Source organism: Manacus candei, unplaced genomic scaffold (genome assembly GCF_025592945.1).
Source record: "Manacus candei isolate 608988 ecotype Guabito, Panama unplaced genomic scaffold, ASM2559294v1 h1tg000049l, whole genome shotgun sequence".
NCBI classification, from domain to species: domain Eukaryota; kingdom Metazoa; phylum Chordata; class Aves; order Passeriformes; family Pipridae; genus Manacus; species Manacus candei.
The window spans coordinates 29,812,338-29,869,734 of record NW_026138097.1 but is presented as its reverse complement, the minus strand read 5'-3'; the positions used below and the strand labels follow the sequence as shown (position 1 = coordinate 29,869,734).

The 57,397-nt window shown below is 41.1% G+C and overlaps 3 protein-coding genes and 1 long non-coding RNA gene across 4 annotated transcripts in view; 1 reads left to right on the top strand and 3 right to left on the bottom strand.

Moving 5' to 3' along the window:
* LOC127476278 (serine/threonine-protein kinase SBK2-like) overlaps positions 1-6,791 on the bottom strand; it is a 9,189-nt gene extending 2,398 nt beyond the window's left edge. The window contains exon 1 of the mRNA XM_051799032.1: positions 6,693-6,791. The gene's annotated coding sequence lies outside the window, so the exon portion shown is untranslated. The remainder of the gene's footprint in view (positions 1-6,692) is intronic.
* Positions 6,792-20,751: 13,960 nt separating this feature from the next.
* Positions 20,752-27,448, bottom strand: CMBL (carboxymethylenebutenolidase homolog). The gene is made up of 6 exons (XM_051799539.1): positions 27,273-27,448; positions 25,583-25,805; positions 24,709-24,816; positions 23,487-23,629; positions 22,238-22,329; positions 20,752-21,257 (listed from the first exon to the last, which is right to left on the bottom strand). Exons 2-6 carry the CDS (start codon positions 25,795-25,797, stop codon positions 21,078-21,080), a joined length of 738 nt encoding a protein of 245 aa, XP_051655499.1. The 5' UTR covers positions 25,798-25,805; positions 27,273-27,448; the 3' UTR covers positions 20,752-21,077.
* On the top strand, positions 27,285-31,694 carry LOC127476533 (uncharacterized). The gene is made up of 3 exons (XR_007906661.1): positions 27,285-27,373; positions 27,465-27,787; positions 28,643-31,694. It is a non-coding gene; the product is annotated as an uncharacterized LOC127476533 (long non-coding RNA).
* Positions 31,695-42,946: 11,252 nt separating this feature from the next.
* LOC127476532 (carboxymethylenebutenolidase homolog) lies at positions 42,947-47,910 on the bottom strand. The gene is made up of 5 exons (XM_051799540.1): positions 47,641-47,910; positions 46,895-47,002; positions 44,910-45,052; positions 44,417-44,508; positions 42,947-43,213 (listed from the first exon to the last, which is right to left on the bottom strand). Exons 1-5 carry the CDS (start codon positions 47,844-47,846, stop codon positions 43,034-43,036), a joined length of 729 nt encoding a protein of 242 aa, XP_051655500.1. The 5' UTR covers positions 47,847-47,910; the 3' UTR covers positions 42,947-43,033.
* Between the last annotated feature and the right edge of the window lie 9,487 nt (positions 47,911-57,397).

The window sequence follows — 57,397 nt, the reverse complement described above, 5'->3', positions numbered from 1 at the left end:
AGCAAAGACCCTCACCATATAAAAGGTCCCTGTACTGAAGGGAAGCTCTTTCAGCCCTCCAATCTTTCTGCCTTTCAGGCAAAACATTAACAGAGTCTCAGATTGTCAAGTGTAAACCCTCTTGCTCCCCTTAGCCCACTGAAGCAAGACTTTGTCTCTCTACTCAGAAACCCATCCTTACTCTCAGTGAAGAAAATCCTTGAGGTAGTAGCAGAGACAGACCTGCCTCTTAGGCAAAGGTACAGCTGGCATATGAAAAAAAAGGGATTACTAGTCAGAGGCAGTGCTCCAAGGAAGCCAAAGGGAGCTCAGTACCTCACATGCCTGCTGACATTTCTGACTCAGTCACTTATCTGTGCAGCCAAGAAACTTAGGCAGGAAGTAAGCTTGGACATCAGTGCCATTTTGAGCTACTGCCAGCTGCTTCAGACCCATTTCAGAGAAATACTTTTTCAGTCCCCCCAGCCAGCTACAACGCAGCATTTTAAGGACCCTGTGGCAGTACTCCCTCCCTGTCTACCTCCCCGACCTCTGAACACAGGCACCTTGGGCCTGGGAATTCCTCCTGGTTTTGGAGCAAGGTGACAGAACCAAAGTCACAGGATGGTCAAGGCCAGAAGGTGGTTCTGGAGATCATCTAGTACAAACTCCTACTCAGAGGATGATTAACCAGAGCAGGTTGCCTGGGACTGTGTCAAGTCCAGTTTTAAATATCTAAAAGGATGGAGACTCCACAACTGCTGTGGGTAATCTGTTTCAGTGTTTGATCACCTTTATGGTAAAAAAGTTTTTTCTTATGCTTAAATAGAAATTCTGTTTCAGGTCCACAGCCTCTTGTCCTGTCACTCAGTATCACCTGATACTGTGATACACCTGGCTGTGTATTTTTGCAGGTATTCATATGCATTGATAAGATGACCTGCTCAAGTCTTCTTCTCTCTTAGCCTCTTCTCCTATGAGCAATATTGCAGTAACTTAACTGTCTTCACAGACTGAATTTGTTCCAGTATGTCCACATCTCTCTTCTGCTGAGGAGCCCCACTGCTGCTACATCCAGTCATTCTTAAGAATACAGAAATTTAGAAAAATAATTATGTAAATGTAGGAAATCTAGAAGAGGGCTGGATTTGTACAGGAGACTGAGACTATTTGTGGGAAAGTTCCCCTTCCCTTCTCTCCTAGACTGCATTACTAAGCCTTATCCAATTCAGAAGTACCAAGTAAATGGCCCTACTTTTCTGCAAAGGCTTTGGCTTGGTGTGAGAGCCAACAGCAGTCCAAGTTAGAACAGTCTGTAGGGAGTACAAAAATGGACAAGTGCCTGTATGGGAGGGGATGAAGGTTGGGCAGAATTCACAGAGACAGACAGTCTGGAAAATATTTTAGAGATTTTGCTTTGATGTCCTCCTGTTGGCTGCCCAGCCAACATGGCTTGTGAAAATCCACACAGCAAGGGCATCACAGAGCCTGCAAACAGACCCACTCTGCTAACAACACCTCCAAACTGGTAATTCTGCATTTCGGTGTTATATAGAGAAAAAAATAGGTGGTATATAAAGAAAATACTTAAAATGTAGTAGACCTGGGAAAGGCATAGACCTCCCATTGACATTAGATAGACTAAAGCCAATTAAATAGGTGGTGGAACAACAGGAGAGATGTCACATGCAGAACACATTAGATTTATATTTGTGAAAAAAACATCAAAAGATATTTTCTGTGAGACAGTGTTTCTCCTATATCAAATTCATGGTCATATACAAGTTCTTGTCAGCAAATGGTTCATGATCTTCTCAGATAACTTCTCAAACTTGAGTTAGATAAAATTTCTCCCATTGCATGCTGGCCACCTGTTGGTGTTATCTAGCCCAAAGGTTAGAATCTTCTCACTGCATCCACTGTAAGTATTATTCAATAGTTATATACTTTTCAAATACTTATAAATGAATATGTCTTTGTTTACACTGAATTATTTATAACATGATTCATCCATTTCATATGATTCATTACTTCTTTCCTATTTACTATGTGAAAACTTGCTTTCATGAATGGAAAGATGTACTTTTCTGGATATTCTTGGTTCTCTCTTCAGGTTTTAGAGTCAAAACATTTCAGTCCAAAAGCTTTGGCAATTAAAAAAAAAAAATCCATAAACTCCTTGTGTCCTTCTACTCCACAGTTCAAGTAAACTGCAACATAGGTGACACAGATCCATACCTCCATTCCTTGCCCCTCTGGCATGGGAGGGCAAATGGTCTGGGTACAGAGTAGAGCATTCGTGAAACAGCCAGCTTGGAAAAACAGATCAGCCATAGGATATGGGTAGAGTTTCCTGAAGGACAGTGACCTGCGTGTCTGATCAGGGCTCCATATGAACGAAGCCCCAGCTGCAGTCACCCCAGAACAGTTTGCAGACTTTGTTCCTTGCTGCCCTTGAAGACATTAATTACAAGACATAGTCCATACTTCAGGAAACCACCACAGTTCTTTCTCTAAGATGCCACTGCCATTAACTAGGAAGATAAGTGAGGGACAATTTGGGCCACCACTGAATACAGGGTGTCTGGGCGCTCTGCACCTATCTCTGATACATTCTGAAGTGCCCTTTGCAGAGTGACAAGCACTGAGGAGGAGGTCACCAGGGCCGTGGCCAGGATGCATTCACCATTTGTCTCTGCTATACTGAAGGCAGCAGGCAAAGCCCTATTCAAAACTGTTCTTTCCTCCCTTATCCTTTCTGTGCTTCATCCCTGCTAGAGGTCCTGTTTCCAGGCTGTTGACTGTGAGAAACCCTAATTCCTCAAAAGAATCTCTAATTACAGCAGCAAAAAACTCATATCCTTTACACCATCTTCAGATGGTTCTGAGCCACCTGAGAAGCTGAGGACAAGCCTATGGATATACAGTGCCTTAGTCTAAATAATTTTGTTCTGGTTCTTCAACCAAAATTGTTAATATACTTAGTGCAGAAAAACACTTCATACCTGTCAAGAGCCAAAACCAGTGTAATGTCTGTATAACAGATAAAGAGTTATGATGACAGAGTCACAGAGTTGTTTAGGCTGGAAGAGACCTCTTGAGATCATCTGATCTGATTTTCCTATTCAAGCATCATCAGCAGAAGCAAATTGCCTAGGAAGATGTTCAGCCAGGTTTTCAGTATCTCCACAGATGGAGACTCCTGGCAGTGACCACCACTAGGAAGAGTCTGGCTCACTTTTCTTCATTCCCTTTCATCAGGTATTTATATACACCAATAAGATCCCCTCTGAGCACTCTGTTTTTCAAGCTGAAGAGTTTCAGCTGTTTCAGCCTCTCATATCAAAGAAGCTCTGTTAAAACTGGCCTTCAGCATATGGTATGTAGGGTCTACTTTCTTGTGTGCCCTCCTACAGAGCTTTAACCCAACCCAAATGACAAACAGCATTTGGGGCATCTCTTAGTCATTCAGTCTTGATCCAAAGGCAATTGGTCAATTATAAATGCCAGCATGAACATTCTTGCTGTTACATTTTTATATGAGACCCTAATCTGAACTTGTCTAACCAGCTGCTGAAGTTTCTCAGACAGAAAAAAGAAGCTTTTAATACCTGTTAATTTTTTCTGGACTCTGACAGGATTTATATGCAATGTGATCAGAGGTATAACCACCTATGAGAACATATTTTCAACTAATTACATTGAGTAAAACTATCAGAGTACAGACTGAAACTCAGGCTATGTATTTAACCAACACTTTACTTAGGCTTCACAAACCATCGGGCGCACTGTGTTTCTGCAATGCCCGCATCAGTTAGTTTAAAAACAGGTAAGATGCTTCCAGAAAATGTGATCACATCTTTTATTGAGAATAAACATCTCTATGCTCTAGATTGAGACACCCCTCAGTCTTCTTATTGGTTCAGTGCCTTCAAATAACCTTCTGTCTAATTGTCAAACCAAGCTCTCAGGTTGTTCAGCTCAGTTATCCAGCTCTCAGATCTGTTTTATGGTTCTTCTGTAAAGCCTCACAATTTTTTCCACCCTCCACTCCCTTGTTAAAACCCTGACTGTCTCAGGGGGAATGCCTCCTGTCACGCATTCAGCTAGAATTACCCTCTGCCTCATGCTGTGGCCTCAAGATCTCCTTCTGCAGGAACACTACACAAGCTGCGCTACCTTGTACATCCATTATTACTCCAGAGTTTTTCCAGGTTACTGGGGGCTGTTGGGAGAAAAATCCACTTCCTCTTCATGTCCCTTTATGGTGGTTGCCTACCTTGTTTCTACCTGAATACTTCTGCACCACCTTTAATAAAGCACATTTCGCTCGAATGGACTTATTGTACCAAGTAATTCAGATCACTTAGTGTCTCAGTTGTTATGAAAACACCACATTTGTTTCTTCTTAGGGCTGATAAGGACCCTACTTGCAGGCATTTCCCATGAACCTCTAAATTGTTGGTGGGAGTTTGGAGCAGTTCTCATCCTGGTATTGATTCAACAACACCTGCCAGAAACATCCCATTCACTGGTTGTTTCCTGAAAGTTATCTGTACAAATTCACCCTGGCATTGCTCAAAATCAATAAGCGACACATTTTTAATTAATTAAAAATAAGCCCTTTGGAGTGGAAAATATAGTATTTTATTGATGTTCTTACCCTACACAATTAATTTTATTAAATCCTGAGTCTGTTATAAACTCTTCTGTTATAATACTTTTACCTTAATCAATGATCAAGAAGAAAGCACTGAAATCATCCAGGAAATGTTTGCAAGTGGAACAAAAAGGGTTTGGGTAGACAATGCATTGATTGATAAAACTAGTGTGTGCACATACACACATACCAAAGGGTTTCAAACAACCAAAGAAGTCAGGATTTTAATCTGATACTGGCTGGGTGACAGAAAAAAAAAAAGAAAAAAAAAGTCCTATTAATCAGACATATCTAGGTTCTTCATGCTGCTTAATGGGCACTAGGTAAATCCAGAAATGTAGATCTGGTATAGTCTCACTTCCTTTCCAGGCTTTAAGACATTCAATGATACAGAATCGCACTAGAAATAATCTATGGTGATAGAGATACACATCTTAACAATTGAGATACAAGTCTGAGAGGATAACAGTACAAGGGTTATTGGTGTTGCAGATTCCACTTTTGCATTAACTCTGCTGAAGAGAATGCCCAAAAAGCATCAGATGCAGGAAACCTCTGCAATGAGAGGTAAACCAGCATTTTCCAGATGCTAAATTAAGAAAGTAAGCTTCACTGTAAACAAAAAAAAAAAAAAAAAGAAAAAAAAAAAGAAAAAAGAAGATAGAGCTGTTCAGCTCTATGCAGACTAAGATAGATTGTAATGAAAGAAATTTGTTCTGAGATGATGTACCTCTTACAGTGAACTCCAGTTTCTGCAGAGGTTCCTACATACAGGTGCCATGGGACAGTCTGAAAATTAATCTCTGAAAATCAACTGAGTTAGAAATGCTGTATTTCTGAAGAGCTGGCCATCTGCTTTTGCACTACAATTAAGAATATCACACACCAGTGGAATTTGTATTTTTATTATGAATTTATTTTCTCCATATGCTTTGCTTTGTACTCTATCTACTTTTTAATGATGTTTCTTGAAATGTTAAAAATATACTGATGTGAAAAAAGCCTGGGTAACTTTTCTGAAGGCCAGCTGATAGGTCAACAGAACTATCTACTGGATGTTTTCTATCTTTTTAATGACATCAGTGAGTCCACAGTTCAGCAAGCTAGCATTGGTGTCCCCAGTTTGACAGAAAAAGGACCAGAGAAGAATCATGAGAATGATAACAGGGCTGAAAATTACTGGGAAACTTCCAGGGGAGCAGTCTTTATAGCTTATCAAATAGATAGTAAAGAAGTTACTCTACCAACCGTATGTACCTTTCTGGGTACTAAAATTTCTCTAAAAGGGTCTCGCAGTTAGGTAAAAGCATTATAATAAAACCAATAGATGAAGCTCAACTGCGGTGTAGATTTTGTGAAGAAGGATATTTACCCCTAAAAATCTCATCAAACAGTATGAAAGAATATCCTTCCACCTCTGGAACTTTTAGCTCAAGAATGGCACTTCCCCCCCCCCCCCCAAGAAGTCCACTTTAGTGCAAACTACGTTTAATACAGCAAGGGATCAGAACAGATTATGTTTGCTTCTGGCCTTGTTGCTGGTAGATTTATGAGCTTCTTTCTAAAACTGGTCAGCAAACCAGTGCTTAATCTCGCTGCGGAGAACCGACTGTCCCCGTAGCAGAAGTGCGTATTGATCTTCTGGGGGAGAAACACCCAGCAGCCTCCCCGGAGAGTCCCTTACGCCTCTCCCCAGCCAGCAGCACACCACAGTCTCCGCACAGCCTCCTCCTCGGACAGAAATCAGCAGCAACATCACTGGGACCAAGCCACATCACACTCTCCTCCCAGCCCTCCAGCCAGTACTGCGGCACCATCCCACCCGACGCAAGACCCAAAGCAACCTTTCAGGGCAAAGCCATCAACGAGCTAACCATCAACCCGAGGAGGGAAATGGTGCACTTCGCATTTTGCCGGCATGCTACGCCCAAGTCTCCAAAACCAGTTTGTGAGGGGTGGGTGCCCTTTTACACGCCCGTTCAGTCTCCTTCATCCTGCCACAGCTGTAACTTCTCTTCCCGTACTCCTTTCCTGTCCGTACTAAGCCTCTCACCTTCTCCAGCAGCGCAGGACAGCCAGCCGGCCGTGGACTGCCTCGCTTCCCTCGCTGCAGCCTCCGGGCTGGATTCAGTCTGCGCCGAGCAGCCGGAGGGGGCTGCCAGGCGTTACAGGGCTGAGCGTGACGCTCCGCCCCTTCCCCATACAGGTCCTGGGGGCACACTGCCTCCCTGCTGAAGGTGACCTCTGGCAGGGAAGAAAAGAGGGGGAGTGGGGAGGAGGAAGGGGGCTATTCATCTACCCTCTTTAGGGACGGGGCCATGTTTCAGGGGTCAAGGTGGGGTTATTTCTGCTCTAGCTATACCATCATAAGCCCCCAGGGACCCTTTGGCAGGCCCACTCTGTTCAGCCCTTCACTCCGGCTTGGGCTCTTGTTACAGCTGAGGGAGCAAAGCAGCTCCCTGGGCTGGTGCGTGGTCCTTACTCTGGGCCTGTGCCTGGTAGGAGCCCGTTCCAGATGGCAGGGCTCAGAATTACTGTGGGCTACCAGTGCTTGCCCTTTGCTACCAAAAGGCACTCCTGTCAGTGAACATCAGAGATCAGGCACAAGCCATGACTGGTTCAAGGACTCTTCATGGGCCCCAGTGGGTCGGGGTCTTCACACACACCAGTAGTAGCAGTACAGAGCATTGGTACAGAGCATTGAGGTGAAGTTGAAATTATTAATGGTGACTACCACGATTTGCAAGCTTTTCATCTTTTCTCAGTACCTCTGCTCAGACTGTACTCCTGTCCCAAGGTCCTCTTTCATCCATTTGAGCATGGAGTTGAAAGCAGCTCCTGGCTGCATAGACACCAGGAAGGTCCTAGATCTTGGCTCTTAATCACTGCTTTTTTTCTCTTGGGGAAATGGATCAGATTGGGTATCTGAAGCAGTGATGCATGCAGCCATGCCATAGGTGTGTCACAGCACTGGCCTCCTTCTTCTCTAGAGCCAGGGCCATGCAGGGGACCTGTAGTTTTTAGCCTCCCTACTCCGTCTGGGGGCACAGGATTGTGAGGAAAGCTGGGAGAGGTGAAAGACAGTCTAACAGAAGAGAGCACAACAGCCCCCATAAACATGAGTACTCTGGGTCTCTAGCATAGGACTGAACCTTCTCACCTGATCTCTGAGGGAAGGGTAATTATGCCAAGGGCTTGTCACTCAGAGGTGGTGAGTGAAATTGTGTTGCTGATGATGTAAAGGTCTTACACCATTCAAGGCTGTCCCTTCATACCCGTTCTCGAAGGATGCTCCACTGACTGGGAAAGGCCTTCAGTATGCAAAGCCCCTACAGGCAGGACCATTACAGCTGAGGGTGGTGTGGGTGTACAGAAGAAGCCTATCCAACATCCAAGAACTCAGCACTGGGACAAATGGTGTAGTGTAATCACTGCTCTCCATTAATATGGACCCTGTATTATCTAGTCTTCTGGTGGACAGAAAGTTTGACTGTTGCCTGAGAAGTGTCCCTGGGGACATGCTTTAAGTTACAGTTACAAGGCAACACTGGGAAGGGTGTCCAGGTTCCCCGACACCTCAAGTCCCTCTCTCCTTCTCTCCAGTCACTATCTTACACCTGCTTCCAGATCTAGGAACAAAATACAGTTGTCTTCCTGATTTTCCAGTTAAATTTTTAACAGACAGATTCCCTTTGTTTACCATTCCTATTGAGATTAGGACCTGCTGAGGAGTTTGGTTTATAGAAGAGGCCTCTTTCACAGCCTTACCTGCAGTGCACCAATGAGTGGCAATTTCGCTGAGGGCTTGTTTCCCATCTGCTATTCATCTGACACAAGCCCTGCGTTCCTCATGAACAGGGAATATGTCACGTACTGCGTATCACATGCGTGTGTGAGAATCCCTGCTCTCTGCTCCCTGAGCACTGCGCACAGGGCAGCTGTTGGAGGTCCTAGGGTCTGCTGCACTACTAATGAAGTCTGCATTGCTGCATTTCTGGGCCTCCGTAATTTGACACCTTCACTTATCTCACCCATGCTGCACACATGTTGTCCTGCTGGCAGCCAAAATCTTGGTCAAAGTCAACACTGACAGAATGTGGAAATATGATGTAACCAGATTGCCTCAGTTTCTTGGAAAGATGGTCTGAGGCTGTGGACCTGATGACACACTCTCTCCAGCCATGCAGATCAATTTGTCTTCAACACCATAAGCACACCCACAACAGATCTTGCAGTAAGACAAGTTCAGTTGAGGATCTGTACACATCCTTCGTGCAAACTCTGTAGGCAACCATTGGGGGTGAACAGAAGAGGAAAAGTGGAAGAGGGGAGGAATTACAAGTGGGTATTAATAGCACTTCTGTTCACTTTCATCCGCTGCAAAGACTCATTGCAAATGCATGTTTATGCTTCGTGACACACACAAGCATTGGGGATGGCCTGTGATATGGCACAACAAATACCCTGTGAAAATGCATCCTTTTCCTCCTTTGAATTATTGTTGGTTTAGCATGATGAATATCCTGTCTCTTTCAAGCTTGGCTCAGAACAGGCAGTGTACAGGAGAATAATAGAATGTGAACATTTCCAAGAGCCAAACACGGCATCCAGCATCAGGAAGTCATAGCAGTGAAAACTGCATGACGAAGAGCTGGACTAAAATAGCTACAATGAAGGGACCTTGTCAAGAAGGACTCTCCCTTTAGTGCTTCCTTCTTTTCCCTTGTTCCTCTTCCTTGGCATACACACAGCAGCCCATTTAACTCCCATCAGAACAGCAGCAGTTCTTCAAGTACACGCCATACACAACTCCGAAGTATCAGGGTCAATCTCCCATTAATGAGTGCTCAAAAGTCAAATGATGACAGATTTTTGGTTCCAAATGGAACATTGCCTCATCAGAGAGAAATCCACCAGGTTCCATTAAGTACCCTGAGAACCACTGACAGAACTGGCTGTTCCAATGTACTTTCAGCAGGACATGCAGTTTCTCCAGTGTTGGCCTTAGAGTAAAACCTTTTTCAAAATATCCCTGCCTAATGACTGATGATTTCCACAGGAGTTGCAAGAGGAAGTCTGTACTCCTGTTTCAGAGTTACCCAAACCTACGTGGCTCTTTAGTTCCCACTCTGTACTATCAGAGGCACCAACAACATCCAGGGTGATAGAAGATTTAATGCCATTTGAACCTAATAGAGCACTCTTTTGTGGTATGGAGACTTATCAGCAGGGGTATGTGTGAGAGAAAGCTGATGAAAAATGAACATCAGGCTTCTTTACCGGGACCTAAAATGGCACTGCTCTTTTAACATTGTGGTCTATGGCAATACTCAGTTTGTCTATACATTTTCAAACTTACCATAAGCATTTACCCAGAACATCACTGAGAGCAGCTTTTTAGAGCAGTCACAATCTCTTCATCTCCAGCACTAAATTTTGCTTCTTTCTCAGAAGCAGTTTTGTGCCTGATGCTGGGGTGGGAATTGCTCTTTGACTTTCCCCATTGCTTTTCTGCTTCTGTTAATAATTCTGTAAGCTGCCAACACTATCCTCCCCCCAGCCTCAGCAGGCAGGCTGGCAAGCCAATCTGCAGGATACTTCAAGGTGTGGGCTGACTCCTGGGAAGAGAGCTGAGGCCCTGAGCTCTGCTCAGCACAGGCAGGGTGCTCAGAGGAGTCCACCAGCTGCACAGACCATTTGTGCTCTGAGGTCATTCAGCGCTACCCCATCACTGAGGAATCTGCTGGCCGCCTTCCTGACAGTGCCATACAGTGTAGCACCTCGCTTTCCAGCTAACACAACAGCCCTGCTGAGCCCAGGCCCTGCTCCCCAGAAGTGCTTCCCAGCCATGTTCCCCATCTTTGGCAAAGCCCCTCACACCTGAAACCTCTGGTCACCCACTGACCACCATATCTGCTTCAAAACACTCTTCTCAGTCCCACTTCAACTACTCCCTTCACATTGCTGTTAGGTGCATTGGATGCAGAATGATTGCAAGAGGCAGTGTTAATCCAGTGGAATCCATGAGCACAGATCCGAGTGCCTCAGAGCAGAGCCAGTGACAGGACACCTGGGAAAGGTTCAAAGCTGCACCAGGGGAGTTCACACTGGGCATTAAGAAGCATTTCTTTACCAAAAGGGTGGTCAACAACTGGAACAGGCTCATAAAGAGATGGTCAATGCCCCAAGCCTGTCAGTGTTTAAGAAGTATTTGGACAGTTACCTTAATAACCTTTGGTCAGCCCTGAAGTGGTTGGGCAGCTGGATTGGATGATCCTTGTAGGTCTTTTCAAACTGTAATTCTCCTCTTCTCTTCTCTTCTCTTCTCTTCTCTTCTCTTCTCTTCTCTTCTCTTCTCTTCTCTTCTCTTCTCTTCTCTTCTCTTCTCTTCTCTTCTCTTCTCTTCTCTTCTCTTCTCTTCTCTTCTCTTCTCTTCTCTTCTCTTCTCTTCTCTTCTCTTCTCTTCTCTTCTCTTCTCTTCTCTTCTCTTCTCTTCTCTTCTCTTCTCTTCTCTTCTCTTCTCTTCTCTTCTCTTCTCTTCTCTTCTCTTCTCTTCTCTTCTCTTCTCTTCTCTTCTCTTCTCTTCCTCTTCTCTTCTCTTCTCTTCTCTGTTCTCTCACTGCTTATTCTTCTCTGCCCTGAGAAGTGTGCTGTGCTCCCTACCTTTTGCTTCTTGTTCTTTACTCAGCTTTCATTGCATAAAAGGACATTTCCTCCAACCCTTTAGTAACTTAGTTCCTTTAGAACTTATGGTGAGGAATTTGTCAATGGCTTTTTGGAAGTCCAAATGTATTATGTCTCCTGAATCCTTATGGAGTCTCCCTCACTGGAGATATTCAAGAACCATCTGGATGCAATTCTGTACAATGTGCTCTAGGATGACCCTGCTTGAGCATGGAGATTGGACCAGATGGCCCACCGTGGTCCCTTCCAACCTTACCCATTCTGTGATTTTGTGATTCCCTCTCCCGTGCTTATTAAGACCCTCACAGAAACCAACCTGGCAGTGATGCAGGATTTCCCTTTACAGAAGCCACACAGACTCTTTCTCACCAAACTGTTATTCCCATACTCATCAGCCTTACTCTTTATTACAGACACCTCTCTCTTACTTTGTATGGAAGTCAGACTCACCAGTTGTTTTTTCTAGTGTAGGGGTTACACTATCAATCCATCAGCAGAGACATTAATGACAGACTGGTTATACAGCTTGGCTGGCAGTTCACAGTTTCATATTTGAATTCCTTCAGGACTTTAAGACAAATGTCATGTAGTCTTAGTGACTTATTAACATTCAAAGTATCTGTCTGGTCTTACTTTCAGCTAAGCTGTTGCCTCTAACCAATCTGCAAATATGGCATCAGGAGTGAAAATCTCCACAGCAAACATAGCAGTCCTCTGCTGGAAGGTAGAATAAGCAACTGTATCCCTGCCTGCATCTAATTGTATGTATGAGTTCCAGGAAGACATAAAAGAAAGGAGCTTTAAAGCTGTCTTAACTCCCTGGGATAAACATTTAAAATCTGACGTCTTGGCAAATTCACATCCTGAGCTGAATTCTTTTGTCACTTTCCCGGGAGCATGGCTGCCGGTATGTCTGTTGCTACATCTGCAAGGTGATATTATCAAGGGGAAGAGGTAAGAAATCAAGACTGGTCTGGAAAAATATGATACATGGAACCTGGACACAGGTGACACTAGGGGGTGATAATAAACTAAAAAAAAGTGCATTAATTTTATAGATTTATTTAGCTGCTTTGGAATTCAGTTCCATAGAAGTGGTCTATTACAAGATTTCATTTTTCTGAACTCAGAACCTTCCAGACCCTGAGCTTCAGCTTTCCTTGCCACTGTGATCCAATGATCAATCTTCTCCACAGAAAAAAGGAGGCAGGACAGCAATGGCTAACTTGAGGAAGACCCTCATCCCTGCTAGCCTGGGCTCACATTCTTGCTATCCTGCCCTGTAAGAGCTGTAGGATCTGTTTACTGCTGTGAGCTCTGGAGATTTTTCAGTATGCCCAGCCCATCCAGGGAACTGCTCTCTGAGGGGTGATCTGCAGATCTGACATAAGCTATAGGATGCCCAGCTGTACTTCATCCCTAGGGGAGCTCAGATACATTTTAAGTCTTCCAAAGAGATTTTATGAGCCTTAGAGATCACACAAAAACAGACTTCATTCATGGGAGACTGAGAGTCCTCCCCCATCAGAGAGGTGGAGAGAGCCACTGTGGAGATATAACGTGTGGAGACGTTAGCAAGGATTGTTCTAGAGATGAAAGGATCCTGTCCAAAAAAAGAAGTTTTGACCTTGAGCCCTATCTTGTTAATTTGTATCAATCCATAGCAACCATCAATCCACCACCAACAACAGAATTGCTTCAACTTACAGCATCTTTTGGTGTATGTGTATTCCAAATGAAAGAAGTTCAGAATTGTTCCACAAAAATTATGTGTAGCATGAAAAGAAGCTTGATCTGGGGGGGGGGGGGAGGAAAAACCAAAACCAAAAAAAACAAAAAAACCAGAACAAAAACAAAAACCACAACAACAAAAAACCCAAACAAACAAACAACAAAAAAAACCAACCAAGCAATAAAACACAAAACCAAATAATAAGACTTTGAATACACTGTTCATTTTTAAAGGATTTTATTTTCTGGACGATTCCAAAGACATTTTTTCAAAATTTGAAGCAGTGGGGCAGGGACGGGAGCAGGGCAATATCCTCAGACTTTCTAAAACCACAGATGCCAGTAATTTCTGGAGGAACACAGAGCACTCAAAGTGACTGCGTATCATTACCCAACCACTTAGTTTCCTGAGATACTGCTGCTCTCTACCATTGTGCGCATTTAGGTCAGTACCAGCTCACTTTTGCTGAAAAACCTGACACCACGGATGAGCTAGCTGAGATCACAGGCTTGCACTACAGGAAGTCGATCTTCCTATGTGTACACATCTATATAGTTTCACTTAAGTCATCACTATCAGCATCAGTGTTCTGCCCAGATGAAATTCAAAGTGTTTTTCTGTACAGTCCCTAACCCAAACTCATGACCATGGGCAGTTGTCAGTGATAAACCAGGATGTTAAGTGGATCATTTTTTCCACTAGGAAAGATGCAGATCAAAGCCTCTTCCAAAATGGTCCTGTAAACTTTTTAAAAACTAACTATTTCTTGGGATCCCTGCACTATACTCAGCTTTTCTTTCAGAGGAGGTAGTGACCGGGGTATTTGTGATCATCTGGCTGGAGCATGAGTGAGGTGCCTGTGTAATGTTGTCCAGTGGCTCTCTGCCACAACTTGGAAAGCTGAATGCTCTCCAGCTAATGCATCATTTTATTTCAGTGATCTCATGTTTAAAGCATCATTTCCTCAGTCTTAGGTTATCCCATGGGGTCAGTAAATTCCACATTCAAAGAAGATTTTAATTCCTTGGTGAGTGACAAGCTGGAATGTCAATTTGAGCACTAATCCCTCTCTTGAGTGGTGAATGAAGCATCTTGTCATTAGTACATCAGACAGATGCTATCAGAGATATCATGGGAATAGCAAACACCAGCAATCTGAGCCAGCTGGAAAGCAATAAGGCTTGGGATGATACCCTTTTCAACCCATTGGCCTGCAAGGGTCTGCTGAGCCTTCCCCACTTCCCTCCTAGTAGTACAGCATGAATCAGTACAAACATCTTTCTTTTCCTTTCTCTTCCAGATCTTTTCCTGCCTTAAGACCCACCATTCCCCAATTTCAGTCGGGGAAAGAAATAATATTTAAGGTTTGTTCCATTTTATTCATTCCTGGTTTACATCCTTCTGCTTTGAATTGCTTTGCCACTCCTTGACTTTCTACCGAAATGTCCTGATATGTTTCTCTTCAGCACCCTTTGCATTTACCACCTGGTATCAACCCAGCAGAACAAGTACATTTGGGGAGGCAGTGAAACCAGGGCTCAGCAAGGGAAGGGGGTGGGTGAGAAAAATCCCAGATGGCCATTTCTCCTCAAGAACTTTTGTCTTACTGAGGATTAACTTCCATCATCTCACCAATTTTGCTGACTACTTTCCGCTGTTATCCTGGGTCGAGCAATTCCTAGGAATTTAATGTTGTACTTTGGCATGCAATCTACAAATCACCCAGCAACAGCCATGAAGCAACAGAAGGCCACCTGTCTCCTACAGTGCCATTGCTCGCAGTGTGATGGAGAAAAGCTTAGTGACAGCAAGAAATGTTTGTCTCCTCAAATCTCTTTGGCACCTGGAAATAGAAATGTCCCCTGCCTTGCCTCCAGTGCTGACTCACTGCCTCTCCGTTGAAGCAGGCCTCCTTTTATGTCTCTCCTCAGAGGGGTTCTACCTCCACTTAGTATTGCTGACATTTTGCTCCTCTCCAACTGAGGCACCCCTGCTAACCTTATCTAGTGTTCAGCCAGGGCTGATTCCTGGTCCATTAAGTCAGGGAGATGGAGCAGAGGCATGGGATATCTTTCAGCAAACACTATCACTGCTAGTGTCTATTCCCACCTGAACACCCCATGTCTGCATGCCCTGCCTTACTATCTCTCCCTTTCACTTTTCTGTATTCTTTTCTATATCACCTTTCACTTGCCTGTGTGTTGTTTCAGCTCACTGTCCTCACAGAGAAGCTAGACTTATTCAACAGATCCTTGGCAAGAAAAGAAAATCTGAATAGTAGGATGAACATGGGCTATTGAAGGTGGTCTTCAAAGGTCAGTCCCAGGTCTCCTTCTCTCTTGTTCACAGCATTACTTTTGCTTCTCATTGAGGTTCTTGAACGTTCTGCTTTTCCCACAGCTCACTGATTTTCAGCAACCAACATCACTCTCTGCTCTCTTCTGTGCCCATCTCCCACATCTTTCCCTTTCATAGCTGTGTTCTCCCTCTTCATTCCACCAGGTAACTCTTCACCTGTTCCAGTTTTGTCACACTCCTTGTGCTTCCTTCTTCCCTGTCCTGCCAGAAAGACCCTAAAATTGTGCCATCTCTTCCTATTCAGTAGTCTCTGCAGCTCTGCCTGTAGTCACTTGCCATAGGTAGCTGCTTGCAGACGTTTAATCTGCAAAAAGTGAGAAATGTGTGAGAGTAAGTTGTTATGTTAAGACAGATAATTAGGTCTGTGTCTCAGCAGTATTTTGCAGAGGCAAAAAATACAGGACTGTGTGCACTCTCTAGCCCTGTTGGCAGTCACTGAAGTACAAGCCCAGTCCTACTGGGAAACCCTTTGGCTATGAATAATGATTTCCAGATGACATAACTTGCTAAGATTGTTTGAGCAAAGCACCCTGCTGACAAGGCTGTGCAGCTTTAGCCTGGCTCAGGCTACAAGCAGAATAAGTTCATGGTTGCTTGCAACAACCTTGACACAGACACAACTGTGTTACTTGCTGTTACACAACAAAGAGACATCAGCAAAGGGTGGGCTGTAAATGAGCAGCAACAAATAATGTTGCTGCGGAGAGCTGTTACTTCCATTTTTCTGGCTTAGAGGGATTTTAATGATGTGATTTTACAGTTACATTAGCAAAGAAGGTTCTACCATTTCTCCTATTTAATTTTTTCTTACAGTATTTGTTATATTCCACTATAAAGTGAGAACATTCTTCTGGTTATAACATCCTGTATACATCAGGAACACACCTGAGCAGGAGGCAAGCTCTACTTTACTTTACCCTATAGAGCCAGAATTCGATTTCACCTGCAGCAGATAACAGATATGAGTGAGCCTGTCCCTTTAATTTTCACCCAGGGTATCTCTGTGTCTCAGAAGGAAAAATTCTGAGTAAAGTTGAAGGTAAACTAGCTGGCTGAGGAAAACAGGGAAAAGTGGGGACAATAACAAGCTCTCATTCTATTCAAGCCACCTAATGAGATCAGCTCACCTTGCTCCACTAACCTACTCTGAGTTGCTAGCTGCTGTCCTACTGACAGGGAGAGCTTTCACAGCTCACTGCTCTCCAAAGCAACATCACAGAGCACTACAAACTACAGTCTTTGCAAATATATACAACATGAAAACTATCCCTTCCCCCTGCATGTCTTTCTCCTTGCAAAAAGCATGCCTAAAAATTACCTTCAACTTTTTGCTCAGAGAAGTCAGAGGAAGCAATAATGCTTTCTCTTTACTGAAGGACATGGGTTTTTTTACATGTGGTTAGCCACCCATCTAAAGTATCTTAGCAACTTGCTCAATTTTCTAAAGAGTCTGGAAAAAAAAGAAAGAACTTTAAAGAAATCTTCAACAATCTGTAAGCTCAACACCTGGAAGTAGAACTGAAGAACAGTTTATTAGTGCAGTTGGAATAATTTGTAATCCCCTTAGCAAATAACATTATCATAGCTTTGCTGACATTCTTGGCAAACTATCAACCCAGATGCAAAATTTCCACACCAGCTCTTCAGATAACAGTGGCAGGAAGGGAAGGGAAGGAAAAAAGTGTATTGCCACAGGTGCCACCATCTGCTCCACGGTCTGAAAGGGAAACTTTGTTTTAGAGATTTATTAGCCCATTCTACTTGTCACTTTCTGAAATTCAGCATTCTGTTACTTGCTAAGCTTTGAAGTACTTCAGTGCCAAACATAAGAAACCAGAAAATGAGTAAAATGTGCTGGAGGGTTCTGAAGGCATAAAGAGGAGGTAGGCACCAAACTCCCATCACTCTTCCCATGAGAGCTCTGCACCAAAGCACTCTTCATGGATCTACCTTTTTATTTTTTCTTATATTAAATTAAATGAAACAGATTTTTTTGTGTCCCGGTGACAAAATGAGCTACTTGAAATATGGCCCTCTAGGTACCTCTTTCTAGGGTCTAAGCTACCACTCATGGCCTGAGGTGACACACCTTGAAATGTCATAAGTTAAAGGTATGGAGCACAGTCTGGTTAAAACCTAGATAGGTAGACAGCTACAGTCCTAAGTCACAAACTTAGTATGCCTGTGAATGTGGCCAAAATAAGTTATAACAAGGCATTTAGATGAGTTGAGGCTGAATATATGGGTGTAGTCACCTCTATCACATCTTCCATCAATTCCCCAAATTCCATCAAGTTCAACTTCTGGTCAGGCTTCTAGCCCTGAAGCCTCGCTAATTCAGCACAGCAACCATTCAGCTCCTTCCCTAGGGCCTACTCTGAAGAAAGAAAATTTAAAAAAAACCTCCAAGACCTAGCAGCAGAGTTTCTTGGAGTTAGAATTTGCAGCTGAGGAAGGAGAACTGCTCTCCACACTAGTACAGCTGGTGCTATGCAGAGGGACACATTTTTAAAGCAAGTGCACAGTCTTTTATAATCTACCGTAAAGCATAGATGCCCTCCTGCCTGCAGGCCAGAAGACAGTAGGCATTTTTTCATACTCACTGAGTGCATGTTATTTTACAGGAATATTGGCACTGCTATGTATGCATGTGCTGTGTGGGTGGGTGGATGGTGGGAGGGCTTTTCTTTGTCCTTGCTGACTATGGCCTGTACACTGAATGCCTGTTCCTGTTCGGAATTGAGGAGTCAAAAAAGTTGAGAAAAATTATTAAGCTAAACCAGTGACTATCTAGTGTAGACACCACAGTAAAAAAAAAAAAGCCAGTAATAAATGTTAACTTGACAGAGAGGAATACAGAAAAACTATCAGAGTTGAAGAGGCATTTTATGGATTGAAAATTGTTGCCATAAAAATTAAACTGTAACCTATAAAAGAGCTCCCACTCAGTATGTAAAAAAGAGTAAGCAAATTAAGAACTAGAAGTTAAGTTGGTGTAATATTAAACCAATTAAAGATATCAAATGTTACCAAAATGCTTATGCCATTGAGCAGAAACCAAAACGTGGTGCCAAGCAATAGAACAAGAGGCAATGGGCTGAAACAGATGCACCTGGGAAGGTGGGGCAGTCACAGAGGAAACCCACCTACTGTGCCAGGGAGGAACTTGTCACCATTGCTCACTCTCCCTTCAGTCATATATGCTCTTGTTCTTCAAGACTCTAACCTCCACCATGTTCCATTGTTCTATTTCCAGAGCCTGAGATTTTCTTCTGGGACACCTCTTTCCCTTTAGTCCATACAATCTTCTTCACTCAGGCATCAAGGATTCCTTGCATGCAGGCCACAAGCCTTCCTAAGTATAACACTTTCTCAGTGACCAAAATCCAACCCAGTCTACCAAAGGTGGCATTAGGGCTCTTCCAGATTCTCCCTTCCATTTCGTCCACATACTATATGATAGCCCCAAATAGAGTCTCAGCTTTCAATATCCCCAGAGTTACTCCTCTGCATCCTGGTTACCCCAAATTTCCTTAGCCTCCTGTATCTTCCAACAACCCATGCACGAGCAATGAAGGCTTTCTATGCGCTGACCAGCCAGTCAACAACCTAAATAATACAGGGAACTAATGAATCCATATTTTGCTCAGTGTAGTTAGTCTGTCTTCTCTGTGGTGTCTAGATTTTCTAAAAATGTAGAATTAAACAGCACTGAGCATTTCACTGTTTTTTCAAATTAAGTTGGAATTGGTCAAAGGGCTTTTAAAGTTAATAGGAAGAAACCGACAAGACAGCACAAGGGAACAAAAGCATCTGTGTGGAGTCCCCTAATCCAGCCTTATATATGCCTACTATGTCCACTCCGGTGCTTCTCTGCAGCTGATTTACTTCATATCAAGGCTGCCAGGTTTGGTAGAATCCAACATTATAGACCTGGATTTGGAGTGTCTAGCCTACACACCTCTGTGTCAGTGCTCTCTAAACACAAAGGATAATCTCAAATCCAAGTTTTGAGAATGCGTGTGTGTGGTTTTTTAGCAAAGTAAATGTTAACACTTGCAAAATTCTGAGTTTTCTGTCTTAGATACTATATTTCACAGAATCGCAAAATCACAGAATCACAGAATGGGTAAGGTTGGAATGGATGGTGGTGGGTAATCTGATCCAATCTACCTGCTCAAGGAGGGTCATCCTAGAGCACACAGCACAGGATTGCGTCAGTTCTTGAATATCTCCAATGGAGGAGACTCCACAGCCTCTCTGGGCAACCTGTTCTATGCATCAGTTTCTGCCCATTTCTTCTTGTCCTATTGCTTGGCACCACATAGAAGAGCCTGGTTCCATCCTCTTGGCACCTTCTCTTCAGATATTTATAGACATTGACAAGGTCCCCTCTCAGTCATGTCCTCTCAAGCCTGAAAAGGCCCAGCTCCTCAGCCGGACAGATGTTCCGATTTACGGTATTTTTCTTCCCAAGTAACAATTACACATGATGAAGCGCTGTTTTCCTGGAGGTGGCTAACACCTGTCTGCCCATGGAAAGCAGTAAATTCCTTGTTTTACTTTGCTTGTGGCTTTTGCTTTATCTGTTAAACTGTCTCAACCCACAAGTATTCTCACTTTTGCCCTTTCAGTTCTCTTCCCCATCCCGCTGGTGGGGGAGTGAGCGAGCAGCTGCATGCAGGTGCTTAGTTGCTGGCTGGGGTTAAACCACAACACAGTGGAAAGAAGGCACTGGTAGTGCTTTTAGGCTACTCATAATGCCTGAAAGATATGAAAACAGATTATTCAGAAGTCAGTTGACAGCCATGGAGTAGATAATAACAAGGTGGCAGCCAACAAGAAACTCCTGCCCAAGGAGAAGGAGGGTTCTGAAGAGTTGTGAACTCCCCCCCTACTAGATCAGTCTGGAAGTGGAAGGAGGTTGGAAGTCTTCACTCATATCTTCCTCCTATGCTCTGGGTATGTGTGATAATAGTCTCCTATTCCTTCTCTGTTCTTCTTTTTCTTCTGAGTTTTCCTGCTCTTCACAGTCTCTTTGTGTCCTATTCTCCTTCTTCTGTGGTCCTTCGTGTTCTTCTAGTCTCTTCACTTCAGTCATGGTTCCTAACTTTTTGCAGCTCCCTTTCAGTTCACACACATTTCTTCCCATTGTCCTTCCCCTTCCTTTTTCTAGCTTACTTTATATGAATTCTGAAAAGGATATCTTGTTTCCAAGAAAACGTCCCAGCCTTCCAACACAGACTATATTTACCTAAAAGCTGAAAATCCTGGAGCTGAAAATGTCACAGCTGAACACCATTAAACACAGCTTTAAGGAGAGAATTTCTCAAGGATGGACAGACGTTCAATGACTTTTAATCATGTTGACATTGATATAAAAAAAATGAAACTTTCAGATGCCATAGAATATGCCACATTAGATTCTAATAATTTTAACATATGCAAGATTAATTTTCAAAATATTTCTTACATTTATAGCTTTCAGCATTTGAAAAGCCATTTCTAGGCCTCTACTTAGAAGGTAAGTGCAAATAAGGGGTATTACTGAAAAAGAGTTTTATAAAAAGCTTTTATGTTTGTAAGAACATTTTAAGCAATACAGTCTTTATTATGTCCTGATTTTCTAGAAGAATTGATTTTGTTTATGGGCATTAATTTAAGCTAAAGATATTTATTCAGCCAGTTGATCATATCCTTTCTTCCTTCCTCAATAAAAGGTTTATCTTGAGGATTGATATCTTCTCTTTTGCGATGCACAAACCCATGTGTCTGTCCAGGATAAATTTTAACTTCATAATCAACTTTACAGTTTTGTTTAAGCTTCTGCTCCAGTGAGGTGACCTGTAACACAGAATGTTCCATGTTGACTGAGTACAAAGTTAACACGTTCTATACTTACAGTCCTCAAATTGTCCTGTTTTTTTTTACTTTTCTGGAAGACAGACACGGTATGTCCTTGCCACTGTTTCCTATTCTACTAATTTTGTACCTAAATGCATTTCTGTTCTACACTTGCTTTGTTGAACTAGGCTCTTTTCTCTAGCAAAATAACAGCATATGACTGTATAAAATGTAAAAAAAGTATATGGGTTGCTGTAATAATACCTGTAAAGGCAAAAACACCTATTGCTGAGCTCATAAGAAGGTTAGCATGTAGTGATCACTGTACAAGAAAACTGGGGCAAGAGTTTGAATTAATTTAAAATTGAGGGAGGAGAGGCATAGATACAAAATCAGTAGTTCAAAGCAGCTGGCACTGTTGGTAGGAAAATTAAAGCCAACACCACTCAATAAAAGCGTACGTTCCTCTTTGATCCCCTTGGTAGATAATCATCTTTCTCCAGTCATTCTCCACCCACACTCCAGAGAAAGGCTGTTGACAGAATATCAGAAAGGAGAAGCTCTGCAGGACAGTGGGGAAAGGAAAAGTCTAGTCACAGGATTTTTTAATTCTCCTGCAACAAGTGATTCCACTTATACAGGTGGGAACTTTCTGCTAATTTTAGGGACCATCAGTATCACTAAAGAGGGTCTGCTATCTTAAACTTGACAGAAGGCTTCCTTTGGATTCTTGCTCTTTTCCTAAGAACTGATGACAATCATCCATATTTTTGAACAGAAACAGAAAACATGTTTAGTGACACTTTAAAACTTTTTGATTTGGGGATAAATAATATAAATTTGTGTAGAGGTACTGTAAGAGTTAGTGAAAGAGGAAGAAAAGTGCAAATTAGGTTTCTACTTTCTCTTCATTAAATACCAAGTTACAAAACAAGCATGAAAGGCATAAAAAAGACAAATATCTGTGATGGGAAACTCACCTGCTCCAATGGAATGATGTCATCCTTTTCACCAAAAATGAATAAAGTAGGATGCAGCAAATTAGATTTGTCATCGAAACGCCTGATCACTCCTAGGGAAGAAAGACAAGCACATACAATGAGTCATCCTACTTAAAGTGGCTAAACCACTACCAAATCTGTACAATAAAACTACAAGACATTTTGATCAGTTACAGCTGCTTTGTAATGGAATTAAACATACTTTGTTTAAAAATTCCTTTTTTTGTGGAATGTTTGGGATGTTATTAAAGATAAAAAGACCAGTTCTGTATGAAAAATCAGGGACAAATTGTTACACTTGCCCCATTTTTGTGGTTTTCTTTGGGCAACTGCTTCTGACCACTATCAGAGACAGGGTTCTGTGAAAGATGGACACTTAGAAGCTGCTCACCTCTAGCTGCTCACCTCTAATGGGAAGGCCATTTTTAAGATAATTGTAAATATTCAGCATTCCAGATACATGGTTAGGACTTCAGTGTACATATCCTGATATGAATTCATAACAAATTGACACTGTATTTTTGACTGTTCAAATATATTTGAATTTAAGTTAAGTAAAACTAGACAGCTATCACCTTGGCTACTCTTTTCATTCCTGAGATTATTACAACAGACAGGTAAAAAATTAACAAGTAGCATTGTTGAATTGACTCAACTGATCAGCAAATCGGTGTAGCAAAATAATCCCCACAAGCTTTCTGGAAAAATACCTTCAACTTTCTTTCACCTCTAATTAATATAAATTGCTCGGGGTTATGTGGAAGTACAGAGGTCTATAACAGAAATATCAAAGGTAACATAAATGTATTGAGAACTAAAGTGTGATAGTGCAAGGGTTAAAACAAGGAGTTCCTATTAGTAATGAGGGACCACTACGTAAAAGATTTAAAAGATGTGCCCAGAAACCCTTTTGTCATTGCCAGTCAAGAGGAACCTCAGCCACAGTGAGGCCTTAGCATTTGGTGTCTCTTGTGTGCTACATTGCACAGAAGGGATCCTGGTCATACCACTCAAATACACAGATCTTGCTGGTTATAATTAAGTGCAAAAATGTTAGTGTGCTAAATCAATTTGCTTGATATAACAAAACAATTTGCTTTTGTATAACATAATCACTTTATTCCATCCACTAGATGTCACACTGAATTTTGTTACAGTAATAGCCCTACAGAATTAGTTCTTGCACTGGTCATATCTGGTCAGAGTGTAACAAGTATTTCAGGCTTACCATAGAGGGACACCCCTGCCTTTAAATGAGGATTTTTCAGCATCAGATGTTGCACAGCTGCTCCACCCCAGCAAAACCCAATGACACCAATCTTCTTTGCACCACATTGGTCCCTTAGATACTTGAGGACGACATCAACTTCTCTGAGACATGCAAATGAAAGTGAATTAAGGCTCTAGCTCTGTTCCCCTGGCCTTCATGGTGGCTGCTTCTCAGAGACTGGATGGGCATCACTCTGCTTCTGGGAGGGAGCAACTGCCTTTGCATCACTCCTGGTTTTTCTCTTTCCCTTACTTATCAAATTGTCTTTATCTCAACCCATGAGTTTTCTTACTTTGTTTCTCCTATTGTCTCCCCTGTTCCTCTTGGGGGACTGAGTGAATGGCATTACAGGTGCTTGGCTGCTGGCTGGGGCCAACCCGCAACGCTACTTTACTATTATTCATTTCTAAAATGCAGGAGAAACTCCAGGGGAGAAGACAAAGGAGAAAGTCAGTCTTTCTACATCACTGTTAATATGACATAGCTTGATTTTATAAACAGCAGTCCAATTAATTTCACAAATAGCAATAGTTGTCGTATAGGCTAACACAAATAAAAGTTTGAGACACACAGTCAGTCAAGAGCATCCCGTTATGGCAAATGTGACCTATAGTTAAACTATCTCCAACCAGGAAGACAAATAGTTTATAAAATTGTGGAAGCAAATTTAAAGTTGTTGCTTCTAAATCACCAGAAACATTATGCAATCAAGCTATGTGTCAGATAAAAATGGGGAAAATATAGAAGAGCGGGAAATTAGTATGCTTTGAACTAGCTGTTCCCTAGTTACATAGTGTTCGGTGACTGCACTTGAACCCAATCTAAAATCCGTAGAAGTTATGCCTACCTGCAGGAACTGAATCAAACTGAAGAGGAAGGAGTGAGCTGCATTTTCTAGCCTTTGCTGGTTCTTTTCATTTTAGTCACTCATTTCACTTCTACTCTCTGCACAGGTAAACAGTGGGTGCTTTTATTCTTGTTCAAACTTCTACTTTTCTCCAAAAAGCACCCATCACATAACAATGAGCTTATCCCGTGAGCTACATGAAATTTCTATTTTTGGACATCCAACTATATTTGACCCACTAATAATCTAGGATCTAATGCTGCATCTTTACTGAGGCAAAAATCCCTATGAAATAAGGATGTCCACTCGCTGGACAAGGAACAACGGTTGTACTTGTCTATTTTGCCGGCATTTCGGGTTTTCGCCCATTCATCGAAAGTCCCCCAGTCATTAGAAGGTTTCCAAGCTCCTTGTCCCACAAAAAAATCTGGGCAGATGGCTCTGTAAGAAAAATGAAAATATTTTATGCCCATGAAATAATAATGAGAAAGGATTAAAGCAAAGTCCATGTGTACTACACAACAAATTAATTTTGCTGAATACATATAGTACTTAATCTACATGAAAGTATTATACTAGCAACCCTCAATATTTTCCTACATCTAAAAAGGAGACTTAGTATAATTTGCAGATACATTTTGCCCTGTTAAAATTCATTCATTAATTTGATAAATAACTAGCTGTAACTGAAAATCCTTAGTGGTTTCCTACCAAATTTTTAAAAAACCAACCACATGCATGGCATGTACATTTGGGCTAGAAGGAACGCCAACCCAGTAATATAGGAAAGTAGATACCAAATATGTTTTTCAAATATTTGAGAACTTGTTTCTTTCTTTGGCACGAGCTGGTACACTTTAACCACACTGAAAGACCTTCAGCTTCTTTGCAATTTTTACCATAACAACAAAGTTACACAGAGGCTACATCAAGAGGGAGGAAATAGGCCATTTCAGGTTCATGCAAGATGGAAGATGCAGAATAACATTTATCTCTGTCTTATGTGCTTACCTACTAACTTATTATGGTAGGACTACTGAACTCTTTTAGACGTTTTTCCACTGTTTTAATGGGAAAGTTGCTAGAGAAAGGTGTAGGGAAAGTCTATGAAATTATTAGTGTTTGTGGGTTTATATGAGAACAGAAAATAGTAGCTCAACAAACTTTCTTATTAAAAAGACACTTTGAAAACAGTAATATTTCTTACATGTATCCATTAGTTGTTAGCATATCAGCTATGTATCTGGTGTTTGGGAGTTCCCATCCAAATATATCATGGATCACAATCACGGCTTTGTCTGTGCTGGCAGATGGTTTGCAAACGTATGCCTTGATGTGCTCAACTTGTACCTCCTGCCCACGGCCTCCATAGTCAAACCTGTCTCCAATATCACATGGACAGGGCCTTGATTCATTAGCCATGTGTGATACTAAAGAACAAAAAATATTCAGTTGTGAATACCAAAGCATACTACATCAAAAAAGTATTATTTACTTAGTGATAAAAGTCCTTTTTACAGTTCTTTCACTCTTCACCATGTGTATTTCCTGTCAGGAATGTATAACTTTCTTTAGTATACTCTGCGAAGGCTTAATACAAGACAGCATTTTGAAGGAAAAAACCCCCAGCTACTGTGTAGGAAGATATAATTACACTCAGACTAAATATTTTCCTCCAGAGAGTTAAAATATTCCATAGCTGACTTTTTCAATGTCAATAAATCCTTTTTCTAAATAGCTTTAGCCTCAGATGTTGCAGACTTTTGAAAAAGGATACGTCGGAGAGGTGCCAAGAAAAATATACCAGCAAAAGTCAGAGTATAATATCATATTTATTTAATATTAAATAAAGAACACATTCAAACTCCAAGATAGGGGAAAATATCCTTAGGTGGAGCCAAAGTTTTTATCAAACAGGTAATAGAGTGGTATGGTTAATTTTTTTCAAACTATTGCTTAAATGAAAATAAGCAATTCACAAAGGTCAAAAAGTGCCAGCTGAATCTAACACGGACGTATGTAGCTCCTTGGACTCAAGTTAATGATTTCTTGCCATCAACCTTAGGTTAACAAAGTGAGTGAACTTACGTGAATAACTTCATTGAATATGCACAGAGCATCTCCAAATGATTAAAGAACATGGAGAGAATTTAGGTAAACCTTTACGTAAACTCTCTACAGATAAATTGTTTGTACTACCAAAGAAAACTTTGTTAGTACAGAAACAGGGATGTTCAAACTTGACTGTGCCAAATGTACTCACAGAGAGAAACAGGAAAAAGCAGATTACTGAACCATTCCTGGATGAGTGGGACTTAAATAATTGTGGCATTGAAGGGACAGTTTTAGGAAAAAAAACAAACAAACAGTCTGGCAGTCAGAAGAATTGCACAGATTTCCAGAGACCAAGATCTTCTGAATTTGCAGACTTTAAAATTCAGAATATCTCAAACAATATTATCAGAGCTAGATTGCAGATCCTGTGAGATTTCACTTAAGCATTTATTTCCAGAGACCAAACAATAACTAGTTTTCAGAGACTTGAATCTACAACCACAAAAATATAAATATATTGCTGTGTGGCACTTTCATTTTCAATACACTCTCCTGAGTCTTCCTGCTGAGAGGTCTTCCCCACCTCTGGAGGGAAAATAACAGATTTCTGAATCATCATCTAAAAAAAATCCCAAACAAAACAAACAAAACAAAAACCAGGAAAAAAAGTAGCCTCCAGTTGCATTTAAATGAGCTCGCACTCCTTAAAAAGCACGCAGATAAAATGAAAGTCCCCCAAACATGCTGAGTCAGATCTCAGTACGCACTGGTTCTACATTTCTCAGAAGAAAAGGCAGTGAGAGCTTTAAGAAAACCAACAACAAGACAAACTCCACACATACCTGCAGCACAGCAGGCGTGCGAGACAGTAGACGCAAGATGCCGGAGCTCAGCGTGGATGAATGGGATTCCAAAAGACAGCGCTAACGCACAAAATCAAAGGGTGAGTGCAAAGATCCTGTTTCTTTAAGTCAGGGTTACATAAGCCTTTATCTTGGTGTCTCGCGCAGTGACGAAGTCCACTCTTTTTAAAGCCATTTTCACCGCGAGTGCCGGCGGGCTGTGCTGCCGCGGGGAGCGCTGCTGTAGCTGCCTACCAAGCCTTCTTCTTCACTTACACAAAATGGTATTAAGCATGACTTAGCTGAGCAATCCATCTAGAAAAAAACCGTGTTTACATTTTTTTGGGGGGGTTGGTTCGATTTGCTCTTTGGTTATTTGTTTGTTTGTTTTTTTTAACGGTGTTTCTTTGCTTTTAAAGGTCGGGGAATTATTACTTTTGACCATTACATTGGCATTATCAGTTCTTTAGACTATTCATAGTTGGGTAAAAGACATATTTAAAGTCATCAGCAAGGTGAGCAAAGTAGAGACACCATTTCAAAGCTTATATAGCACGGGAAAAATATTTACTATTTTCAGAGTGAATTAAGCAGCATGTAAGAAAGTAACAGCTTTGTAGACTGCTGTACAATGTGTTTAAAATACTGGTCCTATCACACACTTATCCTATCACAGAACATTTTATACATTTTTTTTCTTTTTGAATTAAAGTCTCTAACTGTATCCCCCACATTCTTCTGATTTTCTTTTTATGAGATTATTAGAATTATTCCTTAAAGAGCTTTAACTAAATATATTAGCAATCCAAAACTCACTGTTTCCTCAGAGACACGTCTAAAAAGTAGACTAAATGCATATTAGTCCACTACACTTCTGTCTTACAATTTAGTCTTCATATAGAAGCTGTTTTCTTGTATTCTAAATAACTTTGCTAGTGCTGTTTGTTTGCAATCCCTAAAATGAAGTCAAACAAATGAAAAAAGCCTACCCAAGAATTGCAGAGCAAAGTCATAAGGCTCAAAAACAAACGTTTTTGGTTTGGGTTTTTGGCTTTTCCCACTTGTGTACTGCAGATTATAGGACACAAGTTGCTTAGATACTCCATAGCAACTTTAAAGAACAGTAGCCAAATAAATGAGACAAAAACTGGGAATTTGCATCATTCCTAGAAAAGAAAAATTACAGCAATGCTTGCAGAACCTTCTCTCCGCTAGAGCTGTTTAAGCACATTTCCACTTTCTTAGTCATGTGGCTCTAGAAATAATTCTTTATATGTAAGACTATTACCCTGTACCTTAATATTAACATTAAGCTTTAGAAATGAAACTTCTTTTAATTTGGTTTCCTGTTGTTTCATGTTCCTTTTCAGGCAATCCATGCTGTTTTTTCACTTGAAAGTCAAATCTTAATTCAACACATCCATGGTCTCTGGACATGCATTTCATACTGGCTGCACTTCATACTGTAAACACACGCCTCTTTCGGATCTCATATGTCCAGCTCTTACTTAGTGACTTACGGTTTTATCAACAAGATTTGGTTGTACTTGTAGTAGCTCACAGCTGCCCTTTCACTTCAAACAAATGCTGCATCTCAGTTTGGTTTGGTTTTGTTGGTTTTTTTTGCTTAGTCACGGTGTTAGTGTTACAGCACACATGCCATTCCAGCATTTATGAATGATTGCTCTTCTCTAAATAGATGTCCTGATTGTCCTCTAGCACATTAGCTTACCTTCTAATGCTCATGGAACATCAATAATGTGGAGTTATCAAGGTTAGACACTGGGATAATTAAGGTACCATAAACTTCTAGATCTCTACATTCTTCTCCTGGAAAAGATGTGTTATGACAGCTGTATCACCCAGATAACAGCTGTATCAATATATTATATTAGATGGTATCATATGAAAAACAACAGTTAATCAGCAGTTGCAGACCAGAATTCTCTGAAGACCTCCCCATAGGAAAGGTGGCGGGGGGGGGGGAGGATATTAGCAGCATGTAAAGGAGGAAAACACGTGGGAAAAAGCAAACGAAATTAAAATCCAGTGAAGAGAGATAAGGTTCATTAATGCTATTTTTACATGAAACACACCACAATATATATTTCTCTGACAGTATTTTTAATTTGAGAGACTGTCACTAGCAAAATTAAGACTTCCCTAAATTGCATTTCCTCCCCATTAAATTCCATACAGTCTTCATCAGTAGCACTGATAAGGTGAAAAGAGATGTACAATCATTTTTGGTTTTCTTAAAACTTTAGAGGTACCAGCACCTGGTGAAGACAGGAGGCACTTGGTTTCAAACTAACAATCAGAAGCCTTTCATCCCATGAGGTAAAATTAAGCAGTGTAAGTCACCATCACAAGATACGCTAGAGAGCAGCAGATCAAGAAAGTTTAAAGAGGGACTGGCAAATCCTCAGAGGTTTGGTCCACCAGTGGCCGTTGGACACAATGCTCCAGTGGGAATATCCAGCTCAGGAATCCCCTGAAGGGCAGGTTGCCAGGATGTTTCACAAGAGAGGATATTTCCTACACAGTCACTGCTGGCCACGGATGGAGGCTGGGTGCTGAGGTGGATGCAATCTTGAGCTGATGCAACACAGAGAATTTTGTTTCGTATCATTGCTGGGAAAAGTAGGTAACAAGATATAATTATGCAAAACTATGCAACATTTCTCCTTTAGGGAGTAGCCATGGTTGGAAACCCCACATTAAATGCCTTGTCTGCAGATTGCGTTGTACATTTCAATTCCTAACCTGACCAGGAAAGCATCTATAGAGTTTCACAGAGCCACAGGTAATCTGAGAAAGTAGTATACCATCTGAATAACCTTAGCTACAAATTTTGAAACAAGATCTGACCCCTTACATCACCTGTTAAATACACATCTGCCACCAGGGTACGAGTCAAAAAATCCTCATTTCTCAAAATGAGCTTTGCCAAACAATGTATTTGTGTCCCTAAATTTTCAACTTGTGATTTATGTGGAACTTAGACAAACAGTGGCCACAATACACAGATAAATTTACCATTAGTCTAACTTATTTCAAACATTAAGGTAAATATCAAGAAACTGGAGGATATTTCAAAGCGTATTAAAACATGTCACCAACTTTTGCGGTAAGGTTCTAGACAATTTGTTTCAATATAAGGGCAGGTCTTACAATCTGCAAAGATAAGGACAGAACAGCAGTATTTCCTATATGTGAAATCTATGACAATGCTAGATACACTATAACTGAAAAAAAAAGCCTCTTAAAAACACCTACGGATGTGGTTTGTTGTATCCTACATGGTTTATAGGTTCCTAGGACCAATAGAAAGCTGCCATACAACAAAACTCCCTGAGCAGATTACTGTAAAACAGCAGTGGGATTTTGATAAAAGTTTTTAACTTGGGTTTAGTAGCCATACTTCTACAAAAGAAAGAGACTTAAGAAAAATAATAATCTAGATTTCATTCTTAGCCCTTCTATGTCTAGCTCTGTTTTCCTGCTTGTTTTTTTGTTCTTCAAACATTATTATGAGGTTGAATTTTTGCTCACAATTCAGAATGGAAATTTAAACATGTAGAAATCAAAAATTATGGTTATTAGCATACTCAGTGAAGGGGAATGAAATCATATCTTTCAGCAAAAATGAAAAATGTAGGGTTCAGGAGACTGGATAGATCATCAGAATCTTTGATTACACTCTGTTCCTGGGTGAAGTTCTAGCTCTGCAGCACGCAGAGGAGCAGTAAACAGGAAAAAGGAAGCTAAATCGGGAAGGTGACCAAAGAACAACATGTATGTCTGTCCAGACCTAAAATAAAGATATGGCTGCTATGACCAATTCTGAAAATAGGAACGAATATCCTCACCGCTATTTTCTTTGCATAATATCCTTCCAGCTCTGATGAAAATATCTCTCTTCATCAGCTAACAGCCTCATTTGAAGAAATAATGCTAGATCAAGTACTTAAGCTACACAACATGCATATGCACAATGTTTACCTCCTTGTATTTACCTACCATAGAGAGATACACCAGCCTTTAATTCCCAGTGTGGCATCATCAGGTGATGTACAGAAACACCACCCCAGCAAAAACCAATGATCCCTAATTTCTTTCCACCACACTGTTCCTTTAGATATTTCAGGACAGCATCTGCTTCTCTAGAACATATAATTAAATGCAAATCAAGCAACCATAGTAAAACCAGTATTTGAAATATGAAAAGAAAATATAGAGATGCATATAAGTGTCCCCACATCATGCTGCAACTATATTTTCTTTCACATACTTCATATAAATTATTTTTTCAGGTAAACCTTAGGGGTTACTAATCTGAAATCATCAGAGAGAGAAAAAAAAAGAGAAGCCAATAGAATTCAATAAAAAAGCAATATAAATAATATATATCAAAGGAAACATAAGGGGATAGAAAGTAGATGATTGATTACACACTATATAAGAGTTAAAAAAAGCTTAACTTCTCTGAGAAGCTGGATAAATTTTTGCTTAATAAATGTTGATTAAAAAAGTAATAAAAACCTCTCTGGTGAATACTATTTATTAGCTAGTCAAAATGCTGACAATAACTGAAGTTAGTATTTGTTGCAGGGAAGTCAATGTAAAAAACATGATAGATGTTTTCAGATTTTACAATGTAGCCTGAAATACTTTTTGGCTAGATGCTGAGTTCTGAAAATACTCATTTACCCCTGAAACATCTGTCACCATACAGAGACAATAAAAAGAAAGTTTAGGTGGGACAGAGGTAGCATTTAAGGCATTTAAGCTTTTGTATCACCTCAAGGCTGTGTTTTCAGACCTGTTTCCTCCCCCCTTGGTCATGCAAGCTATATATGCCATCAGTAAACCAGCTTCGCAAATAGCACATTATCTGCCAATGCACAAATGCATACAGAAGCAAATTAACTGCCAAAAAATTCTTTCCTCACTGCAGCTGACACTTGAAACGTGTGAATTGCCTGTAAGAAATGCTAGACAGTGCCCAACCCTGCCTTCCCATTGCAGCAGAGAGGGGACAGATTCCAAACTAGAAGGGTTTCTACAACAACTGAGCCCTCTGAGACAGGAACTCTCTGGAAATGATTCAGTTATGTCTCCCATAATCTTCTCACCAAATACCTAAGCCCAGCAACCTTCGACATAGCTAGTCCCAACAGCCCAAGACATTTGCTATCCCAGGAAGTTTAGTTTTGTCTCTAATTAGTCTGACTCCTTTTCCATGTTTTCTTGTCAATAGCTTTCCTCTGTGTTATTAAGGCAGCAGAGCCTGCTAGTGACAGGTCTTTGATGATAAATTCTGGGGCAGTGTTGCACATGGGAGGGGAAGATGTGATACTCCTCTTGGCTCTTATCATCACATTCCCTAGGGAGCCACTGGCTCTCACTGCTCTGGGATGATGCAGCCATCAGCTGCCTGAGAGTAGTTACACCATGATGGGCAACTACTGTGGCACAATCAAAAACTTTTCTTCTTTCCATACAGCATCTTAAAGGATCAGTCTGTTACACTTGGCAAGACACCAGATGAGAATTGTGCTTTCTCATGGCTTGTGTTACTGGGCACTTTTAAACAAAGCTTTTTGAAGCAAAGGAAGCAACTTGCAGTCTATGTTTCCAACACTGGATGACAAAACTCATCACTAAGCCACTGCTAAGAGACTTGTCCTTGAAGGAGGGCAATTAAGATAGTGAAGGGCTTTGATGGGAAGCCATATGAGGAGCGGCTGAGGTCACTTGGTCTGTTCAGTTTGGAGAAGAGGAGACTGAAGAGAGACATCATTGCAATCTACAACTTCCTTGTGAGGGGAAGAGGAGGGGCAGGCACTGATCTCTTCTCTCTGGTGACCAGTGACAGGACCTGAGGGAATGGCCTGAAGTTGTGTCAGGGGTGGTTTAAGCTGGATATTAGAAAAAGATTCTTCACACAGAGGGTGGTTGAGCCCTGGAACAGGCTCCCCAGGGGCATGGTCACAGCACCAAGCCTGTCTGAGTTCAAGAAGCATTTGGCCAATACTCTCAGGCACATGCTATGACTCTGGAGATGGTCCTGTGCAGAGATGGGGGTTGGACTCGATGATCCTTGTGGGTCCCTTCCAACTCAACATATTCTGGGAATCCGTGATTCTATTCAAAGCAAAATAAAAGGTCACTAATTCAATCCCACTTCTAAGGAGTCATTAAAAAAGGCCACCTTTGCTGGTAGATTAGCTGCATCCAACCTCAAACAAAACAAAACCAAAAAACAACAAACCAACATAAAAAAGAATTAAAACAAACAAACAAACAAAAAACAACAACAAAAAAAGACGAAAAAAAAAAAACCACAGAAAAAAAGGCAGTCTCTAACAGCAGCAGGCAATGTGATATCCAGCTCCCTGACATGACTTTTTTTTTCATGGCATCTCAAGCTTTCAGCCAGTCATCAAACATAGACCACTCATCAGAAGACTTCTGAACTTCTCTTCCTGAAAAAAGTCACACACATGCAGACACACACATACACACAAAACATAACATTGAATGAATTAATAAAACACTGAGATTTTTTTTGGCCCTTCATAGCATGGAAGATTTCTATCCAGTCATAATTTTGATTTCTTTTTCCTAAGTAATGTTTTTAAATACCGTTGTTACCTCTTCTACAGATACCTATAAATGTCAGAAAGCATTGATAGATATCTATATATTCTTTTTTTCAATGCCTAAACCACAAAATACATTTTGTGATACAAATCTGGAAAATATTAATACTTTTATCCCTACTATTTACCTGTTTTGAGAACATAATTTGAAACTGTACACAGTAAAACAATAGACTATCTTGTAAAAGATGAAGTAATTAGGTCCTGATTACAAAAATTTTAGATTTTGCATACAACATATACCATTTAACATAAATGCATCATTAAAGAGTTCTATGTAAATAAAGACAATTACATAAAATAGATGTTTACTACAGAGCACTCACTTATGAGCTAGGAAAAAAAAAAAACAAAACAGAAAGACACCTGATAGACTGAGGTCAGCAAAAAACAAGTGAAGGGAAACTGTGTGGGAAGAAAGGGAGGAGTGTTTTACTGATTTGGTGACTGGAAAAAGGGAAGTACAGGAAGAGTCCACTCAGTACTGCAGAGTTCCTGCATCACGAGGGTGCCCAAATCCTGGCTCAGGATGACCTCAGCTGAAATGTGTTGTGTGACCAGCAGCACAGTTGTGGTGGCACATTCAGTAATGAATAGTAGAGTTTTTTCATGCAGAAGGAAACAAGCAGGGACTCCATCACATGATGGCAGAGGCTGCCATCACTAGGTCACCACCAGATGCTGCTGTGTGTTCTCCCAAGACCGACCCACAGGGAAGCAATGGGATCCCTGGGAAATAACAATCATCTTTCACTTATTAAATGTCTTTGGCTCTCTCCCTCCTCAGACACACCTTGTGAATGATAATGATCATCGTGAAATGACTGGATTGGTTTGGCCTAAATCAGACCAAAACATGTTGCAAGCATTTATTATTTTTTTACCTTGTTTGATCATTTCTATCATTTCTGTGGGGAAATGAAAACAATAAGCCCAAACCAAAAACCAACAGTGACATCCACAGTGTAGTGTGTTTGGAAATGTATGGGCAAAATTGTGCTGCCTTTGGATAACCACCTGTCAGAAACACACACACTGCTTTGAAAATGAACCTTCCCGAGCCCACAAAGAACAGGTTCTTTCCCATTCAAACTGATCTAATAAGAAACTACAAGCCATCAGTCTTCACATGGTCTCTGAAATACATCTATCTCCTCATATCATACTGCACTAGGAAAAAATCCAGCTATTTTCCTCTCAGTAGACATCAGTGCACCAGTTCAGAAGCATCGTGAAGCAATCAGGCAAGACACATATGACTTCTCTTCCTTCAGACACTACTACCTGAAAACACTCAGTTCTCCTCCTGTCTAGAGCAATGGATACATCAGTCTTCTCCCTTGACCACTGCAGTACTGGCAGTATAGATGGAGGGAAAGAAGGTGACACGGCATGAATCACTGAGAAAAATTACAAGTAAGGTAATGTAGATAAAGACCAATTCATCAGACACTGAGTATTTTGACAGAGCAGACTCTCAATGTAATAAAGCAGCATAGTGTTGTACCAGTGATTTGCAAGTATCCTGCACAGCATGAAAAGTGTGTGTCCATTCTCATGTTGAGAATGTTTGCATTTGGTCACAAGACAAACGTACTTCCAAACATGGAGCAGAATAGGGGATATCAAGTCCTCAGGAAAGACAGTAGCAAGCAGCATGCTATAGACCAATTAATTGTTCCAGTGTATCAGAAAATCCAAATGTTCACAAAGGTAGCATTCTTATCTTCAGAGACACAGAGCTCCTTTCAGTTCCACACATAGATCTCAGCCACATGGCAACTGTTTGCTGACATTTGATTTCCTTCATTCTCCATAGACTGAGGGCATTAAAGGCACTATCTCTCCAAACTAGACCACTACAGAATCACATGGAGGTTTGCTTTTTGAAACTGCAGGTCAGCTCAAACCCTATATTAAGGTTTATAAAGTATAAAGCAAATGGAGTACCTTGCAGCATATCCAGTTTTTGCAAGATGTTGCTGCATTTTGGGATTTAACTGTTGCAGGGTATCAAAAATGAATGTGAAACATTTGCGGGGGGGGGGGAAGGAGATTGTATTTAAAACCCCATGTGTATTTCTGTTGATGACATTTTTTTAAAACCGATAATATAATTCAGTTTGAATAACTGTTTATTTTAAAAAGACTAAAATAGAATAAACACTTCTGTTTCAGAACATACTATTTTTAAAAACTGTCTCGCATTGCTAGGAAAATTATCAGAATCACTTTTTACTGCATTATGTATTCTACACATACTACATGTGCAGTCACTTCTTCTGTAAACAAAAGAGAGTGATGGAAGCATGCTGTACTCTGCAACATTCCACAGCAATGTTCCTTTTTGGTTTAGTATTATGGAAATATATTGTTCAAACTGCCCTTGTAATAGTTTCCTCTCGTGTATGAGAATAACAGTTAGGCTAGAAATCATAAAGAGTGAGATTTCTTGGAGAAGAAAAGATTTCTTTCATGTATCCATTAGTTGTTATCATATCAGCCATGTATCTGGCGTTTGGGAGTTGCCATCCAAGCATATCATGAATCACAATCAGGGCTTTGCCAGTGTTGGCAGGTGGTTTGCAAACATATGCCTTGATATGCTCAACTTGTACTTCCTGCCCACAACCCTCATAGTCAAACCTGTCTCCAATGCCATGTGGGCCATCATTAGCCATCTAGGAATATGCAGGAAAGCAAAAATGAAAACCAGTTGTTATTTGAAGTAACAACTGTGATTATGAATCATTATCTTCGTGCAATCCCCCCAGTCCCCTCCAGACACCTAACACCCACTTGGTAGTGCAAGGTTGGAAGAGAAACTGCAGGTGTTTATTGTAAATAGGCTGCTGACACATTCATTCCAAAAGTATTCATGAATTTCAGGTTAGTCAGCACAACCCATGAGCGTGGAAAGGCCAGAAGAAGGGGTTATGTCAGTCTACCATTCCTAGCTTTGTGCCTGGAGCAATCCAGCATGTGATAACTACATTTCCATGTGAGTCCTCTCACACTGTGTTACATAACTATTCCTCTCATGTGGTCTTACAGTTCCTCCTCATAGGCAGACACCTTGTAACCTCTTGCTGTTTCTCCTGGGGGACAACACTGTCAGCATGGTGCTTTTCTGACTACTGTTCCCCTAAAGTTTTCTTTCTGTATGTCCCCTTTCCCTTCGTCCTTAGGGAATCCAAAGCCGTGCTGCCTACATGCACTTTGCTGGTCCCTTGTATCCACTGTTATGTACAATACTTTTCCAGGGAGCCCATCATTAATTGATATCTCTAAAGGTTCTAATAAACCAACTCAAAGAAGGTAAATCAGCAGGTTTCCCTGCAAGTTACCTACTATGTAATCTGAACTGAGAGTGGTTAGAAGAACAGAGAGATATACCACTGTTGTGCATGTAACACACCCTCATACATCACAGATACATAACTTCTCCAGAGGTATATATTTTAAATGACAAACTGGAAACTATTCCATTTCTTCTCAAGTGAAGGAGGTTTTCTGAAGAGTATGTGACCTAAGAGGTCTTCTCACAAGAGTCCCTCAAGTTCAGTATAATTTTTTGTTCCTTTCAACAGGAGACAGGTCACTGTACTACCTTTTTAAACCAAACTAATATTTGGTGTCCCTTTCTCTTTCCCCTCCTCAGGCAGTAGATGGACATATATAGAGCATTTTTTCTATCCTAGTCTTAGAAGCCATTTAACCTCACTCTGCTCCCACTCTTAACTGATATGTTAAAATGAAACTGTTTGCTTATTAACATGAACTGGTCTCTTTTCCCGTGTAAGTGTATGCACTGGAACAATATTCCTTGGTCTGGCTGGTCCCCTCACTAAAGTGAAATGCAGAATGATGGCAATAAAAATCGAATGCACTCTTCTATGCTTAACTGTTTTTTGTTAGGAATATATTTTAACCACTTATCCCTTTCTAGATATTCTAACTAATTCAAATAGATGTCAAATAAAACCTTTAATACACTTCCAACACTCTCTCCCCTCTTCAATTTCTCTGCTACATTGTAACACAGTAAATGGTATTAAAAACAGTTTAAAGACTTCATCTATCACACAAACCCTCTCTATAGAATAAAACCAAATGGCAAAACAATTTGGGTAAGACCCAGTTTAGGCAGAGTCTGATCTGTGGACTTCTAACACTGCCACCACAGCACAAAAGCATGTGTGCTGCTCTCTCACTCAGAGTGGTGAGCCTGGGGCAACAGGATCAACACAGAAATAGGTTGCAAGATCCAAAACAGCTCTAGTTCAGAACACTTCTGTGCCTTCTCCTTCATCCATTTATTTATTTTTCCTGCTGCTCATCAGCCCTTGTACAGTTTCTTCTGTAGCACGTCTTCAAGGTGGCATTTCTCTTCCAGAAAGCTCTGATCCTCAATCATAGAAGTGCCAGACACAAAAGTGGAAAAAACGGTCTCCACAATACTCCATACTGTAGTAGAGGCTTCTCCTACTACGGTGGATTAGTGGGAATGGGGGAGACCTCCAGGCCTTAGGATGCTTGCCCCATTACCTGAGAGGTGAATGTCCTTCCCCCCACCCCTGCACGTGGTCCGGCGACCCTGCAAGGAGCACACACAGACCACCTGGGAGGGACGGACGAAAGGGAAGTTTATTGTGGGGTTGGGGTTTATAAGGCTTTCAGGAGGGTCAAAGCGGACCAATCACAAGTTCAGGGTCACACAGAAAAAACCATCAGGTAAAGGGTCAACAGCCAATAGGAAGGGGTTAGCAAAGGACCAATGAGAGACACCTCAGGACACCTTCCCAGGACACTTTGTGTGAGACAATAGCTTAACAGGGGGTGTAGGGGAGAGGGAGACAGTGACACTGCAGAAAATACAAAAAACCATTCTGAAACATGTTTAAACCACAGTAAAAACTTCTGTTTCTATAACATTAAAGCTGTTTTCCTCACCAGTCCATCTCTGACAGGACTTCTTCTATCCTGCATATGGCAAATCCATTGCCACATCCTACCTCTAGTGAGCACTGGCGATGCTTGGATGGCAGAAGTTCAGTTTTACTAGTTACTATTTACTAGTTCTTGAATACTACTTGTTCAGTGACAAATATTTGGACTTCTCCTCTCAACTGAGTTTTAGTTTGCTGAGTCATTTTAAAGTCATTTTGCACTATTCGGTCAATCAATTTTAACAGAGAATTGCAAGGAAACTAAATCAGCATTTTGGAACTAATACTATTTGCCATGATTAAAATTCATTTAAACAGCTTAATATAACTCTATTTATACTTGCTTATATAAGAAAAAAAGATCTTACAATGAGTAAGCATAAACAGAATACCTCTGGGGTAAAATTTACGTCATGCTTCTTCCAACTCATTGGCTTGTCAAGTTCTAATGATATCTTAAGGCAATTCGATTTTGCTGTGTACAGGAGATAAACTGATAAATATTCACTAGAGCCAAATAAAATGCAGGGTGTGGCAATGTTGTATGGCAACGAGTGTTTTCTCTGAATAACTCCTAGGGAGGAGATGACATTCCACCTTTTATCACAACCCGTCAGGCTGGTGCCTTGCTGCTCGCAGAGACAGCACTGAAGAGCTTTGCTTGCTACAGCTTCCCACTTACTAGGAAGCCAGGTTTCCTTTGACACTGGTGTACCTTTACTGCAGGATTTGACAGGGACCATTCAGAGTGTTGATTACTGTAATTAGAGCCAAAATACCCAGAAATCTTCATGCGAATCAAGGAGAGGGGCCCCATCTTGTGGACATTTCCTGGAGTGAGTATGGTCTGGCTGTGAAGCCGTTGACCACAGTGCTGTTTATGCAGTGCTGAAAGAGTAGCTGTGATAGCCAGCTGCACCAGCATCTCATCTAAACTAGTTATGTCTGGGCTGAGAAGTCAGGGGTTATGTTAAAAATCTGCCTCATTTCCCTCTCTCAAGGCAAACAATCCTCCCATTTCTGCAGGTGTGAAGAATCCTGCCTCAATGCAGGTTTTAGAAACCTGAAGGGAAGTTTTACCTACTTCCTGCAAACCCCTTGCCTGCACACTGAAGAGAGGGAACAAATGCTGAGTGCAGGGGGAGGTGATCTGAGATGAGGTCAGGGCATCCACCACGGTCAACCAACCAAGCCCAGGAACAATTTATCGGGGGCTCCAGAAGCAATGGCACACATGGCCACATGCTGTGAGCAGCAGGAGAGCCTGGATGCCCAGAAAGGCTGGAGACACCCTGTGCCAACCCTAATGACCAAGGGCTGAGTACGTTTGGAGAAGAATACAGGCAGGCTTTCACATCTCTTCTATAAAAGTTGTTTTCACAAGCTGCAGCTGCATCCCACACATACTATCCCACACCTACAACCTGGCTCCTTAGCTTCACCTAAGGAGGCTCCCAACTGAACACTTATTTTTAAGAACCTGTGTAGTGTTTGAGAAAACAGATAGGAAAAAGCTGTTGTACATGCACTGTGTGTTTCTAGTCCACTTCAAACAACTGGCATTTTTCACAGCAGGGCAAGCTACAGCAGACACTTGCTTTCAAAGCTCCCTTGAATTCCTATTTTCATGATTACATGCTTGCCCCTTGTCTCATGTATGACATGATGTATGATGCTGCTTTCACAAACCCATGATACTTGGATAATTTTTCTGAGGTCATGCAGGCAGAGGAGTGGTGCCAAGGGCCTGAAGCTCTCCTTGGCCTATGTGGGAATGTTGTGGGATTGGGACCTGGATGTCTGGCTGCACAAGATACAGCTAATGACCTGGTACAGCCATTTGGGGGCATGGGCTAACAGAGACTTGTACAGAAAACACCTGGTCAGATTGGCATGGGGATTTTGGAGATCAGAGGATGTTTGAGGTTGAAGGCACACCTGGAAGTCACCTTGTCCAATCTCCTACCATGGATCAGGACAAGATCACACCACTCAAAGCTTCACTCACCCTAAAGGGCTTTTAAACTCCCCGAAGAGGGAGATTCCGCCACTTCTATTGGCAGGTTACTCCAGAGCATGGTAGTGAAACATCTTCCCCTCCTCAGAGCTCCACGTTTCTCCAAACTCCTGCTGCTTCCTTGCCTTTCCCTATGCCCTTCCGCCCTTCTGACACAACCGCCTTCACCACCACCGTTGAGGGCAAAGACGGGGGCAGCCCCCCATCCCAGCCTTGCCCCACTCCCGCTTCCCAGCATCTTTCTCGTCAAGTCAGGCCCCGCTGCTGCCGGGATCTGGGGTGGGAAGAGCTCTCTGCAGCAGTCGGTGCCTGCCCACAGGTAACTCTCTCCCACTGGACACAAAGCGCCCTGCGCTCCCGGTACACACAGGAGCTGGGGGAACGGCCCCGGCCTCCTGCGGGACAGGCAAGGGCTGCAGGTGAGAATGATGGTGGTCGTGGGTCGGTAGCACTTCTGCATTTCCCCCCCAGTGCTGCCTGAAACCTGGTCTAGAGTTGTAAAGCACATCCAGGGAAGTATTAAAAAAAAGTATCTAAACCAAAACCAAAACACACATACTTTTCATTTATTCTTCTTGGTGTCAGAGGAAACTCATTTCAGCAGGTCACTGCGTGGAGCAGGGTGCTGAGTTGCAGAGCATGGGGCTGCTGCTGGCAGCTTTGCAGATGCATATCACCCCAGCAAGAAGGCCAGGCATCAAGATACCCGTGTGCTCCCAAACAGCATCTCCCTTGACTCTGACACAACACTTGTGTTTTCCATTTCAAGTTTCACTCTCTCTGGCTATGGAACATCCTCTGTCACCATGTCCATAGCCATGCCTCCATCAACACAGCTGCCCAGAAGATGAAGACAGACATGCTGACTGGGCACACAGACACTGCCTGGCACAGCTGAGAGCTGAGCAACAAGCAGTGTGTACAGTGTCTCATGGTTTTTCTCCTCACAGCAGTATTGTTTACATACTCAGTCTGTTGAGGTATGTAGACAACCACCATGCCGTGACCATATAGTTACACTGATAAGATAGCAGTGTGTGAAACTGCCAGACATGCCTGATACCAAAGGGAAAATAATATTAATGTAGATGGCTAGCCTTAATTTATGGCAACATGAACAAGGCAACAGGATGAGAAGCTGTTGTAGACAATAAAAAGGGACATGGGTTCCTTAGAGAATCTCTGAGTAAACACTAGTTGCCAAGTCATTACTAAGGCAATTTAAAAAAAAAAAACACAGCAGGTCAACAAAACTGAAGCCAGTGTGGTAAGAGTTAATGGGTATGCTTATTTTTGTTTATGCATTATGTAGTTGGAAGGATGTAAGGGTGATAAAGAACAAGGGATATAATGTGAAGCAAACAATATAACCAGGACTGAGTGGGGGTACCTGTTTGTCAGCCCTGATCACCACAGTTTGAACCAGGACAACAAATCCACTGTTTCCACAGGTTCATAGAACAGAATACAGAATAGAACATGCTGAGTTGAAAGGGACCCATCAGGATTAGGGACTAGTTATATTTTTCCTTGACATTCATGAAGAAATACTAGAAGTACCCTTCTTAATATTGCCAAGGTAATACTTGGAGAACGCCACCTAACAACATCATTGCTTCCTAACTCTTTAATATAGCCAAGTGTTTGTTTCATGCATGGGAAATTCTGCCCAGGATAGCGGTGTAACTGAGACAAATGCTTTGTAGATAATAAAAGAAAATGTCTGTATGCAAAACCAGGGTGCTTGCATGTTAACGCCTATGGCCACCAATCATCATACCAAAACAAAGCCTGAAATTACTCAAGTAAATTGAAATTACTCAAGTCATGCTCACTATCAAAGACAAGTGGATAAACAGTATCATTACTACCAAAGTCATAATGTAAAATAATTAAGTAAATAGGAAGCAAGGTAAATTCAAACAATTTTTAATGCCTAATCATTCATTAGTCCAACTTTGATTTCACAATCTTCTGTAAATATTGTAAAAAATAATTTAAAACTATAAATTAAAATGTACCTATTTTAGTTTGTGACAATTTTCAACATACTTTTTCCTTGACTGTTTTCTTCTCTCAATTAAATCACTCACTGATCTTGAAGCCTATCAATCCCTTCTGCTATTGTCAAACAAACATTTTGATCCAATCAATCATATCCTTTCTAGCTTCTTCAATATAAGGTTTGTCATCAGGTTTCATATCTTCCGGCTTCAGTTGTGCAAAACCATGAACTTGTCCAGGATAAACTTTAATTTTATATGAAACTTTACAATACTGTTTCAACTTCTCCTCCAATAAGAAGACCTGTAAAAGAAAGTGGTTTTCCATTACATTTGGGGGGGGATTTAAGTTTGCCAAACTTGTCATTTCTCATAGAAAAAACCCTCTTTGGGATGTAAGACTGAAACTGGTTTTTTTATAAGTATTGGTGAGTCTAAGCACCTCAACAGTTACAGCAAAGATGGTCCGGTAAATCTCATTGTCACAAAGGAACTGGTGCATTTCTATTCAGATTCTTAGGCTTGTCATCTATACATCTAAGCTCTGATCTTAAGAGAACATATTCCATAAACCTCAGTGACCATCAGTCCAAAACATTTTGATAGGCTTAGTAACAGAGTTTAAGAAAACACAGAGGGGTTTTTTTTTAGTTTGCTTTACAAAAAGACACTGTTCCTGCACAATCTTTTGGTGATAAGTACATGTAAAGTACTAATCACATGTTTATGTACACATATACATCTGCAGACACGTTCTTGTGCTTATTTGTATTAAAAAGTTAGAAAATAGGAGAATGAACACTTATTTTGCCTCAAAAACTTAATTCTGCCCATTGTGTAGATTAGAGAGATTTCTGTAATTTATTTCATGTTCTTTCTTTTTTTTTTTTTATCCTTGTCACTGAAGAGAAAGAATTTATTCACAGAAGAGGGCACCAGTTTCCTACACATGTATTTATCCAGCCTCTCAGATATGCTTACGGTAGGGGTTATATCAGAACATAGATGGCTAGATGGCGGCCAAGAGTCAAAAGAGAGTCCACAAAATGTTATCATCTCAGTTAAAATCCACACCTGGTCTTCCCATACAGTTCATTTTTTTCTTCTTATGCCAAAAGCAATTGGTCATTGGCCCCCATCATCAGAAAGTTCAGTTCCGAAGCTGAAATTACTTTTTTTTTCTCTGAGTAGCTTAACTACCTGATTTCTCATCCACAGCAGTAGTATCTCAAGGTTTTGAGATGCTCGGCTCATACCAGTTGGATCTCCCTGCCCAGTTTCACACTTTGCTTATCTAGCCATTTGGAGATTGATGATTTGTCTTTACTGCATTTCTCACCTCAAAAAAGAAGCTTTGAATAACCTAAGCAAGATATATGGGAAGCTGAAACACAAACAAAACAACTAGACTGTCTAATTTTTGTATCTGAAAATGGTTTCTAAAAAGGATTTTTGTGTGGGATAAATGAATTATCAGAAAAGTAGTATTCCCAGTACAAAAGTTTACCTGATCCAAAGAAATGGTGTGGTCTTTCTCACCAAAAATGAAAAATGTCGGATTTAGTAAATTGTATCTTTCTTCAGAGTCTCTAATTATTCCTATAATGTTTTGAGAAACAGTCTGTTAGTGAGGTTAACAGTCTTGCAAGATAAATGGCAAATTAAAAGACAAAGTTGCTATTAAGGTTTACTCATTAGGTACACTACTTAGATCAACGCAGTTTATATTTGGATGGAGAAAAAGCATTTGGAAAATATATTTTGTTGCTCTCCAAGCACTAAAATAAGATTAGAAAATTTTTGTGCAAAAGAAAACAAATTTTTTCTTGTCTACAGTATTAAAATTTTTATACAAATATAGCATGTTGCTGAAATAACCATAATTAAAATCTGCAACTCACCTTTGAGTTTTTACAGAAATTGCTACAAAGCAATAGCTACAGTTACAAACTATGCATAGTCATGAGAACCCAAGAAAGTTTTGATGTGTTCTACACTACCATAGAGGGACACCCCAGCGGTTAATTGAGGATTTTTCAGCATCAAGTGATGTACTGCCATTCCACCCCAGGAAAACCCAACGATACCAATCTTCTTTGCACCGCATTGTTCCTTTAGATACTTCAAGACAACATCAGCTTCCCTAAGACATATAAACAAAAGTAAACTAAGGACTCTATTGCAGAACCAATATTTGACAATTTAAGAAGAAAATCACAAGAGTTACACGATATTGTTTTCTGTGCTGCACCTCCAATCATTTAATACAGGGATTACTTTAAAAAAATCACATTTCAGCCTAGAACAGCCTAGAACTTTCAGAGTTAACATCTCTGGTCCTAGTTTAGGGAAGCACAGGTGTAGGTACTTAAATACTTACCTGAATTGTCACCTGCTCCTGTGTTTTCAAAATTAGCAAATTTTTAATTGAACCACTTTGTCTAGGAGAGGACAACTAAAGACAAGACATATCTGCAAGCAGAACAACATCTTGCATTATGGACTGTAGGAATAGATAAGCTTCACTGTACTATCTCTACAGAGTCTACTATGTCATTCCTGTTGCATGAGTTAATACTAAAATATCCTACCAAGCCCACATGCTACAATGTTATACTAAAGTAGCAATTACTCAAAAGTACACTGTCAGTATCTATAATGTTTAAAAAAACAAGTTTTACAAGAAGTATAATGGAAAAAAAAATGAAAATTATTTTCAACGCAGACAAAAGCAAGTCAATTTTTTTTTTAAAATTCCTGACTTCTTAAGCCTCAATAGTTTAATCTTCTTCATTATCTACAGAGTTTGAAATAAAGTTTAAATGTAGATTGCATAAACTAATAACTATATTTTCAAACAGTAGGTATATCATCACAGGTTTGGTTAGGCTGACCAAAAAAAAAACATTATGAGAGTGACATGAAGAGGAGATTGTGCCCTAGGCCTGTGGCCAGGCTTTTTCAGATTTGGCTTGTATGGAAGGGTACTAAGAAAGTCATGGGTGTGTTGGATTCCAAGTTTTCTGGCAGAGCAATGGATCCAAACCGGAGGGGACCCTCAAAAGTGAGTACTGAAAAGACAGCACAGGTATGACCTGAGATCTCCATTTTTTATGGCAGTGCCCACATATCTGCTCACTCTTTGGAGTAGAATTTTTTTATAGTTGTTAGTCATTTGCCTTTTCAAAAATATCTGTCACAGCTTCTGCAACTATATTGTCAAAAGCATCAGTGGGAGATATTGAAGTCAGGCTGTCACTGCTGGGATGTCTGGAATGGGTCAGAAGAATACTTGTGCCTTACAAGGTGGTAGGTGAGTAAAAGGATGTCACTGCCTACTGTCATCTTCTAAAGTTTTGAGCTGTGGTGATAGATGCTGAAGAAAGCAATGCCTCCCTGTAATTCAGAGAAGCCTTGTTACAGGCACTGCTAGGCTGTACAGACAGTGGTCCCTCTATTTCACACAGAGAAAAACAGTATAGTTGATCAGATGCATCTTGGGTTTGGGGCAATCTTGCAAAATTTTGTGTAGTGCTGCTCAGGAGAATATCATCTGTACCTATCATAATCTACAAGGCAGAAAGCAAGATGGGCAAGTGACAGCCAGCAGATAACATCAGAAATTATAGAAGTGTTTTTCTTGTTATCTTGAGGAACTGGGGGCAGAATCAGCACTTGTGGATGAGAGTGCTGGGTATTTCATAGCTTGTGAAACGCTGGGAGGCTGTGTGGCCAGTATAACATAGTTAGAAAAGGGCCCAGGAAAACAAGATGGGGACAACAAGCAGAGTGATGGGCAGAGCAGATGATTCTTTTCAAATTCCAGCCAAGACAGTGCCTGGACTCACAGAAGAATCACCCAGAATTAGCAATTGTGTTTGTGCAGCCAGCTTGCCCTGCTGTGAGGTGCCATTCTAACATTTCATACAAATTCCCCTTGTTTGCTGGATGCTTTTTAAAGTTCGAGTATAAATATGTATCTTACTTGTCTACTTTCATAGGATCGTGATCTTTCATCCAGTCAGCAAAGTCAGCCCAGTGATCAGTAGATTTCCAGGGTTCTGTTCCCTTGAAGAAGTCTGGGCAGATGGCTCTGTGTGAGACATAGAATGAAGTCAATTTTCATATCCAGTTGGGGAGAATCTGTGAATATCTAAATGTCTCCTAATGTCTTCCACTCCAGAGTGCACTTCTACATGGCTACTATCTGAATTATGTTTTACTCATACTTTTCTGACAATCAGCAGAGCTAAAAGTATATGTCTTTGTATGGAAAAAAACCACCAAACCACAAATAAATGCTCATTGTTTCCTTAGACACACTTAATGCAAAAGTAAAGGAAGTAAGCTACCCTCTTCATTCTATATAAACACATATATACCTCTTTACTATTAAAAGATAAATGTTCAAAAGGTTTGGTTCTGAAAAGCTTATACAACTGAAAATAGATACCAGCGTTTATCTTTTGATCACCTACACTGCTACATAAGCACAAACACTGGCATTTCATGACTCCTTGTGGATTTGTGCTCAGGTAGCCACTTAATGGGTCAGTTTTAGTAGCTTTGGTGGCTTTGTGGAAATGTTTTGTCCCTCTCCTTTTTTATTCACTCAGCCTGAAAAGGCATGGTTGCCCTATACCTATGCAAAACATCACATACCATGCCTAGCTTTGGGCCTGGCGATCTATTAATGCATTTAAGAGGAAGACAGGAAAGAAAGTTGCTTACAAATATCCATGACCGGCAATCAAATCGACTATGTATCTAATATCTGGGAATTGCCATCCAAATACATCATGAACCACAATCACAGCTTTGTCCGTGAAAAAAGATGGTCTACAAACATATGCCTTAAGGTACTCAATTTGTACTTCATGTCCAAGGCACCCATAGTGAGATCTGTCTCCAGTATTATATAGAAAAGGATCAGCCATTTGAAAACCTGGAAAAAAAAAAAAAAGACAGCAAGAAAGCAAAACTAATTTGTTAAAACAAATAATTAAGGGCAAATAAAGGCAAACATGATCTGCAGAAAGTAGTTTAGTAGCTTCTGTAAATAACATTGTCATCCTTGTCTGCAAGGAGAAAGTTAAAAAAAAGCAAAAATAATGTTCCAATGCAGAATGGCTCCTAGTCCATTGTGTGTTATTAAGCTGAGAATGAAGAGAAATACGAAAATCAAAGTTGTAAAATAACTTACAAATAAACTCTGCATGTTGGTCTTGGTAATCATGTCACGTTTGTTCTGCTCCCATGTGGCTCTGTCAGCACTGGTGGGATGCTGTACAGCTTCAGATGTCACTCTCTCCCCAGGCATGGGGCCATTGTGGGGACTCCATGTGTGTTTCTCTGAATTATTTGTAAGGACCACAGCACTCAACTGCTACATTAAAGTATAGTGCTCAGTGCTTCTCTTGGTGCTGGTGCCTGCTAGCTAACCTGTGCTTCTGTAGCAGCATCACAGCTGGTCCGGGAGCAGATGTATTGGATGCAGTTATGGAAGAACTGCAGTATGGATTTGTGAACTAGATTCCCATGTGTTGGGCCTCTATGCCCTTGAAAGGGATTGCGAGAAAACAAGCATATATGCAAAGCTCATTCAGAATGTGTGAGAGCATTTGGTTTTTTCCCTTCTCCAAAAGTAGCAATTACGGACAATGAACCAGTAGATGTGCTAGACAGATTAAAGTCAAAAGCTGTTCTGACTCTCTGTGTCAGGAGCTTGGAATGGACTCTGTGCAAAAAGTAGATTGTGATCCTGTAATTAAAATTGATGTTACAATGCCTCTATACAAGGTATCCAATTAAGTCTGCAGGGCCAATGTTAATAGTAGCATTTCCTAGTCATGTACTGACTTTGAAACTGTCCTTGGGGGTGCAGTACACATGCTTATACATTATGACTATCTCTGCTTCATCATTTCTACATCATCTACATATGTTTTTGGGTTGTAACATGTACTTCATAAAACTATCTAGTCTTCATGGAAGTATAGCAAATTCTGTTAAAAATGTATGCCTTCCTCAGCTCTCCATTAACTACAGTAGCAGAGGGCCAGATTTCACAGTCTAATGGCAAATTTTGCCAAGGCAGTACAGACACATTTGGAACCATGGTGCAGACAGACTGAAGAACAGAGAACTGATGCCAGAGACTTATTGCTTTCTTATGCCTTACACAGCACTTCCCAGTTTGCGTGATTCACACAGGTTCAATAACAGCATCCAGATTTTATGTTCATTTAGACCGCTTTATACCCAAGACAATCAGCCTTCCCAATGTATAGTCCAGAGACACTGGTCTTCCCCATCCTCTCCCAACCCTGAGGCTGCTGTCACCAGATCTGGCAGGGCCAGCACTGAGTCTGAGCAAATACACTTGGCTGCAACCATAACCCCTGGCTGATAGCGTGGTGTAGAGATACAGGAACTGGGCAGACGTGGCTTTCCTGTAGAATTAAGCTGCTTCAGGTATAGCCATTAGGTGGATCATCTCTCATCATGAGTAATCCCCTGCACTGATATCTGAGAACCGATTACATGTGTTAATTTTCTCCCACCTTTCTCAACGTCTGAATGTCAAGGCTGGTGCTAAAAAGCATGAAGCAGCCTGATCTTCAGGACTAATACCTCCACTGTTTTGGCATCATGTGAAAGAGGAAGTTGTAACACACATGGGGGAGTATCTCCCAGTTTAAGGTAGCCATAATGCTTGAAATGCCTGAAAATGCTGGAGAGAGAGGTCTGATCACGCAAAAATACTTCCTACCTCTCTTTTTATAACCTAAGATGAATGAGCTTGTTGAAGTGCAAGAGGCTGCCTGGAGAAACCACAGGCACACCCAAAGATAGCTAACACTACTGGCTTCTGAGATGGCAGCCACAGCCTTACTCCACTGAGGTCTTTTGTTCAGAAGGGCACAACCCGTGATATCCCCTTCAAGGAAGTAGTGTTTAGGAGGCATTAAGCATATAAGGTAGTTGTGAAACAGCCTATTCCCTATCTATTGGTTGCTTCTCAGAAACCATTTCTTTGGCCTGTATTGACTGAGGCCCAGCCAGCTGGCTCTCCTCCAGACACCAGGCTGCAGAGAACGTTAGTAAATAGTCAACCACACCTGAACTGCTTAGAAGTTCGATGGGATCCTGTTCAGTGAGAAGCTTTATTTGCTCCCGCCTGCTTTGTCCCACGCAATGTGGCGTGGCAAAGCAACAAGCCAGGATATTTCCTACCTATCCTGTCTCACCTCATTCCCTCTTCCCATCAATTCCAGCCACTACACTTTTCCTTTTCCTGCTTTCCCCATGGCATGGTTCCAAGCAGGCAGCATCCTGCCTTTATGCCCCGTGCCTCATCACTGAGCTCCAGTACAGAGGAGATGCAGGGCCTGGTGGGAATAGGGGGAAAACTGACTCCTGGTAACAGAGAAAAAAGACAGATTGATGAATCTGATGTCATCCTACTGCTCCTTAAGGGTCTTTTTGTAGCTTCTCCTTCTCAACAATGGTCCTGCTCTTCCTCGGGTGTCTTGATACCATTCGGCTTTTGTGCAAATAACATAAAAACCAAAGGAAGTTATTTACACAAGGCAAAGGTGGGCTCCTTTGGGTAGTAGAACAGACACAAACTACTATATTTCTAGGGAGCAACTAATTACATGGTTAAATTCTGCTGAGTCTTAATTTTCAATATGAAAAAACAAATCCCTATTTGGAAAATGAGGTTAAAAATATTTTTAAAAACAATCAGGTTAAACAGAAGCAAAGATATTTCTCAGGATAATCTCCACTTCTCAGAAGGTGAGTATGAGCACATGATCTCAAAGCACTGTACTGTTTGGCAGAACCTTGGACAATGATGCCAAGATGTGACATCTCTGCCCTTTTCCTGAGTCAAGCGATAACATTCTAATCTACAGCAGTATTTTATTTCAATGCTAAGTGCTCAATGGACCAAAAAAAGAAAAGAATGGAAATTCATTACCATAAGGGCAAAAAAAATTATTATAGTCCTTTGATGTGAACTTGCTACTGATGAACATAAATTACCTGTGTCCTCAGAACTATCACTGTGCCACAGCTTGTAGCAAGGACTCAAAGTTAAATCCAGTCTTTCCCAAAGTTGACAGCCTTTATCTTTACCTTATCCACCCCTTGCTACTAGTCTTTGTGCAATTTTTTTACTAAAACCAAAGTAATAGTATCTCCAAAGGAGTGGGTTTTGCTGAATTTTTCCTGCCTTTTCAAAGAGCTATATCTTATTGCTTAACAATTTCAGATTTTCCCATTCAGCACAGGTAAAAGTAATTATCCTTTTCTTCTTCCAACTCAGTCTGTGTGGACTGGTTTGCCATCACATACCTGGAGTACAGGATCCTGTTTTAGCCCAGCTTGCTTCTTCTGCTCAGTGAGACACCACCTAGATTTCTCTAAACACAAAAAGAAGAAAACCAGCTCTGCTGACAGTTTTGCTCTTAGTGCTGCCCATCCAGTTTCCAGGTGCACTTCAACTCTTCTGCAGACTTTGGGATTGGGAAGTGAGGAGGAGAGACTTAGCACAAGAGTCATCCTGAACGGAAGGGGTGGAGACAGATCATGCAGAGAGGCAGGGTGCAACAGGCTTCACATCAGTTGCCTTTACTATCTTTTATTTATTTATTATTTAAGGAGTTTAGGCAGAAAGATGAACCCAAACACTGCACTACACTATTATGTGTGTGGTGCAGCCTTTTCAGACACTGCAGACATTTTAGACCTCAGCATTTATAACTGAGGTACTCAGCACCACTGATACATTTGCTGATGCATTTTCTTGAAGAATATTCATGTAATTTTATTGTCAATAATAAATGCCCTTGATGGGATTTGAGGTGAATTAAGATGAATCTGTTCTGGCAAACTTGCATCATAAAAACTTAAGTCTCCCTAGCACACAGATTAAACATATTACAACCACACCCACAAGTATTCCCAACAAGTTGAAAAGTGTTCCAAGTTATTTTTGATTAGACTTGCTTTCAACAAGGGAAAAAGATTTGAGTCTGTAGTGGCTCGTTGAAATTTTCCATTCCTATTTCCATAATGGCATTGTATGCAAGGAACATCAGCTTAGCCCTCAGGCTGAAGTATACTATAGCTTTCATTTTCTCTGTGTGTGTACGTGGTTTGAGTGTGTGCGCATGTTGGGGGCTGGGAATGAGAAAGACAAAAGAACTCAAAGAAAATGACAATATAATTTCAAGTCAAAGATCAATAAGGAAACTTTGATTCTTACTGTAACAAGTCCCACAGTCATCTGCTAGACGTGACTCAGCAGTACCCGGTGTGGTAGTGACCACTGTAATCTATGACCATCTGTTAAAGAGGTGAAGGATGGATTCAGTTCACCAAACTTCAGGTATTTACACTGATGATGTCTACATGTCAGCAAGGTGTCTACACTCCCACAGTCATCATCAGGATTTAGGGTATGATTCACACTCCATGAGTGCCTTCTTTCAAATGAAATAGACAGTCTCCTAGATGCCACCAGCTGTGTTGATCATGGAGTTTAATGGCAGTCAACCCACCTAGAGCAGGTGGAGATTCCTGTGCTGAGCACATAATCACCCAGGCACAATAAGTCCCACCTCTGTGTGCTGTGGAAGCTGCACACAACATAAAATTTAAATTTGTCATGACCAGGAAGAGGGTGTTTGTCCTGTCATACCTGTCAGTAGCTTTGCAGATCAGGATTGTACAAGAAACTATTAAAAAGATTGCTTATGTTGCAAGGGAGGGAGGGGGAAACTTCACAGAAAAGATCAAGTTTATACTTTGATATTAATGGCATCTTGCTTGAGTTTGTCTAACCCCATCTGGGTGGATATGCTGTACTCAGTTCCACGAGACTAAACTATTGTTTTCCTACCTCGTCCCCACAGAACTTTGGTCTGCCCAAGATGCAGCTCCCTGTGGAACAGATTGGGCCAGCAGAAACATACATCTGATCCCACAGGCATCTTACAACTGTAAACTCTGTCTTGGTGCCCAGCCTTGGGGGTGGTTAGGGTGAAAGGAGAGCAAAGGACTCACTCTGCTGTAATGCAAGCTTTTGCCTGTGCACTGTGATTATGTTTGACTGTAAACCCTCTATCATTTGGATCTCCCATACATGAAGAGATGGTTTTTGTCCCTGAAAGATACAATCACCTCTATAATAGACTCAGGATTATGGTGGTCATTGCATCCATACATTTCCTACAGTCTCAAGGAATTTATACATTTAATTTTTTATGCTTGCTGTGAACATCTCTATCTTTAGGATTAAAAAAAAAAAAAAAAGAAGACAAAAAAAGATTAGAATGAGCACAATATATTCATTTGTTCAAACACAGTGGTGAAATTTCTACTTGACCTGAAATACACAGCTGGTTTTTGGTTGGTTTTGTTTCTTTTTTTTCTTGAAGTTTTGCACCCACACTTCTCTGATTGCTCTTCCTGGTTTTATGAAAAGTGTGTGGAATAAAACCCCAAAGTAAATCCTCACAGCTTTGGCTGCAATTTTAGGTTTATGCTAATACAAGAAACAAGACCCTACGACATTCAAGCCTGCTGTCCCAAGGCAAAATAGAAAGGTATTCCCTCCTAGACAACTACTGACAGATAAAAAGCCAGAAAGGCAAGTACTCTGGTGGCATCTAGTGCAGAAGCAAGAGAGTCGGACGGAGAAACTAATGAACAGGCTTAAACATGCTTACGGTCACCTGGTACAGTATTTAGAGTGCTGCTGGTAATAACAGACTCATCAGAAAGTTGAAATCATTACAAAACTTACATTGTGAAAAACCTGTTCAAAGCATCTAGAATGAGTGATGCTCTGCTTGCAGCCTAGAAGCTGCAGATGAGGCAAGAGGGACAGCAGGGCTCCCCTCTCCTCCTGTGCAGTACCTGCCAGCAATAGCAGCCTTGTTAAGGGGCTACCTCTGCTGAAGATACCTTGTGAGGAACTGGTGGAGAGGCTCTCAGGAAGGGCCAGAGGACAGTCGTGGTGGGATGGGGTCAGTACAGTGCAGGTCTACAAGGCCAGCTGTAATGCCATAGGGGGCTCTGAACCATCCTCTGCTTTGATAGCCAGAAGATTCCTTTGGGATTTGGGCCTCTTCAAGAGGGGAGCATAGCTATTCCCTCTCACACAACTTCACCGAAAAGAGAGCCGCCTTACTGGGCTTGTAATTTGGAGCTTGGTTTTGTGCTTTTTTTTTTCCTGTATGTTATCCTGATTCCTTTTCCTGCATCCAGTAAAAGGCTGCATACCTGAAGTTATCTACTGAGTCATCACTTGGGAGGGAAGAAATATATTATAACAAATCTGACTTAATATTTCATGTTTCTGGCTTGGGCCTCTAGTCAGTGTTGAATGAAGACCCTTGGAAATCAGGCCAGCTCTTCTTATTGCAAGTCAAGGCTTGGCAGGAGGTTTACATGTACAGATACTTTCCCTGTCATCAGTGAAAACTACTCTCACACTTATGATTTTGTTCTTTACCATCTATCCAGCATGGTACTCTAGAGTTTGTGGCTGCCTTTGCCTGGAGCATTACAAAAATTCTCCAAGGAATCCTCTGATCTGATTAGTTGTGAACTGTATCCCCGCTCTTTCCCATGCTTTCACGTGTCTAAGCAGAAAGGCTCCGAAGTCTGTCCTCTGTGGGAGTAACCTTATCTGCTTCATCTGATGCCTCACTGGCAGGCATGGCCATGTTCCCCGCACTGATCAGAGCACCCGCTGCTCCTCACAGGGCACCAGGACCCAGGCCAGGGCAATTGCTGCTTCTTCACTATAAAATTTTTGCATCTCTCACCATGCTTCCACTCCCTTGTGATTTTATTAGCTGCTGAAAAACAAGAGACTCAGTTTGTCATCATCCCTCCCATTTTGGCCATCTCCCCCTTGCATCCTCCCCTTCTCCTGGCTTTCCACTTTACTCCATTTCTGGAAGTTATTTGAAGCCACTGGTATCAACTGGTTTCTGGTTATCCCTTCTAATATCCCTCTGAATGTTCTGGGGTTTTCTGGAGGGGATCAGGTCTCAGAGCATACAAGTACTTATCTGCCTAAAATCCAAAGTATGGCTTTGACCACAGGGGCAGGAGGATGATCTGCAAATTATAGTTTTCAATAGGTATGTTTGCTTGTTGGCAACATAGAACTGGTTGAGCTTCTGGGTTTCTCATGTCTGGATTGGATTAATTTTTATCTAAAAATAAATTGTGTTATTCTCAAATTTCCTATTTCTGCTGAAAGAGCCTGTGGGATTTCAGAGGGTGTGCTTTGTGAACTTTATTGAAAAAGGGTGGAGTATAACTTTAATTATGCCAAAGCAATAACAGGAAAACTATTCTAATATTGTGGGTGACATGCAAAGAGGCATATTAAAATTACCTAACACTGCCCAGGTGTTTCTAGGTTATTCAGTAGCTCGTCACTTTAGTAAGACACACTTTTAATGGAATTCCAGTACAAGCAAATGATTCCAAATAATAATGAATATTAATAGCTATATATAGGGAAATAACAATGCCTCCAAAATAGGCATCCCAGATCAAAGGCAGCATCAATTTTTCCCTGAACACCATATATGCAGACACGAGCAAGACAACAGAATTAAAAGTATTTTTGCATGGACTAAGAGCTGATTTCCTTCACTAAAAAACTGAACACCTATTTTTTGTATGATTTAAGAATATGTCTATTGGTTTTTCTTACCAAATATTTTGTCTTCTTCTCTAAAAAAAAAGAAATCCAGAAATTACTAAAACGTACCACTTTTTTTCTTTCAGTTATACACCATTCAGATTATTACTTTCAATTCATTCCATAGATTCAGTCATTGAAACTGAATCTTATATGCAGAATTTTCCCCATAAAATATTGATTTAAAAAGATATATATATTTGGTCTGTTTTCTCCAGGGCATAAGTCTTTTTTTCTTCTTTTTTTTTTCTCTGTTTCTTTATTTGGTATATGTTGTCTCATACAAAACTCATCTAATGCTCATTTTATATTTCAGGAACTTTCTGGGATGAATCAACTAGAAGGAGGTAATTTTGTTTGCTTGTAATTTGGGCCATGTTTGCACTGAGATGTAAGACCTATTTCAGTCTTCAGTACATATAGGTTGCCCTGGGCAAAAGGCTGCACCCTGTGCCCATAGAATTTATCCCACTTTTCAGAAGAGGCAGCTTCCATGAGTAGAAATCTGACTTCTCCTCTGTAAACTCCCAGTGTGCGCTTGAACACTTTGATTTGGCTGAGATTTTCCAAGATATCCTTTTTAAAGCCAAGAGGACCCCAAATTTTCCACTTACATATGATTCCCCAACAGGTTATACATCTTCTAGATGAACATTTAGGAGTTTTTTTTCCCTAACTGGAAAAAGGGGAACTGTTTACTACTATCAGTGATTACTGAACAAATCTGGCAAAAATTACTATACTAAATCAGTGTTTTAAACTCCAAAACTTTATACAGAGTGTCAGGAAGAAAAAATTTTTACCCATGTTTGCTCAACTTTAAAAGTCCTATTTTGCAAATATGCCTATGCATTAGTAATCTTGGACTGTATCCAGGCAGCTTTGGACTGTATCCCACAAAGTAATACAGACGCCCAAGTGCAACATCAAAGCAATAAGTTTAAGGAAAGTATATATAAGAGCTTCTAATTATATAACAAGACAATTACCATACATAAATCAATTCCGAGCAATCAAGGGACTTTATTAAATATGTTTGCAGAGAGCACCTGTCTTACCCTTTTTCTAAAACTAAATAATGAACTTTGGCATAGCAGAAAAAAAATTTACATTTTACAGTAATCCTGCAGTTGAGTCTGTGCTGGGAGTAAGTGTATGTATCCTACAGTCCGTGCCAGTTGAAAAAAAATGAGTTTCCAAGAGTCCTTGAGCTGGAGTAAACATATAATAGAGCATGTCAGAAGACCAAAGGGGTCCAGACAGAGAAGAGGCCAGTCGCCCGAGTGAATCCTGCCCACCACTGCCCAGGGCAGGCACAGGCAGACACACAGGCAACGTGCATTCCGTGTGGAAGGGAATGCTTGGGCCAGGCAGGCCAACGAGACTGCAGTCACTGCCCACTGTGTCGGGTTCAGAGAGGATGTCTGCTGCATGTGGCATCAAACATCATGGTGTGGAAGAGATTATCTCCCCCTGCCCCTCCAGATATCTCCCCCTGCCCCCCCAGATATCTCCCCCTGCCCCCCCAGTTCAAACTTTTGCAAGTGCTGTTTATGCTGAAGCAGCTGTGCCAAGAGTGAACTCCAAAGCTCGCTCTTCCACAGCTCATTTGTGAACTAGCAAGTTTCAGACTGGAGGTTTCAACAAGGAAAAAGCATGAGCTTAAGCAGGAAACTCCAAGGCCTGGCCAGATTTACTCTAAAGGGCTGACATTAGCACTTCCAGAGATGACAATTTCCAGCATTGCTG

What these genes read in the sequence shown, in the direction of transcription:
- LOC127476532 (XM_051799540.1), bottom strand. Translation starts at nt 47,846, where the DNA reads ATGGCTGATCCTTTTCTATATAATACTGGAGACAGATCTCACTATGGG. An exon ending in ATTGCCGGTCATGGATATTT is followed by an intron (nt 47,003 to 47,640) that starts GTAAGCAACTTT and finishes TGTCTCACACAG; the next exon opens with AGCCATCTGCCCAGACTTCT. An exon ending in GATCCTATGAAAGTAGACAA is followed by an intron (nt 45,053 to 46,894) that starts GTAAGATACATA and finishes TATATGTCTTAG; the next exon opens with GGAAGCTGATGTTGTCTTGA.
- CMBL (XM_051799539.1), bottom strand. Translation starts at nt 25,797, where the DNA reads ATGGCTAATGAATCAAGGCCCTGTCCATGTGATATTGGAGACAGGTTT. An exon ending in GGCAGGGGTGTCCCTCTATG is followed by an intron (nt 22,330 to 23,486) that starts GTAAGCCTGAAA and finishes TTTCTTCCCTAG; the next exon opens with GAGTGATCAGGCGTTTCGAT. An exon ending in ACATCATTCCATTGGAGCAG is followed by an intron (nt 21,258 to 22,237) that starts GTGAGTTTCCCA and finishes TCTGTGTTACAG; the next exon opens with GTCACCTCACTGGAGCAGAA.